The 72,089-nt window shown below is 34.2% G+C and overlaps 3 protein-coding genes, 3 long non-coding RNA genes and 1 pseudogene across 8 annotated transcripts in view; 6 read left to right on the plus strand and 1 right to left on the minus strand.

The window, feature by feature from the left end:
* Positions 1 to 4,467: 4,467 nt before the first annotated feature.
* LOC144563361 (uncharacterized) lies at positions 4,468 to 5,112 on the plus strand. The gene is made up of 2 exons (XR_013514333.1): positions 4,468 to 4,601; positions 4,641 to 5,112. It is a non-coding gene; the product is annotated as an uncharacterized LOC144563361 (long non-coding RNA).
* A 4,227-nt stretch (positions 5,113 to 9,339) lies between these two features.
* Positions 9,340 to 10,287, plus strand: LOC144563127 (germin-like protein subfamily 2 member 1). The gene is made up of 2 exons (XM_078312523.1): positions 9,340 to 9,523; positions 9,637 to 10,287. Exons 1-2 carry the CDS (start codon positions 9,388 to 9,390, stop codon positions 10,179 to 10,181), a joined length of 681 nt encoding a protein of 226 aa, XP_078168649.1. The 5' UTR covers positions 9,340 to 9,387; the 3' UTR covers positions 10,182 to 10,287.
* A 7,271-nt stretch (positions 10,288 to 17,558) lies between these two features.
* Positions 17,559 to 19,549, plus strand: LOC144562723 (uncharacterized). Its single transcript, XR_013514191.1, has 3 exons — positions 17,559 to 17,688; positions 18,349 to 18,430; positions 19,398 to 19,549. It is a non-coding gene; the product is annotated as an uncharacterized LOC144562723 (long non-coding RNA).
* A 535-nt stretch (positions 19,550 to 20,084) lies between these two features.
* Positions 20,085 to 23,714, plus strand: LOC144563591 (uncharacterized; annotated as a pseudogene).
* A 308-nt stretch (positions 23,715 to 24,022) lies between these two features.
* LOC144562809 (uncharacterized) lies at positions 24,023 to 25,964 on the plus strand. The gene is made up of 3 exons (XR_013514212.1): positions 24,023 to 24,152; positions 24,813 to 24,894; positions 25,867 to 25,964. It is a non-coding gene; the product is annotated as an uncharacterized LOC144562809 (long non-coding RNA).
* A 17,385-nt stretch (positions 25,965 to 43,349) lies between these two features.
* Positions 43,350 to 49,540, minus strand: LOC144562866 (uncharacterized). 3 transcript variants are annotated; one of them, XM_078312177.1, is made up of 15 exons: positions 49,291 to 49,540; positions 49,046 to 49,193; positions 48,533 to 48,735; positions 48,330 to 48,426; positions 47,861 to 48,009; positions 47,518 to 47,664; positions 47,075 to 47,185; positions 46,695 to 46,797; positions 46,004 to 46,147; positions 45,571 to 45,608; positions 45,196 to 45,288; positions 44,941 to 45,024; positions 44,523 to 44,675; positions 43,996 to 44,195; positions 43,350 to 43,588 (listed from the first exon to the last, which is right to left on the minus strand). In XM_078312177.1, the coding sequence occupies exons 1-14, from the start codon at positions 49,357 to 49,359 to the stop codon at positions 44,082 to 44,084; spliced, it is 1,653 nt and encodes a 550-aa protein (XP_078168303.1). In that variant the 5' UTR covers positions 49,360 to 49,540; the 3' UTR covers positions 43,350 to 43,588; positions 43,996 to 44,081. The 3 variants fall into 3 exon arrangements, with proteins under 3 accessions (XP_078168303.1, XP_078168304.1, XP_078168305.1); XM_078312178.1 differs by having other exon boundaries at positions 44,520 to 44,675; positions 48,626 to 48,735; positions 49,291 to 49,481; XM_078312179.1 differs by lacking the exon at positions 49,291 to 49,540 and having other exon boundaries at positions 44,520 to 44,675; positions 48,533 to 48,677; positions 49,046 to 49,173.
* A 19,116-nt stretch (positions 49,541 to 68,656) lies between these two features.
* LOC144562894 (kinase family with ARM repeat domain-containing protein) overlaps positions 68,657 to 72,089 on the plus strand; it is an 8,346-nt gene continuing 4,913 nt past the window's right edge. Inside the window, exons 1-8 of the mRNA XM_078312239.1 lie at positions 68,657 to 68,814; positions 69,318 to 69,407; positions 69,528 to 69,580; positions 69,686 to 69,761; positions 70,228 to 70,289; positions 70,785 to 70,863; positions 70,953 to 71,009; positions 71,562 to 72,089. The exon at positions 71,562 to 72,089 is cut by the window's right edge and continues 253 nt beyond it. Of these exons, the coding sequence (XP_078168365.1) occupies positions 68,767 to 68,814; positions 69,318 to 69,407; positions 69,528 to 69,580; positions 69,686 to 69,761; positions 70,228 to 70,289; positions 70,785 to 70,863; positions 70,953 to 71,009; positions 71,562 to 72,089 (993 nt within the window). The 5' untranslated portion in view covers positions 68,657 to 68,766. The remainder of the gene's footprint in view (positions 68,815 to 69,317; positions 69,408 to 69,527; positions 69,581 to 69,685; positions 69,762 to 70,227; positions 70,290 to 70,784; positions 70,864 to 70,952; positions 71,010 to 71,561) is intronic.

The raw sequence follows: 72,089 nt of genomic DNA on the forward strand, positions 1-72,089 counted from the left end.
AAAACGCCTTTTTATCAATTGAAAACAACTTTAATTCTCTTTTTTGTCTTTTAAACTTGTCATAAATCAGTAGAATTGTTAGAACTAAATCAAACCAATTTCTCTCACTTCTAGAATCTTAAGTAATTTTAGGATAAGTCCGGTCATTTTCTTCCGTCCCTGTGGATCGATACCTGAGCATACACATCGATAGGATAGTACATTTGCTATCTGATTTGACAGAGTATAACAATGGTTTAAAAGGTATAGCTTGCTATACCGAAACTTTGTAGCATATATTCTGTGCGAACAATCTCACAACAATCGTTCGTTTTCTTATGCTAATGTTATACTCAATCGATATATTTTATTTGTTTCATATGTTCTAAACAAAATAATCATATTCTTTATTCTCTAAACAAAGTCAAGGGGATTGTTCGAATTAAACAACATGCACAATTTCATAAGTAAAAATATAATGCACACAAAGGAATAAGTAAATAATTTTACAAAAAGTCCAGGAACTCCGCACCTGATATTGAAGTAATTTTCTTGATCGTCGCTTGCGTTGTTTAAATCTTTAAAAGATGAATATGGTACAATAATATACCTCTAATTAATAATGTATAATATTCACTCATTCTCATTGTCTAAAACTTCTTGATTATACTATTAGTATTATATTCACATATTATTAATCCTAATATTATACTTTAATTAGTTTTACTTTGACAATTCATTTTGATTTGCAAACAAATTTGAAATCTTAATATGATGTATCGTAAAGTTAGTGTAAAATAACTCAGCAATAAATTAAGAAAATCATTTAATTATTTTTATTCTACTACTATTTATAATTGATCAGATGAGATCTCTAAGTTTAATATTTGCTGAAATTTATATTTAAATAAGGATTTCCTAAATTTTATATTTTACTGAATTTACTTTTAGATCTATAAAAAGATAATTGTAAACTATTATGAAAATGAAATCTTTACTTCTAAATAAATTAATATTGTAATGTCCATATTATATGCTTTCTGAAATTGAATTCAAATTTATGGAAATATTATTTTGGTATGGTTCTCCTTATTAAGATATTATAATAATCATATAAATAATTCTCACGCAGAAAGAAGAAACAAATTAAGAAATATTTTTAAATTATAAAAGAAATAACCAAAACTTAATTTCACGTGACCTTAAAATAAGCACTATATTATGACTACATCGTAAATACTAAATTTAATGAAATTAAAGACAAATTATTTCAGATATTAATATAATTAGATTAATACTTGTTAATAAATGTTATTTCCAGATTTCTAATATTATTAAAGAGATTATTACTAACAAATTCATATTATATTATTATTAACAAAATTAATATTTATAAGAAAATACTACCTAATAAATTTCAGATAAATAATTTCTTATAACTAAAATCATACAATCCAATGATAAAATTTATTCTAAGCCCATAAACCTGATTATCTTATCCCAATCAATTCAATTTATTGTACTGTCAATTTAATATCAAATGATATAATTTTAATTACCTTAGTTGCATATTTCCCGAATGAAAGAGGAGCCTTGATAACTTTAGATCTTGAGATATATAAATACTAATATTTAATAGTTTTGAGATGGAGATTTGGAGGTTTGAGATAAATCAAAATAGAAGGGTTGGGTTGGTTGAGACAAAAACAACAATCAACGGAGGCGGCAGGGAATTAAGTAAAGGTTGCGTAGTGTAGGGTTTAGTGTTTAAATAGGAAATTAAGAGGAGGCAGTTAATAGGATTCACATAGTTTGAATTTTTGAAGGGTCGGTAAATTTGAGGAATGGGCTACTAACAATTAATTGGGCTGGCATCTCTTTTGATTTAGTTATAAATTTTATTTTGTAGCCTACCAATTTATTTAATTAATAAAACTAAATTTTAATTGGGTCGTTACTCAAATTTATTTCTTAAGTTACCACGTTACATCGATATTTATTATGCTTTTAAATCTCTCAGGTTAATTAATGTCAATAATGTTGAACAAATAAAAAAAAATTAAGTGACAGAATGTTACAAATACTTTCAGATATTATCCAGTGCCATATAAAAAAAAATTGATAGAATTTATTATATACAAATACTTTACACATGAACTATTCACACCTGCATAACGATTTATGAATACATGCAATACTTGATATTAGTACTTTCAAACGTCATCTGATGCCATAAGAAAAAAAAAACTATTGATTAAATATTTTAGATAAAACGCTTGATACATAAACTATTAACATTTGCATGACGAGGTATGAATACTTGAAATTAATAATTTCATACATCATCTAGTGCCATATGAAAATAAAATAAAAATTTGATAAATTATGTTAGTTACTACCACTTGACATATGAAGTATTTACACTTGCATGACAATGTATAAATACTTGTAATACTTAATATTAATTTTTCAGACATCATCCAGTGCCATATGGAAAAAAAATTGATAAAATATGTTAGGTATAAATACTTCATACATGAATTATTTATACCTGCATTATGAGGTATGAATACTTGCACGGCGAGATATGAATACTTGCTCGACGAGATGTGAATACCTACACAAGGTATTTTCGCGATGATGTATGAATACTTGCACGATGGACAACCCGAAAGTACGTCATCCTAGATCTCATTTGAAAGAGAAAATTGCGTAGAAGACGTTCATGGTTTTAGATTTGTAAATTTCCTCATAGATTGTCAAAAACATTGGCGAGATTGAACAGAGAACAAAAACTCACCTCTAAAAACGTGTAAAAAATAAGTGTGTGATGTGTCCATTTTTTTCGAAATACTTGATATCTTATGTATAAATACTTGATATATTATTTATTAGAGGGTTCAAATGCCTCCATTTTTAAAAACTTTAATAATTCAAAATTTAAAACTTAAAAGTCAAAATAAAACCGTTGGATATGATCTACGTCATTTTATTTATGTACGTGTGTAACACCCCAGTAATACATACATTTTTAATTATTTGTAATTATGAGAAACATGAGGGTTTAAAGTATAAAAATACCATCTTATTCTTTAAAAAGAGAAGAAGAGAGAACTAACGTGGCATTTTCTTTTACCACGTGGGCCCCATGCATGAGTAACCTCCATTTTTAATGCCACCTCCATTTACTAAGTTGTTTATATTGATTAAATCTCTCCTCCTGTTAACGTAAAATCAAAATAAAACATAAAAAAAGAAAGAAAGAGAGATATATTTTGAAAAAGAAAGAATTTATTCGAGTGTTTATTCGATTGGATTTCTGACTACGTCGCGTTGATTCTGAATAGTCGTTGCAACTCGAATTGGATTTCTGAATTGATCATTATCAGGTAACCAGACTTCTCTATAATCTGTGGTTTCGATTTGTATGGTTTATTTGCTATTGAATTGGGTAATCAGATTATGATAGTATATTTAACTGAAATATGGGGTCTAGATACTGAAATTGTTTTAATGGGCTAAAATACTGGGAATCGCCTGTTTCAGGGATTCCAACTGAAATGGAATTTTTGTTATTGAGAACCTAGACCCAATTGATATTATCGGTTAAATATGCTGACATAAACTTATGTTGAATTGTGTGGCTTAATTCAATCTGCTTGAATGGTTGTTTAATTTGATTTGTATGGTTGAATTGGATATTTTAATTAAACAAGAATTGGGGATGATTATAAATATGATATATTATATGTATGACTTGATATTATAAAGCACTATATAACACTAAAATGTAAATAAAACGTTAAGGGATATTTATACAAAAATATTGAACAAAGCTTATTGAATAAACAAATAATTGGGATTTAAAGATTATAATAGGTAAATTGTTTTGTTATATTTAATTATTATAAGCATTGATCATAATATATATTATTCTGATATAGGACTAATTACGATAAAGACATATGAGATAGAAAGTTCAAGACGGACAGACTGATAGTGATCTCGCTTATTGCCCTATGATATCAGGTGCGAGGTTATTGGATTAGTCTGAGATTCATAACTAGGAATTAAATCGTAACTCGCTGTGCATTTTGAATATTTGATTGACTGCATTGATTGAACTGTTGCATCATATGCATAGCCCAATACAACTGAAACTGAATTACAGGTAAGTCTGTTGACTGTCATGTTGATATTGTTTATCAATTGGTTTATTCTTATTGCAAATGATTGATTGAGACCACAGTGATTGAATTGAATGAATATTGAATACTGAAATCCTTGAACCTCCATATAGTGGAGAAAAAGGATTATTATACGTAAAGTCTAGCTACCTACTAGACTTCCCAACTGAATCCAGTACCGGTTGGATAGGGGATATTGAATAAATGTGAATTGTGACTGTAAGACTAATGAACTGTGGTAACTGTCTTATCATTGATTTTCTTTCCGATAATGACAGTATTGTGATATTGATTCCGTATTGTTTCTGTTAATCAGGTGTCGGGATAGTTAGAACGGTATAAGCCATGACACGACAGATACATGTTATAGTATTTATCAGTGTTACCAGACTAGAAATTGTAAAGTTAAGAAACCAAACGTTACCAGACTTAGTGGTTATAAAGATTAGGTCTCAAACGTTACCATACTTAAAGTATTAAAAGATTTTGACCCAAACCATTTATTCTGATAAAATTCTTAGAGTTCTGATTTATTTATATAATTTTTGTTATTCAATTGGATATTGTTATTGAGCATTTGCATTCGTCATTATGAAATGAACTGTTTGTTTCTAGTGCAGTGATTTCATTCTGAATATGGATTTCCTTCGAATCCAATAATCTGAGTGGCAATCAGCACTGAGAAATAATTTATTATTTCTCACTCGTTTCCCCTTGTGGGTTACAGGTTTATTATACGAAGATAAAGAACGTTTCCAGGTAATATTTGACACCAGGGCCACCTAAAGGTATGAGATTTTGGTTTATTATATCTGACAGGGTGCAGAGAATATATCTCTAGCATCATCCACTATAAAATGTCAGATAATTATTGTAAATAAATTGGGATGTGGCAAAAATAATGGATGCTATTGGCAATGCATAAAAAGATCCATGCCTTATGTTACGTATATTGTTATGGTAAATAGACGCGGTAATAATCATCGCACCTCCGGATCGGGGGTGTGACAACGTGTAAAAAATTATGGCATTTCAATTTTATTTTAATTGTCATCAAGAGCTTGTAAAAAACGCATTAATGTGGATAATTCTAGACGTTGATTTTTGAACTTATTGATTCACATAAAAACAAAATTGAAATGCGATGATTTTTTATGAGCACACAGAGAAAATAACATAGATCACATCTAACGGTTTTATTTTGACTTTTAAGTTTTAAATTTTGAGTTATTAAAGTTTTAAAGTGAAGGCATGGTGGAGGCACAAAAAAATGAAGGCATTTGAACCCTCCTCTATTTATTAACACTTGCACGCATATGTATCCATATTTGTGTGCGTCGTTTGTAAAATCTATCAAATATTAGGTGGTTCCGAAGTAATTAATGATTTTCAGTTAATGAGTGGTCTCCACAGGTATTTATTGATAGGAGATGAATGGAGAAAATTACTTGGGGGATAGTTAGTCGATCCCTATGTATAAATACTTATGTGTATGAAGATTAATATTTTAGAAGAAAAAAAATCAGTGCTGAAACTTTCGTGGTCTTTAAGGCAGTTATAAAAGTTAAGTGCGGAGATAAATGGAGGGATAGAGGTGCGGTGACACTTATCATGATCCTTTAATTTATATATTTTAATTTTTGATGGATTTGAATTTGAAAGTCTGACCTCCATATTTTTTTAAAGAAAAAATTGATGGATTTATATCTGACAAATTATTAATGTTAAATATCGAAATTTATTTTCTTAATCTTTTGAATCTAACGAGGCAAACAAGTTTATTGCTACAATTTTATTTTCTTAAATAAATATATGGTACATTTTTGTTAACATGAGATATTTTTAATTCTCTCTATTTAAATATTTTCATTACTTGGATCAACTAAAAAAAGATTAAAACACTACTTACAAATCATATAAAATATCTACTATTAGCACAACAACATAACTAAAAATATATACATTGATTAAAGGGTTTATGTATTGTTGTTTCTCTCTCATTTAATTTTTCTTGTTGTGTCTAAAGTGTAATAAAAAAAATTAAAATGATTGTAACTCTTTTGTTTCTCATTTCAAAAAAATTAAAATGTTGTTCTTAATTCGTAATATATATTATACGATCTTGTCAAATTTGGACATTTTGCAAATATGATGTTGTTACGGATTCAATTTTTTTACTTTTTTTTTTTTTTTGCTTCAGTGTTTTGTGCAATTTTAATGCTATGAATTTAAGGAACCAGTGCATGTGTTCTCCGTAGGGGTAAAAACGGTATGGATAATACCCGATCCGTATTTGATCCGTATTTTTGAAAACTTAGATGTGAATATCTAATATCCGAATATCCGTGTAAATAAAGATACTAATATGGTTTTACGTTTCAATTATCTATATCCGAATAGTAGATATATATCATATTTTTTTAGGGAGAATTTCATATATATCACTCAAAAACTGTAAAATTACATATTTACCATTCAAATTTTTGTAATTACATATTTACTATCTAAAAATCCAATAATTCACATATATACCCAATATAACTTTAGTATATATCAAATATACCCAAAACTTAGATTAATTATGTTTAATGTTCTTAAAACTATAATTAATCAAGGACTAACTTAGCACCCTCTCTTTCATTTCTTAGAACCATTCTCTTTTATAACTAATATAAAAGATTAAAAATAGATATTTCAAACTGAGTTAGTAATAAAACACAGATTCTCAAACTCATTTACTACTTTGATAACGGGTGCGATATCAACGTCGAATTCAGTATGAGTTATTTTGTTGGAAAGTTGGAGCAGTTACCTTGTTTTTAGACGATCAAGCTAGAGTTGGAATCCCAAAATCCGAGACTGCTGCCCCTTCTCTCTGAGTTTAAGCAGGAGAGACGAGATGAGGAGAGAGTTTAAGCGAAAATGAAAAGTTACGTCAAAAAAAGATGGAAGAGAAATCTGTGCGCGAAAGAGGAAGGGGCAGAGAAGAAGCAAGTAAATAACTTGTTAATTATATTTTATATAATCTTAAACTTAATTAATCTATTTTTTGATTAATTGAGTAAATATGTGAGTTATTAGATTTTTAGATGGTAAATATGTAATTATAGAAATTTGGATGATAAATACGTAATTTTACAGTTTTTGAATGGTATATATGAAATTCTCCCAATTAAATTAATCAAGTTACATCTTCATACATTCTCGTAGGCTCTCTTCTCTTCTGGGGCCCAATGTGCTTTGTCTTTTCTTGTGTAATCCTCTTTACAGCCCACTGTGCATTATCAAGGCTCGTTCTTCAAAACACACCTCGTTCTTCATAATCAATTTTTTAAAGTATAATTCAGTTGAGCTACTTAATTAATTATGATTGTCCCTTGCGCTACCCCAAGGGAAAGTCAACATTGGAGCAACACCATGATTCATGCACTACAATCAACCAATCAATTAAACAAATTAATCAATCTTTATCTCTTGTTTTATTGCTTGTTTATATGTACCTATATGTCAACGCTTAACATATGTACCGTGGTGGTTTGGTCATTGTAGTAGTAATGCGAATATTATTTCTTCCCCAACTAACTAGGGAAGGTAGAATTTCGATGAATTAGTCAGACCACATGTATAATATGATGGAAAGGATATCCTATTCAATGCGTTATCCTTCCAGCACGCAGATAATGCTGTCGCTCGCAAAACAGAGAATGAAAGAGAGAGCGTAACCTACAGCTCGGAAATATATTGTTTTACTTTCTCTTTCAAATATTTTCTTGACCGCGTTTATTTCACTGAAAAAAAATCCTCTTTATAATTATTTGTACTCATATTCTATATATAAGTTTTTTATTATGCATTTCTTTGTTGAATTTTCATGTGCAATAATTTTATGATTAGTGGTTAGTTTCTCATAATACTATTTTAACCAAAGACAATCTAGCCATTAAAGATTGGGTTGGAGATCTCAAATGTCAATTTTGTTTACATTATGAATCTATTTATCATCTCTTTATAAATTGTACATTAGTACAGCAAGTCTGATTTTGGTTAGGCAAAGATCAATTTATAATGCAATTATGAATAACTTGGGATAATATACTTGAATTTGCATGCTCTCTTAATGTTATAGATAGAACGGGTTTCTTAATTATCCTTACAGCTGTTAGTTGGAGTTTGTGGAAACACAGAAATTAGGTTTGCTTTATTGCCTGTGTTATCAAATGTGCTAGAAATTTGATTTTACTAATTAAATCCTTTTGTTGTTATTGGACAAAAAACATGAATAAGAAAATCAAAGATGCAATTGGAGATTGGCTTCCAGTCATAGAAGATGCAATCCTCCTGAATCAATATATGCTGATGGAGATGGTGGCTTTTCAACCAGGTGTAGAGGCCCCTGAACAGGAAGGAGATGCTAATGTGATACCATAGTGAAAGATGGAGATGTCTACACAATTTTGCCAAATAGTTATACTTTTAGCCCAATACTTTGTCGCTTAATTTTAGCAAATTTAACATATGTCTTTTAATTAGCTTTTTGGTATGTAATGAGTAAGGATGAACTCCAGCCTACTAGATAACCAAATTGGTCCTTGTATTTAACATATTTCAGCAATGAAATGGGCAACCTTTTGCCTTTTATTTTTTTTTTAAAATGATAATTTTATGATTAATTTAAGAAAATTTGTGTACTGGATTCCTCTTAAATTTTTTTAATAAATGTGATTATGGTTTCGTAATTAAAATTTATGACAAAATAAATATAACTTTCCTATGCATCTTTGTAGTTCATAAGCAGAATTTTTTTCATCATAATAAAAATGTTATGAGCATTTTTTTTCTCAAAATGAACTGTGCACACTTTTCCTGTCAATTGCTTTTATATGATTCTATGCTTTTATTTATTTCAATTATAACATTAATTTCTTAACTAAAATGAAGGTCCCTTAGGTCCGTCGACTTTGCATATATATATATTACTCCAATTATAACATTAATTTCTTATAACAGTAAGAACTAATTAAGAAGTACATCGATCTTGCTTAAAATTAATCTTTATTATAATATTACTTGGTTAGTTGGTTATATGGATATGTCAACGTTCTTCCATATATGCCGTGACTCTCATCCCTCAGGCCTCAGTTTTATAAAGCATAGCTCCATCCATCAATTGAATCATAACTTACTTCCAATTACAAAGAGATCGAGAAAGTTAATTAGAACCATGGCCAAGATGATCTCTTGTTTCCACCAGCTGCAGGTTGCCACCATTACAGTGTTGGTTTTTGTTGCTTTTCCTTCGATTGTTCGAGCCGACCCCGACATGCTTCAAGACATCTGTGTAGCTGACCTCACTGCTGGTAAGCGCCATTGATCAAATGCATATATCTGTATAAATGTTAATGAACTTATTCAACTAATCAATCAAGTGTTTGTAATACCTAAATATTCACACATGAATATCTAATTGCAGCCACTAGGGTGAATGGTTTCGTATGCAAGAACAACAACAATGTGACAGCCAACGACTTCTTCTCCATGGGATTGGCAAATGCCGGCAACACGAACAACCTGATGGGGTCACTTGTGACGGCGGCAAACGTGATGATAATCCCAGGGCTTAACACATTGGGCGTGTCGATGGCCCGCATTGACTACGCAGTGGGGGGCATCAACCCACCACACACACATCCCCGCGCCACAGAGATTGTGTTTGTGATGGAGGGTACCCTGGATGTTGGCTTCATCACCACAGCCAACGTGCTTATCTCGAAGACCATCAACAAGGGGGAAGTCTTTGTGTTCCCACGAGGTCTCGTCCATTTCCAGAAGAATGCCGGATACGTGCCAGCTTCCGTGATTGCAGCCTTCAACAGCCAGCTGCAGGGCACACAGTCCATTGCCAACACACTCTTCGCCTCCACTCCTCCGGTTGCTGACGACATCCTTGCCAAGGCCTTTCAAATCGATAACAAAGAGGTCAAGGAGATCAAGACCAAGCTCGCTCCTAAGACATAAGACTAGTTTAACCACTTATTTTTACATATTTTCATTGTAAGTTTCAGCTAGCTATGTACCAGCTAGCATTTGCTTGTTGATTGCTTTCATTTGATGGCTTGTGGATTAAATTAAAAAGGATGTTAAGAATGATAATAAATATCACAATATAATTAACATCTGTTTCTATTTTATTTGTTAAATTTAAAGAATTTTTTTTATTAATACGTATGCCAATAAAGAGTTTAGTAATTATAATAAATATGTTTAATTTTTATGTGTATATCCATCTAGAGTATTGTTATTAAAAAAAAAAAAAAAAAAAATGTTTGGATATATAAGCCATCTAGATTCAAGAATCAGTATTGGGTTATAATCAATGTTGAAGATCTGATGGAAATTTTTTGTTATTGTCAGATTTCCTCGAGTATATACCCATTTGGTCTTTTATGAAAGAAAAGAACTCGAGTTCTACTATTTTTTATAAACTCCAGCTGGAGTTAAATTTTGAATTTGCATTTTTCACATATATATAATATTGATACCTGAATTAATTGTACCAGATGGGATTTATTATTCAACTAATATGAGTTACATCTCAATTGTTAATAAACAAAATGTACCAAATGTTAATAATAAATTACTTCGATCTTTTCTTTTTTAAAATCAAATAACTTTTTTTCTTTCAAGTACGGAATGGTTTCGTATCCAATTCGCAATGCAGATATGAATTCTTAGATAATTAGTATTCTAAATCGGAAAAAGATATACTGATATAGATTTGAGGATTATCTCACTAGTGGAAAAACTGAAATCAGGATCGGCCTATTTGGATCGGCTGTATGAACTAACCGATACTAATACCTATCTGGATCGGTTTTATCAATAAAACCGATACTAAAAGCTAATGAAAACACAGCACATGAACTAATTGGATCGGTTCCTAGTTAAGAACCGATCCAGATAGTATCTGGATCGGTTCTAAGCTAAGAACCGATCCTAATACTTGATAATTAGGATCGGTTCTTAGCTTAGAACCGATCCAGATACTATCTAGATCGGTTCCTATATAAGAACCGATCCTGATATTTTTTTTTTTCAAAGATGGTTCTGCAAAAAAAAAAAATAATAATAATAGTATCAGGATCGGTTGTTTATAAACAACCGTTCCTGATACCTTTTTTTTGCAGAACCAGCTTTGAAAAAAAAAAAAAGGTATCAGGAACGGTTGTTTATAAACAACCGTTCCTGATACTATTATTTTTTTTTTTTTTTTTTGCAGAACCATCTTTGAAAAAAAAAAAATATCAGGATCGGTTGTTTATAAACAACCGTTCCTGATACCCTTTTTTTTTTTTTTTTTTTTGCAGAACCAACTTTGAAAAAAAAAAAATAGTATCAGGATCGGTTGTTTCAAAAAACCGATCCAGATAGTCCATTTTAGGTTTTTATTTTTCCGCGCTCATCCCTTCTCTCCTTGCGTCTCTCCATTATTCAAAATTACAACTCTCTCAACTCCTTGTCTCCTCTAGCCGCAAGTCTCCTCCTCTCCCTCCATCTTGCCGTCTCCTCTCAGTCCGATCGGCTCAATAAAAAGAGTGCTTGGTGCTCAACGCAAGTGTGCTCGGCGCAATAAATCCACTCGCTCGGTGCTCGGTGCTCGGTGCTCGGTGCTCGGTGCTTGGTGCTTGGTTCTCGGCCCTCTCCTCTCAGTCTGCTCGCCTCTCAGTTTAGGTAAATTTGCTAGATTAGTTTTGCTAGTTTAAGTAATTTCAAATTATCAAATCAATTCGGTTTCATTTAAATCAATTCGGCTAGTTTAGTTTTGGATTGAAATTACATGAGATGGTATTCTGTTTTATCAAATCAATCCGGTTTCAATTCTTTGGGTACCATAAATCCTAAAAGAATAATATTGCAATTTTGCAGAACCAACAAAAAAAAAAAATAGTATCAGGATCGGTTGTTTATTAACAACCGATCCTGATACTTTTTTTTTTTTTTTTTTGCAGAACCAACTTTGAAATAAAAAAATAGTATCAGGATCGGTTTTTTATAAAAAAACCGATCCAGATTATTGTAGTATCAGTATCGCCTTCATCAGGATCGGTTGTATTCCGATACTGATATGCGTATATAACCGATCCTGATTCCATATTTTCCACTAGTGTCTCTATGAAATTGTTTAACAACGTGCATTGATTACTGAGGATATCATATTCTGCAATAAAATTTAAGAAAGGAAGATAGAAATAGATATATATAAATATATATATATATATATATAGAGTACGGCTAACGCGCTTCCTCTAGCATATGGGCCGAAATGCTTCTGGTGAAAAGTTGAAATTTCAAAATCCAAAAAGTCGATCTGAACCGTTCATCTTCTTCTCCATATTAATATCTGCTTGGAGACCAAATTTTACATTTTTCTGAAATTTTTTACTATTTATTAAGCTATTTTGAAAATCGCTGATCCAACGGTAGCTTCTGATTTTTACTGTTTGGTAAGCCACCGTTGGATCAGTGATTTTCAAAATGGCTTAATAAATAGTAAAAAATTTCAGAAAAATGTAAAATTTGGTCTCCAAGCAAATATTAATATGGAGAAGAAGATGAACGGTTCAGATCGACTTTTTGGATTTTGAAATTTCAACTTTTCACCAGAAGCATTTCGGCCCATATGCTAGAGGAAGCGCGTTAGCCGTACTCTATATATATATATATATATATATATAGTTAGGCTGGGGTGCTATGGATAGCATAGTGGCCTCTATGCTACGGCTCAATATTTGAGTTTTCAAAATCCAAACGGTCGATCCGAACCGTTCATCTTATTCTCCATATTAATATCTGCTTGGAGACCAAATTTTACATTTTTCTGAATTTTTTTACTATTTATTAAGTATTTTACAAAATTGTTGATCCAACGGTGGCTGCACAAAACAGTAAAACCGTTGGATTAGCGATTTTCAAAGTGGCTTAATAAATAGTAAAAAAATTCAGAAAATTATAAAATTTGGTCTCCAAGTAGATATTAATATGGAGAATAAGATGAACGGTTCGGATCGACCGTTTGGATTTTGAAAACTCGAATATTGAGCCGTAGCATAGAGGCCACTATGCTATCCATAGCACCCCAGCCTAACTCTATATATATATATATAGAGAGAGAGAGAGAGAGAGAGAGAGATGAGCTATGGTGCATTGCAATGCATGAGTTTGTGCATTGGACCATAAATCTAAAATTCAAAATTCAAATGACCGATCCCAACCGTTCATCTTGTTCTCCATATTAATATGAGCTTGGAGACCAAATTTTACATTTTTCTGAATTTTTTTTACTATTTATTAAGTATTTTACAAAATTGTTGATCCAACGGTGGCTTAACAAAACAGTAAAATCAGCAGCCACCGTTGGATCAACAATTTTGTAAAATTGTTGATCCATATGGCAGGAGATGTTGGTAGTTGCAATCCTAATACATCACACCTATTGAAGGTGTTTGTGTCATTCTTGTAGTGTCTTTATATGGCTTGAGAAGAGGGTAGTTGCAACTCAAATACAACAATCCAATTGAAGGTCTTTGTAGCACTCAAGTAGTGTCATATGGCAAGAGAAGTGAGTAGTTGCAACCCTAATACAACACTCTTATTAAAGGTGTTTGCATCACTCTTGTAATATCTTTATATGGCTTGAGAAGAGGGTAACCCTAATACGACACTCCAATTGAAGGACTTTGTAGCACTCAAGTAGTGTCTCCATATGGCAAGAGATATTGGTAGTTGCAATCCTAATACAACACTCTTATTAAATGTGTTTACGTCACACTTGTAGTTTCTTTATATGGCTTGAGAACATGGTATTTCCAACCCAAATATAACACTCCAATTGAAGGTATTTGTAGACACTATTTGTGTCTCCATATGGCAACGAAAGAGGGTAGTTGTAACCCTAATACAACACTACAATTAAAGGTCTTTATAGCACTCAAGTAGTGTCTCAATATGGCAAGAGAAGCGAGTAGTTGCAACCCTAATACAACACTCTTATTGAAGGTGTTTGCGTCACACTTGTAGTGCCTTTATATGGCATGAGAAGAGGGTAGTTGAAATCCAAATACAACACACCAATTTAAGGTCTTTGTAACACTCTATTAGTGTCTCAAGATGGCAACAAAAGAGCGTAGTTGTAACTCTAATACAATACTCCAATTGAAGGTCTTTGTAACACTCAAGTAGTGTCTCCATATGGCAAAAGAAGTGGATAGTTGCAACCCTAATATAATACTCCAATTGAAGGTATTTGTAGTACTCAAATAGTGTTTCCATATGGCAAGAGATGTTGGTAGTTGCAACCCTAATAAAACACTCATATTGAAGGTGTTTGTGTCACTCTTGTAGTGTCTTTATATGACTTGAGAAGAGGGTAGTTGCAACCCAAATACAACAATCCAATTGAAGTTCCTTGTGGCACACTATTAGAGTCTCCAGATGGTAACAACAGAGGGTTCTTGTAACCCTAATACAACACTCCAATTGAAGGTCTTTGTAGCACTCTATTAGTGTCTCCATATGGCAAGAGATGTTGGTAGTTGCAACCCTAATACAGCACTCCTATTGAAGGTGTTTGCGTCACACTTGTAGTGTATTTATATGGCTTGAGAAGATAGTAGTTGCAACCCAAATAAAACAATCCAAATGAAGTTCTTTGTGGCACTCTATTAGAGTCTCCAAATGGTAACAAAAGAGGGTAGTTGTAATCCTAAAACAACACTCAAATTGAAGGTCTTTGTAGCACTCAAGTAGTATCTCCATATGGCAAGAGATGTTGGTAGTTGCAACCCTAATACAGCACTCATATTGAAGGTGTTTGCGTCACACTTGTAGTGTATTTATATGGCTTGAGAAGATAGTAGTTGCAACCCAAATAAAACAATTCAAATGAAGTTCTTTGTGGCACTCTATTAGAGTCTCCAAATGGTAACAAAAGAGGGTAGTTGTAATCCTAAAACAACACTCAAATTGAAGGTCTTTGTAGCACTCAAGTAGTGTCTCCATATGGTAAGAGATGTGGGTAGTTGCAACCCTAATACAACACCCGTATTGAATGTGTTTATGTCACTCTTGTAGTGTCTTTATAAGGCTTGAAAACATGGTATTTGCAACCTAAATATAACACTTCATTCGAAGGTATTTGTAGCACACTATTTGTGTCGTCATATGGCAACGAAAGAGGGGTAGTTGTAATCCTAATTCAACACTCCAATTGAAGGTCTTTATAACACTCAAGTAGTGTCTCAATATGGCAAGAGAAGCGAGTAGTTGCAGCTCTAATACAACACTCTCATTGAAGGTGTTTGCGTCACACTTGTAGTGTCTTTATTTGACTTGAGAAGAGCTTAGTTGAAATCCAAATACAACACACCAATAGAATGTCTTTATAATACTCTATTAGTGTCTCGAGATGGCAACAAAAGAAGGTAGTTGTAACCAGTGTTGTAAAATGCGGTTTTGATGCGGTATGCGGAAAGCTACTGTATACTGCATATGCGGTATGCGGCCGCATATGCGGATTTTTATGCGGACTTATATATGCGGATTTTAGTAATATTTGCAATTTATATAACAGTCTATTCATATAATTTATAATTTTAGTTACAAAAAATTATACAGCCCAGCTTGGATCATGGTAAAAATTAAAACTAAAATTATATAACAATCCATTTCTTAAATTGAAACTAAAATTATAACAGTCCAGCTTGGATCAAAAAACTATGTGCACATATACATAGCCCATTTGGCCCATTTAGATTGCATTTTATTACTTGAATTGAATGCAAGCTGTCGGCGTGACTCATGAGTGGATTTAATAATATAATATATGAACTTCGCGTCAATCTATGCATTGAATCCGGATTTCACTGTTTTCCTTTAGTCCCACATCAAATAACTAAATAGAATGAACCATCTGGGAGTCTATAAAAGAAGCTGGAGATTAAAGGAAAACTTACTTGACCGGACAAATCCGGATGAGTTGTTGAAGTTGGGTTGCGGATCCTTTGTTTGGATCGAATCTAAATTTTTTTTATGAATAAATAAAATATTTTAAATGTTTTGGATTTAGTTTTGGTTAATACTAAGACTGAATCCGCATATTAACCCGCATAGTCGGATTTTATGCGGTTTAGGACCGCAAATGCATATGCGCCGCATAGGACCGCATTTTACAACACTGGTTGTAACCCTAATACAACACTCCAATTAAAGGTCTTTTTAGCACTCAATAGTGCTTCAATATGGCAAGAGATGTTGGTAGTTGCAACCCTAATACAACACTCCTATCGAAGGTGTTTGCGTCACTCTTGTAGTGTCTTTATATGGCTTGAGAATAGGCTATTTTCAACCCAAAATACAACACTCCAATTGAAGGTATTTGTAGTACTCAATTAGTGTTTCCGTATGGCAACAAAAGAGGGGTAGTTGTAACCCTAATACAACACTCCAATAGAAGTTCTTTGTAACACTCAAGTAGTGTCTCCATATGGCAAGGGAAGATAATAGTTGCAACCCTAATACAACACTCCAATTGAAGGTGTTTGCATCACACTTGAGTGTCTTTATATGCCTTGAGAAGAGGGTAGTTGCTACCCAAATACAACACTCCAATTGAAGATCTTTGTAGCACTCTATTAATGCCTCCATATGGCAACAAAAGAGGATAGTTGAATCTGAATATAACACTCCAATTGAAGGTGTTTGCGTCACCTTTGTAGTGTCTCCATATGGCAAGGTAAGAGGGTAATTGCAGTCCTAAGACAACACTCCAATAGAAGGTCTTTGTAGCACTCAAGTAGTGTCTCAATGTGTCAACCTAATACAACATTCTTATTGAAGGTGCTTGAATCAGTCTTGTAGTATCTTTATATTGGTTGAGAAGAAGGTAGTTGCAACCCAAATATAACACTCCAATTAAAGTTCTTTGTGGCACTCTATTAGAGTCTATAGATGGTAACAAAAGAGAGCAGTTGTAACCCTAATACAACACTCCAATTGAAGGACTTTGTAGCACTCAAGTAGTGTCTCCATATGGCAAGAGATGTTGTTAGTTGCAACCCTAATATCCTATTGTAACATAGTGAAATTTTAAATTTTTGAAATTTCTAAATTGAATTAAAAATCTGAATTGTCAAATTGAAATTGGTATAAATATGTATAAATGTGTATATATATGAAGAGGAAAATGTAATATATTTGATTTCACCCATTTGTTGAATATTGAAATATTGGAGGGGTTTATGTGCAATTGTTCCATTAAATGACAAAGGGGGCCCAACCTTTTCTTCTCCTCCTTCTTCCTTCTCATTTCACGTCCCCTCCCTTCCTTTCTTTCTTTGAGCCGCCCCCCAACAGAAGAGAACGAGAGAGATAGAGAGTGAGAGAGAGAGTTCCATTTCCCGCGAAATTGCTCGAAAATTGAGAAAATCGAAGAGGAGCCCAAATCTCGCGTTTCTATCTACTTTATTTGGTAATCCCTCTTCTTCTTCTCTCTATATTTGCTCCCCTTGATTTCTAGGGTTTCGGTGAAACTCGAAAGAATTGAACCAAACTTGAGTAATTCATGTCTTTGTTGTTTCTTGAGTGTTAAATTGTTGATTTTCCGTTTCAATTGCAACAAAAACCCGACTTGCGGATTCTTCCCAAAATTGATTAGAGTTGGAAAGATTTGATGATTAAATTTATATCTCTTAGCACCGGTATCGTTCCGTACCAGTGTCTATACTAATTTATGGTATATTTCAAGGTTTAAGGGTTGATAAATAAACTTGATTGTTATGAAATTCGGGACTGCACAGTGGGCAGATTTTAGGGCTGAGTAATGAGTTAAATTAAAAGGGCAATTCAAAATCATTTTGGACAAATGAAGAGTCTATTTGATGCGTCTTGGAGTCTAGTTTCTAATGGTTCCAGTTTCAAGTCGTTTGGAGTTTCCTATAACAAGGTTCTAGTAGCTTTTGTAACCAATGGTCAGAAATTGGGGATGCTGTCCCAAAATTCTGTTTTTCATTTAATTTGGGTACGAATTTTTAAGGGTTTAAATTAAGTAAAGTGTAAAGACAATAATATTACTCAAGTAATCATATTAATCGTCGAACAAAAACTAAGTTAAGTATGTATATTGGTATAGGTGTAGGCTCGGTTGAGCAAGATCTTGCAGGACCGTTCGAGACGTCCGAACCATAGGAGCGCGATACGCTTTTCATAATCAGGTGCGGGGGTTCACGGGATCTGTTTTGAATTCTATTACTTAGAATTAAATAACGGTACTTGTATATATATATATGTGTGTGCTTATATATATATATATATACACCTGTTGAATTGCAAACTGACTTATTGTGCATGACCTCATGTTGGATCTCTATTTGTTAGCATTATTTGCCGCATTGCATAAGTAAATGGAAATAGTACAATTGAATTGATATGTTTGTATTGATCTGGCATGTTGGTATGGTTTTATCGCTTGTTGTTCTATCGTTTGATAGCTGAATGGAACCACAGTATTGGATTGGATTGAATGGAACTATATTTGTTATGTGTGGATGAGGAATCATATTGGAAGGGTACAAAGTCTAGCTCGCGACTAAACTTTGTTTTCAGGACCCATATGTGCATACGGTGAATGACCCTTATTGTGTACTATATTTGTTATGGAAGAGCACTATATTTGTTATTGGAGAGCACTATATTTGTGATTGTAGGAATATCGAGACTGTGGATAGTTGATTGTTATTGGTCTCTCTTTTAGAAAGAGTGACACTCCGTTGCATGATCATGAGAGATGCAACCCTCATTGGAATTTGTTAAACTTGATGTGAATGTTTGAATATAAACCAGAATATAGAAATGTTAAGCCAAACGAGATGGATAGTTGATATCCATTACTTATAACCGGACTTGATAATTTCATTGGTTATGCCAAACAATCCTATGAATTCTTCGATTTTATTTGAAGGAAATATGTGTTGGATTTCATTTGTTCCTATTATTGTTGCATATGCATTTATCTTTTAATGAATTACCGAATTGACACTCATTTGCGGTTTATTTAGTTCTGGTAATGGATTTCTTACAAATCCAGTAGCCCTGACTAAATTCCGCACTGAGAAAACGGATGACAAGTTTTCTCACCCCCCATCCCCCTTGGGGAATTTTATTTTATTGCATGTGTTTCAGGTAGGCGCGAATAGAAGGGATTCGAGTGCTCGACAATTGAGGTGTAAGCCAATTAAAGATAGGGTATGCCATCTCAATGTGTCCCTTTTGGTGTCCGATTAACTATTGTATGGTGTTTTTGTTGTATGACCCTTTTCTCGGACCATTTCGTATGATTGTAACCCTAATTAAAATTTAAATGTATAATTTGTGTTAATGTTGATTTTATGCTTTAAATGTCTTTATAACGGTATTGGAAATGGGGTGATATTTGTTGCTTTGTAAGCCTTATGAAATATTGTTAAATGTTATTGTAATAATATGTAGGATGTGTATGTAGGAGGTGTAAATATTATTGTTCATATAATGGTTTATTTTGAGATTATGGTATTATAAACATATTGCACTATTTGTATTTAAATGGTAAATTTTGGCGAAATGAAAGTCTTGTTTGGAAATTATATATCGTACTTGCCTTGTGAGTATATAGGTGACTATATATTCACGGCGAAAACTGCACGACCCCATGTTTCGGGGTGTGACAGTTTTAAGTTGGTATCAGAGCACAGGTTTAGTTTTGTTTTGCAAACCCTAACCAGACCGAACCATAACCAGACCTGATAGGACTCGTGAGTGGGGTTAAATTAATGGGACGGTAGTATGAATTGTAGTGAAACTTAATCTGAAATGTGTTGAGTTTTCAGATAAATGGAGCGTGGTCTAGATGAAATGCTTATTGCGGCCTACGAGAGAGGTCGTAGAGCTGAGCAGCAGGCCCAAGGACCAGCTGCACCGGTTGCTCGAGGGGCACCGGGAGAGGAGTTCAGGCAGCTCTATGATGCCTTCATGCGCTCAGCACCCCCACGTTTTGACGGGTCAGGGGGATACCCTGAGGCGGAAGAGTGGATGGTGAATGTTAAGGCAAAGTTCACCTTATGTCGGATACCCGACGCACACAAAGTGGAATTGGCTGTTCAGTTGCTAGAGAAGTCAGGCAGACACTGGTGGGAGGGTGTAAAAGTGGAGTATGAGGGTGCCGAGCAAGAGATTCCCTGGACATGGTTTGAGCAAATGTTCGGGGAGCAGTATCTGAGTGTTATGCATCAGGAGGCTCTGAGGAGTCAGTTCCTGAATTTGCGACAGCGGGAGAGGTCGGTTGAGGAGTACAACCGGAGATTCTTTGATTTATCTCGTTATGCTCCAGATGTGAAGGCGGATCCTGCTAGGTACAGGAGGCAGTATCTTGACGGGTTGGACCCGACCGTTGCTCTAGCCATACATCACTCCACAGCTGCAGGGATTCCAGCCCTAATGAAGCAAGCTGAGCAGACCGAGGTGTATATGAAGAGGAGTGCGCAACAGACTCATACCAGAAATGTAAAGCCGAGGGTTGATCACAAGAGGCAAGCCAGTGGGTCCGGGTCTCGACCCCAATCGTCGGGACACCCGACTGGACAGATGGTGGCGTCTGGGTTCACACAGGGGGCTGCTGGACCCTGGTGTGCCGTTTGTCAGAAACCACATACCGAGTCAGCCTGTCGCCGCCTCAGAGGAGCCTGTATGATATGTGGTGGTATGGACCATTGGGCTAGAGAGTGCCCAAAAGGATTTCATTCGGGTGCAACTGGAAGCGGTGGCGGTTATTGGGGTCCACAGGGGCGTGGACGTGGAGGCGCACCTCAGCCACGAGGCCGGGGCACTCCACCACAGACGAGAGAAGGCCGTGCAGGAGGCCGAGTTGGTGCTCATGCCGTACATGCGATCGAGCTACCAGATAAGAAAGATGAGCAGGCATCTGGATCTGCTCAGAATGATATGTTGGCAGGTATTATCTCTATCTCCGGGCATCTTGCTTATGTGTTGATCGATACGGGTTGTAGCCACTCGATCGTGTCTAGTACGCTCGTTGAGAAGGGTGGATGGCCAACCGAGTCGAGTGGGAGAGTTTTGGATGTTCATACCCCTCTCAGTTCAACTTCCAAAATAGCAAAGACCTGCCGAAACCTAAAAGTAAGGATCGATGGGAGAGATTTTGTAGCGGACATGTTAGTGATGGATATCTCGGAGTATGATGCGTTGTTGGGTATAGATTGGTTAACCCGACACGTAGCCACCATAGACTGTTTGCGTCATACAGTGAAATTTGTATTGCCGGGTGGTTCTGGTTGTACCCTTAGGTGTAGGGGTGTGAAGGAGGTGGTACCGTATATCTCGGCAATAGAGGCGAGGAACTTAGTGGAGTCGGGATGTACAGCATACCTGGTGATGATCATGGGTGCTGTCACAGAAGTTTCCGAAATATCGAGTATTCCGGTTGTTTCGAAATTTGTAGATGTATTTCCTGAGGAGATTCCCGGGTTACCTCCGGCACGTGAAATTGAGTTCAAGATAGATTTGGTGCCAGGTACAGCTCCGATCTCGAAAGTCCCATATCGAATGGCTCCTGCTGAGTTGAAGGAGTTGAAGGTACAATTGGAGGAAATGATGGAGAAAGGGTTGATAAGGCCAAGCACGTCCCCGTGGGGCGCGCCAGTGTTATTCGTGCAAAAGAAGGATGGGACTCTACGGTTGTGCATAGACTACCGAGAGTTGAATAAAGTGACTGTGAAGAACAAGTACCCGTTGCCTCGGATTGACGATCTCTTTGATCAGTTACAAGGGTCGTCGGTCTACTCCAAGATTGATTTGAGGACGGGTTACCATCAGCTGCGTATATGTCCGGGTGACGTGGAGAAGACAGCTTTTCGTACTCGGTACGGGCATTATGAGTACTTGGTCATGCCATTTGGGCTGACGAATGCACCCGCGGCTTTCATGGATCTTATGCAACGAGTGTTTAGAGACCTATTGGATACTACAGTGGTGGTATTTATTGATGACATACTGGTCTATTCCCGATCGTATGAGGAGCATGCGGCCTATCTCCGAGTTGTGCTACAGAGGCTACGAGACCACCAGCTGTATGCGAAGTTTTCAAAATGCGAGTTCTGGATGAACCAAGTGGCGTTTTTGGGCCACATTGTTTCAGGAGAGGGTTTGGCAGTTGACCCCGAGAAGATTCGAGCTGTGACAGAGTGGAAGAGACCAACCACGGTGACCGAGATCCGTAGCTTTCTCGGGTTAGCCGGGTATTACCGAAGATTCGTGATGGGGTTCTCTCAATTAGCTCGACCCCTCACCGAGCTGCTGCATAAAGGAGTTAAGTTTGAATGGGGTGAGTCCCAGGAGAAGAGTTTCGAGGAGCTGAAGAGTCGGTTAGTGTCAGCGCCGATTCTAGCGATGCCGGTAGTTGGGAAGGACTACACGGTATATACAGATGCATCCCGATCTGGTTTGGGATGTGTATTGATGCAGGATGGGCACGTGATTGCTTATGCGTCTCGGCAGTTGAGGCCACATGAGCAGAATTATCCGACGCATGATATGGAGTTGGCGGCGGTGATCTTTGCTTTAAAAATCTGGCGACATTATTTGTACGGTGCGAAGTGCCAGATTTTCACTGATCACAAAAGTTTGAAGTACATATTCACTCAAAAGGAGCTGAATTTGAGGCAAAGGAGGTGGCTAGAACTGATGAAGGATTATGACCTCGACATTCAGTACCATGCAGGTAAGGCCAATGTAGTGGCAGATGCTTTGAGTAGAAAGAACCAGGTGAACCTTGCATCGCTGGTTACAAGAGAGTCACACTTGATAGAAGAGATGCGGAGGATGAATCTGCATGTGGGCGCTTCACGTGAATTGGCTGTGGCAACAACAACTCGCTTGCTTGGAGCTGAAGCGAGTACGAGTGCATCAGCAGTTATGTCGATCATTTCTGCTGCTATTGAGGTGAGACCCGAACTACATGATCGTATTCGGGTAGCGCAACATGAGGATCCGAAATGTCAGAAATTCCGGGATCATGCGAAAGCAGACAGAGAGACTCCTTTCCGGATAGATGATGAAGGGATCTTGCGGTTTGGCAACCGTATCTGTATTCCTGAAGATGCAGACTTGAAGACCTTAGTTCTATCGGAAGTGCATGATTCGGGATATACCATTCATCCTGGTGAAGTGAAGATGTACCAGAATCTGAGGCGATATTTCTGGTGGCCGAATATGAAGAATGACGTGAGGAAATACGTCGAGAAATGCCAAGTCTGTCAGCAGGTGAAGGCTGATAGACGAAGGACAGCCGGATTACTCCAGCCATTGGACAGGAAAAGAGGAATCGAACCATTGGGTTGGTGTTGGTGCAGTGGGGATGGCATTCAGAAAAAGAGGCAACATGGGAATTGGAATCGAAGATGCGCGAGCAATATCCTGAGCTATTCGACGGTTCAGGTACGTGGTTAAGTTCAAAGGATTGAACTTTGTTCTTAAGTGGGGGAGAAATGTAACATAGTGAAATTTTAAATTTTTGAAATTTCTAAATTGAATTAAAAATCTGAATTGTCAAATTGAAATTGGTATAAATATATATAAATGTGTATATATATGAAGAGGAAAATGTAATATATTTGATTTCACCCATTTGTTGAATATTGAAATATTGGAGGGGTTTATGTGCAATTGTTCCATTAAATGACAAAGGGGGCCCAACCTTTTCTTCTCCTCCTTCTTCCTTCTCATTTCACGTCCCCTCCCTTCCTTTCTTTCTTTGAGCCGCCCCCCAACAGAAGAGAACGAGAGAGATAGAGAGTGAGAGAGAGAGTTCCATTTCCCGCGAAATTGCTCGAAAATTGAGAAAATCGAAGAGGAGCCCAAATCTCGCGTTTCTATCTACTTTATTTGGTAATCCCTCTTCTTCTTCTCTCTATATTTGCTCCCCTTGATTTCTAGGGTTTCGGTGAAACTCGAAAGAATTGAACCAAACTTGAGTAATTCATGTCTTTGTTGTTTCTTGAGTGTTAAATTGTTGATTTTCCGTTTCAATTGCAACAAAAACCCGACTTGCGGATTCTTCCCAAAATTGATTAGAGTTGGAAAGATTTGATGATTAAATTTATATCTCTTAGCACCGGTATCGTTCCGTACCAGTGTCTATACTAATTTATGGTATATTTCAAGGTTTAAGGGTTGATAAATAAACTTGATTGTTATGAAATTCGGGACTGCACAGTGGGCAGATTTTAGGGCTGAGTAATGAGTTAAATTAAAAGGGCAATTCAAAATCATTTTGGACAAATGAAGAGTCTATTTGATGCGTCTTGGAGTCTAGTTTCTAATGGTTCCAGTTTCAAGTCGTTTGGAGTTTCCTATAACAAGGTTCTAGTAGCTTTTGTAACCAATGGTCAGAAATTGGGGCTGCTGTCCCAAAATTCTGTTTTTCATTTAATTTGGGTACGAATTTTTAAGGGTTTAAATTAAGGAAAGTGTAAAGACAATAATATTACTCAAGTAATCATATTAATCGTCGAACAAAAACTAAGTTAAGTATGTATATTGGTATAGGTGTAGGCTCGGTTGAGCAAGATCTTGCAGGACCGTTCGAGACGTCCGAACCATAGGAGCGCGATACGCTTTTCATAATCAGGTGCGGGGGTTCACGGGATCTGTTTTGAATTCTATTACTTAGAATTAAATAACGGTACTTGTATATATATATATATATATATGTGTGCTTATATATATATATATATACACCTGTTGAATTGCAAACTGACTTATTGTGCATGACCTCATGTTGGATCTCTATTTGTTAGCATTATTTGCCGCATTGCATAAGTAAATGGAAATAGTACAATTGAATTGATATGTTTGTATTGATCTGGCATGTTGGTATGGTTTTATCGCTTGTTGTTCTATCGTTTGATAGCTGAATGGAACCACAGTATTGGATTGGATTGAATGGAACTATATTTGTTATGTGTGGATGAGGAATCATATTGGAAGGGTACAAAGTCTAGCTCGCGACTAAACTTTGTTTTCAGGACCCATATGCGCATACGGTGAATGACCCTTATTGTGTACTATATTTGTTATGGAAGAGCACTATATTTGTTATTGGAGAGCACTATATTTGTGATTGTAGGAATATCGAGACTGTGGATAGTTGATTGTTATTGGTCTCTCTTTTAGAAAGAGTGACACTCCGTTGCATGATCATGAGAGATGCAACCCTCATTGGAATTTGTTAAACTTGATGTGAATGTTTGAATATAAACCGGAATATAGAAATGTTAAGCCAAACGAGATGGATAGTTGATATCCATTACTTATAACCGGACTTGATAATTTCATTGGTTATGCCAAACAATCCTATGAATTCTTCGATTTTATTTGAAGGAAATATGTGTTGGATTTCATTTGTTCCTATTATTGTTGCATATGCATTATCTTTTAATGAATTACCGAATTGACACTCATTTGCGGTTTATTTAGTTCTGGTAATGGATTTCTTACAAATCCAGTAGCCCTGACTAAATTCCGCACTGAGAAAACGGATGACAAGTTTTCTCACCCCCCATCCCCCTTGGGGAATTTTATTTTATTGCATGTGTTTCAGGTAGGCGCGAATAGAAGGGATTCGAGTGCTCGACAATTGAGGTGTAAGCCAATTAAAGATAGGGTATGCCATCTCAATGTGTCCCTTTTGGTGTCCGGTTAACTATTGTATGGTGTTTTTGTTGTATGACCCTTTTCTCGGACCATTTCGTATGATTGTAACCCTAATTAAAATTTAAATGTATAATTTGTGTTAATGTTGATTTTATGCTTTAAATGTCTTTATAACGGTATTGGAAATGGGGTGATATTTGTTGCTTTGTAAGCCTTATGAAATATTGTTAAATGTTATTGTAATAATATGTAGGATGTGTATGTAGGAGGTGTAAATATTATTGTTCATATAATGATTTATTTTGAGATTATGGTATTATAAACATATTGCACTATTTGTATTTAAATGGTAAATTTTGGCGAAATGAAAGTCTTGTTTGGAAATTATATATCGTACTTGCCTTGTGAGTATATAGGCGACTATATATTCACGGCGAAAACTACACGACCCCATGTTTCGGGGTGTGACACCTATTGAATTTGTTTGCGTTACTCTTGTAGTGTCTTTATATGGCTTGAGAACATGGTATTTGCAACCCCAATATAATGATAAGGGTCTCGTTATTTTTCCTATCATTTAGCCTAGATTATTGTCATTTATCGAGTTGCAATTGCTTATTTTATAAAGAATCATATTTCTTTTTGTTATCACTTGATTTTAGAGAATTGGATATTTTAGAGAATTAGATATTTTCAATGATATTGGAGCTAAAACATGCATAAAACGAAGCAATTCTAACATTCAGCCTCAGTCGTACGGATACCATCATCCGCATGCTACCCAGAAGTGCTACCGCAGATAGTTATGCCCTCCGTGCGGATTACATCCAAACCGAATGCGACTCAGGTTATCAGCACGTGTTATAACAGTGGTTACAGATCTAACTTCCCAATCAAGGCCTATATAAGCATATGGACTCCCATGGAAAGATCTCTCTCTCGAATATCTGAAGACACATACACATTAGAGAGCACTTAGAATTATGATTTTTTTTATCTTAAGTAGATATATGGCAAGAGAAGGCATTTACAACCCTAATACAAAACTCCAATTGAAGGTGTGGGAGCACTCGAGTAATGTCTCCAGATGGCAAGATAATAGGGCATTTACAACCCTAATACAACACCCCAATTGAAGGTGTTTGGAGCACTCTAGTTATGACTATGGGTGCACAAAAAGCTCACGACTCGAAACTCAGTTCGAAATCAATTCAGATTCAACTCACTATAACTCGAGTTAAAACTAACTCGAGTCAAAACTAACTCGAGTTTACTGACTCGGTTGATTTATGAGTCGATTCCAAGTTATCCCTAATACAACACTCCAATTGAAGGGGTTCAGAGCACTCTTGTAGTGACTATATATAGCAAGATAATAGGGGGAATTTCACATATACCCCTCAAAAACTTCAAAATTACATATTCCCCCCTCTAAAGTTTGAAATTACATATTTCCCCCTCTAAACTTCAAATACTCACAAATTTACCCATTTTATTGTCTTTTATATTAAAACTCATTCTAAATTTATAAAATACCCATTTTACCCTTTTATTAAAAGCATATAAAGCCCATCAAACTCAAAATTGAATCTGAACAATTTTTCTACCGTTCAAACTGCTTTTAAATATGCGTGCGCAAGATCAGCACGAATCTTGATGCGAACACACATGTATATTGATGTGACGTGCACAGATCTTAATGCGATGCACACCAATCAATATTTCTTTAAGATCCGTGCATGCTAGATCAACACAAAATTGAAGCACTATGCACAGATCTTAATGCGATGCACACGGATCAAATGGTAGAGGAACCCTTTAGATTTAAATTTGAGTTTTATGGGCTTTATATGCTTTTAATAAAGGGTCAAATGGGTATTTTAAGATTTTAGAATGAGTTTTAATATAAAATATAATAAAATGAGTAAATTTGTGAGTTTTTGAAGTTTAGAGGGGGAAATACGTAATTTTAAACTTTAGAGGGGGAAATATGTAATTTTGAAGTTTTTGAGGGGTATACATGAAATTCCCCCAAGATAATAGGGCATTTACAATCCTAATATAACAGTCCAATCGAATGTGTTTGAAACACTCTAATAGTGACTCTATATAGCAAGATAATAGGGCATTTTCAACATCAATATAATACTCCAACTGAAGGTGTTTTGAGCACTCTAGTTGTGTCTATATAGGGCAAGATAATAGAGCATTTACAACCCTAATGAAACACTCCAATTGAAGGTGTTTGGAGCACACTATTAGTGACTCTATATGGCAAGATAATATGACATTTACAATCCTAATATAACACTCCAATCGAAGGTATTTGGAGTGCTCTAGTAGTGTCTCTATATGACAAGAAAAGAGGGCATTTACAACCCTAATACAACACTGCAATTGAAGGTGTTTGGAGCACCCTAGTAGTGTATCTATATGCCAAGATAATAGGGCATTTACAACCATAATACCAACACTTCAATTGAAGGCGTTTGGAGCACTCTAGTAGTGACTCGGTACAACAAGATAATACGGCATTTACAACCCTAACACAACACTGCAATTGAAGGTATTTGAAGCACTCTAGTAGTGTCTCTATATGGCAAGATAATAGGGCATTAACAACTCTAATACAACAATTCAATTGAAGGTGTTTTGAGCACTCTAAAGGTGACTAAATATAGTAAGATAATAGGGCATTTGCAACCCTAATTGAACACATCAATTAAATGTGTTCGGAGCACTCTAGTAGTGACTCTTTATAACAAGATAATAGGGCTAAACCCTAAACCCTAAACACCCCAGTTGAAGGTATTGGGAGCACTCGAGTAGTATCTCTATATGGCAGGATAATAGGGCATTTACAACCCAATAGAGCACTCTAATTGAAGGTGTTTGCAGCACTTTAGTAGTGACTCTATATAGCAAGATAATAGGGCATTTACAACCTAAATACAATTGAAAGTGTTTCGAGCACTCTAGTAGATTAACCACATAGCAATACAATATGGCATTTACAACCCCCCAATACAACAATTTAATTGAAGGTATTGGGAGCACTCTAGTAGTGTCTCTATATGGCAAAATAATAGAGCATTTACGACCCTAATACAACACTTCAATTGAAGGTGTTTGGACCACTCTAGTAGTGACTCTGTATAGCACGATAATAGGGCATTTACAACCCAAATACAACCCTCCAATTGAAGGTGTTTGGAGCACTCTATGTAGCAAGATAATAGGGCATTTGCAACCCTAGTACCATACTAAAATTGAAGATGTTTGGAGCACTCTAGTAGTGACACTCTATAACAAGATAATAGGGTATTAACCACCCTATTAAAACACTCCAATTGAAGGTGTTTGGAGCACTCGAGTAGTATCTCTATATGGCAAGATTTTAGGGCATTTACAACCCTAAAACAATACTCTAATTGAAGGTGTTCAGAGCACTCTAATAGTGACTCAATATAGCAAGATAATAGGGCATTTACTATCCTAATATGACACTCCAAATGAAGATGTTTGATGCACTTTAATAGTGACTCTATATAGAAAGATAATAAGGCATTTACAACCTTAATACAACACTCCAATTGAATGTGTTTGGAGCACTCTAGTATATTAAGCAGAATGCAATACAATAGGGCATTTACAACCGTAATACAATACTTTAATTGAAGGTGTTTGGAAAACTCTAGTAGATCTCTTTACGGCAAGATAATAGGGAAGGAGTTTGGAGCAATCTAGTAGCTCTATACAGCAAGATAACAGGGCATTTACAACCCTAATGCAACACTACAATTTAAGGAATTTGCAGCACTCTATAAGTGACTTCATAAACCAAGATAATAGGGCATTTGCAGCACTAATCCAATATTCCAATTGAAGGCGTTTGGAGAACTCTAGTAGTGTCCCTACATGGCAAGATAATAAGGCAATTACAACCCTAATACAACACTCCAATTAAAAGTGTTTGGAGCACTCTAGTAGTTTCTCTATATGGCAAGATAATAGGGTATTTACCACACTAATACAACACTTCAATTGAAGGTGTTTGGCGCACTCTAGTAGTGACTCTATATACCAAGATAAAAGGGCATTTGCAACACTAATACAACACTTCAATTGAATGTGTTTGGAGCACTCTAGTAGTGACTCTATATACGAAGATAAAAGGGCATTTACAACGCTATTAAAACACTCTAATTGAACCTGTTCGGAGCACTCAAGTAGTGACTCTATATAGCAAGATAATAGGGCATTTGCAACACTAATACAACCCTTCAATTGAAGGTGTTCGAAGCACATTTGTAGTGACTCTATATAGCAAGATAATGGAGCATTTACAACCGTAATATAACACTCCAATTGAAGGTGTTTGGAGCACTCTAGTAGTGACTTTATATAACAAGATAAAAGGGCATTTACAACGCTAATAAAACACTTTAATTGAAACTGTTCGGAACACTCTAGTATTGACTCCATATAGCAAGATAATAGGGCATTTGCAACACTAATACAACACTTTAATTGAGGTGTTTGATGCACTCTAGTATTGTCTCTATATGGCAAGATAATAAGGCATTTACAACCCTAATACAACACTCCAATTGAAAGTGTTTGCTGCACACTTGTAGTGTCTCTATATGGCAAGAGAGGAGGGCATTTACAACCCTAAAACAACACTTCAAATGGAGGTGTTTGGTGCACTCTAGTTGTGTCTCTATTTGGCAAGATAATAAGGCATTTACAACCCTAATGAAACACTCTAATTGAAGGTGTTTGGAGCAATCTAGTAGTGACTCTTTATGGCTAGATAATAGGGCATATACAATATTAATACAACACTTAGATTGAATGTGTTTCGAGCACTCTAGTAGTGACTCTATGGAGCAAGATAGTAGGGCATTTACAACTTTAATACAACACTCCAATTAAAGGTGTTTGGAGAACTCTAGTAGTGTCTCTTTATGGCAAGATAATAGGGCATTTACAACCGTAATATAACACTCCAATTGAAGGTGTTTGGAGCACTCTAGTAGTGACTCTATATAGCAAGATAATGGGGCATTTATAACGCTAATAAAACACTCCAATTGAAGGTGTTTAGAGCACTCTAGTAGTGACTCTATATACCAAGATAAAAGGGCATTTACAACGCTAATAATACACTCTAATTGATGCTGTTCGGAGCAGTCTAGCAGTGACTCCATATAGCAAGATAATAGGGCATTTGCAACACTAATACAACACATCAATTGAAGGTGTTTAGAGCACTCTAGTAGTGACTCTATATACCAAGAAAAAAGGGCATTTACTACACTAATAAAACACTCTAATTGAAGCTATTCGGAGCACTCTAGTACTGACTCCATATAGCAACATAATAGGGCATTTGCAACACTAAAACAACACTTCAATTGAAGGTGTTTGAAGCACTCTAGTATTGTCTCTATATGACAAGATAATAAGGCATTTACAACCCCAATACAACACTCCAATTGAAGGTGTTTGGAGCACTCTAGTAGTGACTCTATATAGCATTATAATAAGGCATTTACAACCCCAATACAACACTCCAATTGAAGGTGTTCGGAGCACACTTGTAGTGACTCTATATAGCAAGATAATGGGGCATTTACAACCGTAATATAACACTCCAATTGAAGGTGTTTGAATCACTCTAATATTGTCTCTATATACCAAGATAATAGGGCATTTACAACGCCAATACAACTCCAATTGAAGCTGTTCGGAGCACTATTGTAGTGACTCCATATAGCAAGATAATAGGGCATTTGCAACACTAATACAACACTTCAATTGAACGTGTTTGGAGCACTCTAGTAGTGACTCCATATACCAAGATAAAAGGGCATTTACTACGCTAATAAAACTCTCTAATTGAAGCTGTTCGGAGCACACGAGTAGTGTCTCTATATGGTAAGATATTAGGGCATTTACAACCCCGAATACAACACTGCAATTGAAGGTGTTTGGAGCACTCTAGTAGTGACTCTATATACCAAGATAAAAGGGCATTTACAACGCTAATAAAACACTCTAACTGAAGTTGTTCGGAGCACTCTAGTAGTGACTCCATATAGCAAGATAATAAGGCATTTGCAACACTAATTCAACACTTGAATTGAAGGTCTTCGGTGCACTCTAGTAGTGACTCCATATAGCAAGATAATAAGGCATTTTCAACCCCAATACAACACTCCAATTGAAGCTGTTCGGAGCACACTTGTAGTGACTCCATATAGCAAGATAATAGGGGGCATTTGCAACACTAATACAACACTTCAATTGAAGCTGTTCGGAACACTCTAGTAGTGACTCCATATAGAAAGATAATGGGGCATTTACAACCGTAATATAACACTCCAATTGAAAGTGTTTGCTGCACACTTGTAGTGTCTCTATATGGCAAGAGAGGGCATTTACAACCCTAATACAACACTCCAATTGAAAGTGTTTGCTGCACACTTGTAGTGTCTCTATATGACAAGAGATGAGGGCATTTACAACCCTAAAACAACACTTCAAATGAAGGTGTTTGGTGCACTCTAGTTGTGTCTCTATTTGGCAAGATAATAGGGCATTTAGAACCCTAATGAAACACTCCAATTGAAGGTGTTTGGTGCAATCTAGTAGTGACTCTTTATGGCTAGATAATAGGGCATATACAATATTAATACAACACTTAGATTGAATGTGTTTGGAGCACTCTAGTAGTGACTCTATGGAGCAAGATAGTATGGCATTTACAACTTCAATACAACACTCCAATTAAAGGTGTTTGGAGAACTCTAGTAGTGTCTCTTTATGGCAAGATAATAGGGCATTTCCAACCCTAATACAACACTCCAATTGAAGGAGTTGGAGCACTCGAGTAGTGTCTCTATATGGCAAGATATTTCGGCATTTACAACACTAATACAACACTCCAATTGAAGGTGTTTCGAGCGCTCTAGTTGTGTCTCTATATGGCAAGATAATAGGGCTTTTGCAACTCTAATGCAACACTCCAATTGAATGTGTTTGGAGCACTCTAGTAGTGACTGTATGGCAAGATAATAGGGCATTTACAACTTTAATACAACACTCCTATTGAATTTGTTTGAAGCACTCTAGTACTTACTCTATAGAGCAAGATAGTATGGCATTCACAACTATAGTACAACACTCCAATTGAAAATGTTTCCGGCACTCTAGTTGAGTTGCCAGATGGCAAGACAATATGTCATTTACAACCGTGATACAATACTACAATTGAAGGTGTTTGGAGAAATCTAATAGTGTCTCTTTATGGCAAGATAATAGGGAATTTACAACCCTAATACAACACTCGAATTGAAGGTGTTCAAAGCACACTTGTAGTGACTCTATATAGCAAGATAATAGGGTATATACAACCATAATATAACACACCAATTGAAGATGTTTGGAGCACTCTAGTAGTGACTCTATATACCAAGACAAAAGGGCATTTACAACGCTAATAAAACACTCTAACTGAAGCTATTCGGAGCACTCTAGTAGTGACTCCATATAGCAAGATAATAGGGCATTTGCAACACTAATTCAACACTTCAATTGAAGGTGTTCGGAGCACTCTAGTAGTGAGTCCATATAGCAAGATAATAGAGCATTTAGAACCCCAATACAACACTCCAATTGAAAGTGTTTGAAGCACTCTAGTATTGTCTCTATATGGGAAGATGCATTTATAACCTTAATACAACACTCCAATTGAAGGTGTTCGGAGTACACTTGTGGTCACTCTATATAGCAAGATAATGGGTCATTTACAACCGTAATATAACACTCCAATTGAAGGTCTTTGGAGCACTCTAGTAGTAACTCTATATATCAAGATAAAAGGACATTTACAACGCTAATAAAACACTCTAACTGAAGCTGTTCGGAGCACTCTAGTAGTGACTCCATATAGCAAGATAATAGGGCATTTACAACCCCAATACGACATTCCAATTGAAGCTGTTCGGAGCACACTTGTAGTGACTCCATATAGCAAGATAATAGGGGGCATTTGCAACACTAATACAACACTTCAATTGAAGTTGTTCGGAACACTCAAGTAGTGATTCCATATAGCAAGATAATAGGGCATTTGCAACACTAATACAACCCTTCAATTGAAGGTGTTTGAAGCACTCTAGTATTGTCTCTATATGGGAAGATAATAAAGTATTTATAACCTTAATACAACACTCCAATTGAAGGTGTTCGGAGTACACTTGTGGTGACTCTATATAGCAAGATAATGGGTCATTTACAACCGTAATACAACACTTCAATTGAAGGTATTTCAAGCACTCTAGTAGTGACTCTATATACCCAGATAAAAGGGCATTTACAACGCTAATGAAACACTCTAATTGAAGCTATTCGGATCCCTCTAGTAGTGACTCCATATAGCAAGATAATAGGGCATTTGCAACACTAATACAACACTTCAATTGAAGGTGTTTCAAGCACTCTAGTAGTGACTCTATATACCAATACAAAAGGGCATTTACAACGCTAATAAAACACTCTAATTGAAGCTCTTCGGATCGCTCTAGTAGTGACTCCATATAGCAAGATAATAGGGCATTTGCAACACTAATACAACACTTCAATTGAAGGTGTTTGGAGCTCTCTTGTAGTGACTCTATATACCAAGATAAAAGGGCATTTACAACGCTAATCAAACACTTTAATTGAAGCTGTTCGGAGCACTCTAGTAGTGACTCCATATAGCATGATAATATGGCATTTGCAACACTGATACAACAATTCAATTGAAGGTGTTTGAAGCACTCTAGTATTGTCTCTATATGGCAAGATAATAAGGCATTTACAACCCCAATACAAAACTCCTATTGAAGGTGTTCGAAGCACACTTGTAGTGACTCTATATAGCAAGATAATGGGCTATTTACAACCGTAATATAACACTCCAATTGAAGGTGTTTGGAGCACTCTAGTATTGTCTCTATATGGCAAGATAATAAGGCATTGACAACCCCAATACAAAACTCCAATTGAAGGTGTTCGAAGCACACTTGTATAGACTCTATTTAGCAAGATAATAGGGCATTTGCAACACTAATAAAACACTTCAATTGAAAGTATTTGGAGCACTCTAGTGGATATGGCAAGATAATAAGTCATTTACAATCCCAATACAACACTACAATTGAAGGTGTTCGGAGCACACTTGTAGTGACTCTATATAGCAAGATAATGGGGCATTTACAACCGTAATATAACACTCCAATTGAAGGTGTTTGAAGCACTCTAGTATTGTCTCTATATACCAAGATAATAAGACATTTACAACGCCAATACAACACTCCAATTGAAGCTTTTCGGAGCACTTTAGTAATGACTCCATATAGAAAGATAATAGGGCATTTGCAACAAATACAACACTTCAATTGAAGGTGTTTCAATCACTCTAGTAGTGACTCTATATACCCAGATAAAAGGGCATTTACAACGCTAATGAAACACTCTAATTGAAGCTATTCGGATCACTCTAGTAGTGACTCCATATAGCAAGATAATAGGGCATTTGCAACACTACTACAACACTTCAATTGAAGGTGTTTCAAGCACTCTAGTAGTGACTCTATATACCAATACAAAAGGGCATTTACAACGCTAATAAAACACTCTAATTGAAGCTATTCGGATCGCTCTAGTAGTGACTCCATATAGGAAGATAATAGGGCATTTGCAACACTAATACAACACTTCAATTGAAGGTGTTTCGAGCACTCTAGTAGTGACTCTATATACCAATACAAAAGGGCATTTACAACGCTAATAAAACACTCTAATTGAAGCTCTTCGGATCGCTCTAGTAGTGACTCCATATAGCAAGATAATAGGGCATTTGCAACACTAATACAACACTTCAATTGAAGGTGTTTGGAGCTCTCTTGTAGTGACTCTATATACCAAGATAAAAGGGCATTTACAACGCTAATCAAACACTTTAATTGAAGCTGTTCGGAGCACTCTAGTAGTGACTCCATATAGCATGATAATATGGCATTTGCAACACTGATACAATAATTCAATTGACGGTGTTTGAAGCACTCTAGTATTGTCTCTATATGGCAAGATAATAAGGCATTTACAACGCTAATCAAATACTTTAATTGAAGCTGTTCGGAGCACTCTAGTAGTGACTCCATATAGCAAGATAATATGGCATTTGCAACACTGATACAACAATTCAATTGAAGGTGTTTGAAGCACTCTAGTATTGTTTCTATATGGCAAGATAATAAGGCATTTACAACCCCAATACAAAACTCCTATTGAAGGTGTTCGAAGCACACTTGTAGTGACTCTATATAGCAAGATAATGGGCTATTTACAACCGTAATATAACACTCCAATTGAAGGTGTTTGGAGCACTCTAGTATTGTCTCTATATGGCAAGATAATAAGGCATTTACAACCCCAATACAAAACTCCAATTGAAGGTGTTCGAAGCACACTTGTATAGACTCTATTTAGCAAGATAATAGGGCATTTGCAACACTAATAAAACATTTCAATTGAAAGTATTTGGAGCACTCTAGTGGATATGGCAAGATAATAAGTCATTTACAATCCCAATACAACACTACAATTGAAGGTGTTCGGAGCACACTTGTAGTGACTCTATATAGCAAGATAATGGGGCATTTACAACCGTAATATAACACTCCAATTGAAGGTGTTTGAAGCACTCTAGTATTGTCTCTATATACCAAGATAATAAGACATTTACAACGCCAATACAACACTCCAATTGAAGCTTTTTGGAGCACTTTAGTAATGACTCCATATAGAAAGATAATAGGGCATTTGCAACAAATACAACACTTCAATTGAAGGTGTTTCAAGCACTCTAGTAGTGACTCTATATACCCAGATAAAAGGGCATTTACAACGCTAATGAAACACTCTAATTGAAGCTATTCGGATCACTCTAGTAGTGACTCCATATAGCAAGATAATAGGGCATTTGCAACACTAATACAACACTTCAATTGAAGGTGTTTCAAGCACTCTAGTAGTGACTCTATATACCAATACAAAAGGGCATTTACAACGCTAATAAAACACTCTAATTGAAGCTATTCGGATCGCTCTAGTAGTGACTCCATATAGCAAGATAATAGGGCATTTGCAACACTAATACAACACTTCAATTGAAGGTGTTTGGAGCTCTCTTGTAGTGACTCTATATACCAAGATAAAAGGGCATTGAGAACGCTAATCAAACACTCTAATTGAAGCTGTTCGGAGCACTCTAGTAGTGACTCCATATAGTATGATAATAGGGCATTTGCAACACGGATACAACAATTCAATTGAAGGTGTTTGGAGCACTCTAGTAGTGACTCTATATACCAAGATTAAAGGGCATTTACAACGCTAATAAAACACTCTAATTGAAGTTGTTCGGAGCACTCTAGTAGTGACTCCGTATAGAAAGATAATAGGGCATTTGCAACACTAATACAATACTTCAATTGAAGGTGTTTGGAGCACTCTTGTATTGACTCTATATACCAAGATAAAAGGGTATTTACAACGCTAATAAAACACTGTAATTGAAGCTGTTCGGATCACTCTAGTAGTGACTCCATATAGCAAGATAATAGGGCATTTGCAACACTAATACAACACTTCAATTGAAGGTGTTTGAAGCACTCTAGTATTGTCTCTATATAGCAAGATAATAAGACATTTACAACACTAATACAACACTCCAATTGAAAGTGTTTGCTGCACACTTGTAGTGTCTCTATATGGCAAGAGAGGAGGGCATTTACAACCCTAAAACAACACTTCAAATGAAGGTGTTTGGTGCACTCTAGTTGTGTCTTTATTTGGCAAGATAATAGAGCATTTACAACCCTAATTAAACACTCCAATTGAAGGTGTTTGGAGCACTCTAGTAGTGACTCTTTATGGCTAGATAATAGGGCATATACAATATTAATGCAACACTTAGATTGAATGTGTTTGGAGCACTCTAGTAGTGACTCTATAGAGTAAGATAGTAGGGCATTTACAACACTAATAAAATATTTCAATTGAAGGTGTTTGGAGAAATCTAATAGTGTCTCTTTATGGCAAGATAATAGGGAATTTACAACCCTAATACAACACTCCAATTGAAGGAGTTGTAGCACTCGAGTAGTGTCTCCATATGGCAATATATTAGGCCATTTACAACCCTAATACAACACTCCAATTGAAAGTGTTTGGAGCACTTTAGTAGATTCTCCACATGGCAATACAATAGGGCATTTACAACCCTAATATAACACTTTAATTAAATATCTTTGGAGCACTCTAGTAGTGTCTTTATATGGCAAGATAATAGAGCACTTACAACCCTAATACAACACTCTAATTGAAAGTGTTGGCAGCACTCTAGTAGAGACTTTATATGACAAGATATTAGGCATTTACAACCCTATTGAAACACTGTAATTGAAGGTGTTTGGAGCACTCTAGTAGTGTATAGCAAGATAATAGTGCATTTGCAACACTTATACAACACATCAATTGAAGGTGTTTGGTGCACTCTAGTAGTGACTCTATATAGCAAGATAATAGGGCATTGACAACCCTAATAAAACACTCTAATTAAAGATGTTTGGAGCACTCTAGTAGTTACTCCATATAGCAAGATAATAGGACATCTGCAACACTAATACAACACTTCAATTGAAAGTGTTCAATAGCACTCTAGTATTGTCTCTATATGGCAAGATAATAAGGCATTTACAACCCCAATACGATACTCCAATTGAAGGTGTTTGAATCACCGTTGTAGTGACTCTATATAGCAAGATAATGGGGCATTTACAACCCAAATATAACACTCCACATGAAGTGTTTTTAGCACTCTCACACTATATAGCATGATAATAGGGCATTTGCAACCCTAATACAACACTTCAATTGAAGGTGTTTGAAACACTCTAATAGTGACTCTATATAGCAAGATAATAGGGCATTTAGAACCTTAATACAGCACTCCAATTGAATGTGTTTAGAGCACTCTAGTTGTGACTCCATTGAGCAAGATAGTAGGGCATTTACAACTTTAATACAACACTCCAATTCAAAGTATTTACAGTACTCCAGTAGTGTCGCCAGATGGAAAGACAACAGGGCATTTACAACCTTAATACAACACTCCAATTGAAAGTGTTTGGAGCACTCTAGTTGTGTCTCCACATAGCAAGACAATAGGGCATTTACAACCCTAGTACAACACTCCAATTGATGCTGTTTGCAGCACTCTAGTAGTGTCTCTATATGGCAACATAATAGGGTATTTACAACCCTAATACAACACTCCAATTGAATGTGTTTGGAGCACTCTAGTAGTTTCTCTATATAGCAAGATAATAGGGCATTTACAACACTAATACAAAACTCCAATTGAATGCGTTTGGTGTACCCTTGTAGTGTCTCTATATGACAAGAGAGGAGGGCATTTACAACCCTAATGCAACACTTCAATTGAAAGTGTGGGGGCACTCGAGTATCTTCTCCGGATGGCAAGATAATTGGGCATATACAACTCTAATACAACACCTCAATTGAAGGTATTTGGAGCACTCATGTCGTGTCTCTATATGGCAACATAATAAGGCATTTACAACCCTAACAAAATGCTCCAATTTAATGTGTATGGAGCACTCTAGTAGTGACTCTATGAAGCAAGATAATTGGGCATTTACAACCTTAATGTAACACTCCAATCGAAAGTGTTTTGAGTACTCTAGTAGTAACTCAAGCTGGCAAGATAATTGGACATTTACAACCTTAACACTGCAATTGAAAGTGTTTGGATCACTCTAGTAGTGACTCTATATACCAAGAAAATAAGGCATTTACAACGTTAATACAATACTCCAATTGAAGGTGTTTTGGGTACTCTAGTAGTATCTCTATTTGGCAAGATAATAGGGCATTAACAACACTAATACAACACTCCAATTGAAGGTGTTTGGAGCACTCTAGTATGTCTTTATATGGCAAGAGAAGATGGCATTTACAATCATAATGCAACACTCAATTGAAGGTGTGGGAGCACTCAAGTGATGTCTCTGTATGGCATGATAATAGGGCATTTACAACCCTAATACAACACCCCAATTGAATGTGTTTAGAGCACTCTAGTTGTGTCTCTAGATGGTAAGATAATAGGGTATTTACACCCCTAATACATCATTTCAATTGAAGGTGTTGGAAGCACTCTAGTAGTGTCTATATGGCAAGATAATAAAGCATTTACAACCCTAATGCAACACTCCAATTGAAGGTGTTCAGCGTACTCTAGTAGTGACTCTATATAGCAATATAATAGGTAATTTACAACTGTAATACAACACTTCAATTGAAGGTGTTTGAAGCACTCTAGTAGTGACTCTATATAGCAAGATAATAGGGTATTTACAACTCTAATACAATACTCTAATTGAAGGTGTCTGGAGCACTCTAGTTGTGTCTCTATATGGCAAGATAATAAGGCATTTACAACCTTAATAAAACACTCCAAATGAAGGTGTTTGGAGAACTCTAGTAGTGACTCTATATAGCAAGATAATAGTGCATTTGCAACACTTATACAACACATCAATTGAAGGTGTTTGGTGCACTCTAGTAGTGACTCTATATAGCAAGATAATAGGGCATTTACAACCCTAATAAAACACTCTAATTAAAGATGTTTGGAGCACTCTAGTAGTTACTCCATATAGCAAGATAATAGGACATTTGCAACACTAATACAACACTTCAATTGAAAGTGTTTGAAGCACTCTAGTATTGTCTCTATATGGCAAGATAATATGGCATTTAATACCCTAATAAAACACTCCAATTGAAGGTGTTTAGAGCACTATAGTAGTATACAACAAGTGGTAGCTTTTTTGGAAGTAAGGCAAAATTAAAAAAAAGCTTGGGTTCGAGAGTCATTTGTGCCCACTACTCTACTACCAAGCAATGTTTCTCCTCCACCCTACCAACTCTCCCTATCGTTTCTCTTCACCGATTCGTCTCTCTAGCCATTACTGAACGAGTGCTTCCATTTTAGGCTTAGACTTGTCTTCTCTTCTTCGATGATGGAAGATAAAGTGGCCAAGCTACATCTCGCATTCGGATCTAGTCGCAGTTCTGTCAATCGATCTCGCTGCCTCTCCGTCGTATCATGGATCGTGTTGCTCAGGTAGTATTTATCTTTTTTTTGTTAATTTCTGTAAATTATATATTACGCTTTTATTTTTCTTTTTTGGTTATGATGATGATGACATTCCTCTTCCTCTCTTCTATCTCTCCTTCCCCTGCCTCTTCTCTCTGTCTCTCTTCCTCCTTGCTTTTCTTCTTCTCTCATTTCCTCTTCATATCTCTTTTCTCTGTATTTTCTTTTAAATAACTCAGACACAAACCTTATCTGAGTATAAAGGCTCATCTGGATACCCTTGCCTAGCTTTGATTACTACATCACTGTTTTGTGCTAACGACAAGAAATAATGCTGGCTCTCAACCTACCAATCCAAGCATGAGCATAGAAAATTCTACAGGCTCACTATCTACTAATCTAAGCACAGTAACTATTAATTCTGCTTTTTTATGATTTTTCTTATCTACTTTTGTAAAAGGATTTTAATTGTAATAGTGTAAGTACTAATACAAATATTGTATATACTAGTACAAAACAATGTGTAATTGGTTTTGTCCAAATTAATAAAATATCGCCTACGGGCTTTTGACAAAAAAAAAATGCTTTCCCTGGGCGTCCATATGCTTATATAGGCCTTGATTGGGAAGTTAGATCGATAACTGCTGTTCTGACAGTTTTTGCGTGTGGATGCCTGAGTCGCATGCGATTTGGATGTAAACCGCATGGAGGGCATAACTGTTTGCGGTAGCACTTCTGGGTCACATGCGGATGATGGCATCCATACAGCTGAGGTTGAATGTCAAAATTGCTTCATTTTATGCTTGTTTTAGCTCCAATATCATTGAAAATATGCAGTTCTCTAAAATCAAGTGAAAAATAACAATTGCAACTCGATAAATGACAATAATCTAGACTAAATGATAGGAAAAATAACGATTTATTCCACCCCTATCAGAGTGCTGCAAAAATCTCTAATTAGAGTGTTGTATTAGGGTTGCAACTATCCTCTTATCTTGGCATATGATAACACTACTTGAGTGCTTCGAGGATCTTCTATTAGAATGTTGCATTAGAGTTGCAACTATTATCTCCTCTTGTCATACAATTATGGCAAATTATATGCGATAGGTTGTTGCATTTCCGGATCAGAGGTGTTACAAAAGCCCGACATAAAACTTTTGTGCAATAATTTGGGACTAAAGAACAGACATTTTAAAAAGATTTTGCATGAAAATCTCTAGACTGCGAACAAAAAATCCAAAACTGAGTTTCGAGTATTATATTATAGTAATAACATAGCTACAGAGGCGGAAGAATGTATAGTCAAAAGGGTGCTAAGAACCCTCTATTAATTGGAATTTGTTATTTTATTCTTTGAAAAAAATTAATTTTTACAAAAAGTTATAGTATTAGCCCCTCTCGTAAATTGAAATTACATAACACCTATTTATCTAGCGCCCTCTATTTCAATTTTCTAGTTCCACCCCTGCATAGCTAAAAAGACTACTAGAAAGTACGCATAAACAAACCTGATATGAGATACCTGTAATAAACTTATTTTATATTAAATATTTTATATTTTGCATAAAAAAAGGAACAATTTGTGAATTTTAATTTATATACTCTTTTTTCTTTGACTACAGCTAAACTCACAGTATCAGAGACAGCCAATCACTTATGTGTGGAGGCCATAAAGAATTTTACTATTTGATTTAGATACAAATAGACCCCTTGAAAGCTTGTGTGCAATGTTGTAAATTTGAAATTTTTAAATGACTTTGTTATTGTAAATTGCATGTGTTTTCTTTGATATAAATGCTTCTAGTTACAATGTAAGAAACATATTTAATTATTTTAAGAAAAATATTAGAAATTCGTTTTGTAATTTAAATAAACAATGGTTGCAAAATTACTACAAGTCATTCGATATGAATTATACTTGGTCGATCTCATGATCTAATAATGGAATTATTTATAGTTATCCTCAAAATTTTAAAAATAGATTATGAGTTTTTTTTTTTTTAATAAAACAATACACACCCTCAAATTTAAACTTCGATTCGACTCTTGTTGGAATTTAATCTCTGCATATTCATTATGGATAACATTATTAGATGCCATTAACTTGGCATAGTATGACACTATGACTACATCATAGCAATTATACAGAGTTTAGTTGATTTAAGTAATTTTAAGCTTATAAATAAGTAAAAGCTCTCCTTAAATTTGATAGATATTAATCAATTTGAAAAAATTAATGTTTAAGCAATACAAATAAGTTATTTGTTAACAATGCACTTACCAAAGTTAAAATATTATAGTTGCATTGGTACAGTACTACAAAGAGAGGTTATTTAATAATAAAATATGTAGCTTCAGACAAAATTAAAAAGCATGATGATGTCTTCACAGCTCCACTACACCAATAGCTATGTCAACCTGCCTACCAAATAAAATACAAGAAATAATAATAAAAATTAAATGGTTAATTACGAAGTTATTTGGTAATTTCATAATGCATTAGAAAGACATGAGCTAAAAAATCATGACCTAGTGGCAAATGCTACCATGAGGCTTTTGAATCCTGCTTGTCAAAATGGCAAAAACCTTTTTCTACCGAATATACCTTTCTATAACACAATTATTAATCTTTTAAAATTATCTGGTTATTTTATACTTACCTAACCCCTTTATAAATTGGTATGGTTTTGGACATGGATACTTGTCATTGAATGAGAGTTCTTCAAATATAACATATCTTCTGGGATACGTCTTTGAATATTCATTTATGAGTTACTAAATTTTTAGAACAATTAACCAATAATTACAGGTGTAAAACAAATCACTTACCAGCATATACTGTTTTAGGCCTGGCAATAACCACAGACACAAGACCATTCAGGTATGATGCAACATTTATCAAATTAATGACAGCTCTATGTATATTTTGAAAAATCATGGAAAAGCAACAATGAATCATCAATCTTTAGGAGTGATAGTTGCAATATAATCTTTGTCTGAATCAGTTTCTTCATTTCAACCTCCAAGATCTAACAGATGGAAAAAGAAACAAGCTTATCATCAAAATACAAGTTGGGTTTCAAATTTCAATATTACTAACCAGGTCATGACAACTCAATCTCAGTGTTAGCTTTTTTCTCTCTTTTTCCACTAAATGTTTGCTATTTTTATTGATTATTTTTCGTACAAGGTACTTAAGTCCTGTCAGATATATGCAAGCTTATACCAAAAGCAAAAGAGCAATTTTCCCTTGCTCAAACCAAGATTGTAGTATAGAAAGATAGTATCACAAGCTTATATTAACCGAAAATATCTTTTTTTTAAACAGCAGTTAATGGAAGATTAAATGAAACAACCTCGTGTTGCTTTTCAACTAACTGAGAGATTTTCTCAGTCAGATTCAAAGCTGCATGAAAAATGTCATCAAGGACAGTCTTAGAAAACGCCTTTCTATCCAGCCTCCATAAGAAAATATTTGCCGAGTCCCGTGACCCTTGTGACTGGATTTTCTGCAATTAGTATTAAATTGAGACTCCCTTTATAAACAATTAGAGTTAGAATGGGGAACAAACACATACCAGACCTTTAAGAACTTTAGGTAAACTCATTGTTAAACTGTAAAAACATGAAACTTGGGGGCTCTTCTGCACTTTTGAGTTTTGACTCTTCAAAGGCTTTCTTTCTTTCTTTCTTTGACAAACCTAATCCTAAACAAATGATGAAATTGGAAGTGTAAAAGGAAAACATATACACAGAGAGTCGTGTGCCTCTTGCCTTAGATTCAATGTATTCATCCTTCCAAAGCCTGTACAGCATTTGATGAGCATCTTTCTTCTCAACAAAAGTAATCTCTGCTATCTGTTAAATAAAAAGGCATTAAAATATTTCAAACTCAAGCTGAAATAACATATCGTGACACTGTACCAGTCATGTCCTGCAACTGAAGATCCTTGCAAAAAATCATTAGAAGCCTGAAGGCAAAATTTATGCTGCATGCCCATATTTAAAATAAAATATAATTTTACGTACCCGGTCAGTCTCAATTAGTTGACCCCGCGTACTCAACAACCTAAATATTTTATATCCTTGATCCCCATACCTTGCTTTTACTAAAGCCTCTATCTGTTACGAGAGAGAGCAAGTGTTACTTAACAGAAAAGGAAAAACTTGTTCACAACTAGGATTAACAAGAGTAACAGCACAATGTAGCATCAGGTTGACCGGCTAATTTAAATTTAGCCTAAGCTTCACTTCTGGATAAACAGCAAACAAAGACAAATGGGACAAAGGGCAATACCCAAACTTGCAATTGTGTGGTACAGCACATAAAATGGTATGCTATAGGTGTCTGTTATTGTATTCCTCACAAAATTGCACTTCAACAAAAAAAGGAAGGTACATTACCTCATCATTCTGACAGGCTTCCAAGGTTCCATTCAAATCTGGATTTGCAACAATAGTTAAAAAAAACTGCAGACACCAAGACTACTTTGCTATTGTATAAAATAGTATACTAAAAGACAAATGGGATGATTCTTAAGATGAACCCAGAACTCTTTCAAGTTTAATCATTTATGATGGTTCACTTTAATCCAAAAATACAAGAAAATTTGTGTGTTTTGCTAATCCAGGAATCTTTTCTCTAATAATCCAGTCGCCAAAAATTTAATTCTTTAGAAGAAATTTGGAAATTAGTTCAAGAATGCAAGTATGGACTGGAAAAAAAAACTTCATGTCTACTTCAAAACAAACAAAAACCAAATGTCAAGAGTCCAATAAGATACTGAGTTCAGCGGCAATTTCTGGAATTACCCTGAATAAATGCTGTAACTATTACCAAGAGAGTAGATTGCCTCTAATTTCTCGGTAGATTGTTTGCAATGGAGTTCGTCAAGGATTGTTCTCACGTGATCTAGTGTCATCGAGATGCCGGCCGGCTTGTCTCTTAGCCGATCCAAAATCCTATCAAGTGTTGCACTCACTACAAAAGCATAAAAAGACAAATGCCACTTTATGAGTAAACTTTGATGAGATCTTTAAGACTATGCAAAGCACTTCATTCCAATGTCAAGTAGGCAGGTTATTTCTGTGTAGCATTTCATATGATTCTTTATGCACAACTGACACACGAGATTCTTTTCTGTATTGGCAGTGAGCCAGTGACACCAAACCAATAAAACAGAAGCTATGTTTAACAAACGCAATGCCGAAAACCTTTTTCATGTTGACTCAAAAAGTCAATTTCTTACCAATATATGCAAAATCAAAACATTTGAACAGATTCACTTTGTTGAATTTCAGTTCATATCAAATTGACAGGAAACATGGCATAATAGAGAGGCAATTTCAACAGAAAACACATTTTTTACATCACATACGATGCAAGACTTGGTTGCCTTTGGAAAGGTATATGTTTTCAGATTGTAGTTTTACATCAACCTTGTCTGACTTACATTGAACAAATCACTTTGCAGTTTGTACAAAATACAAAGAAATAAAGCATATTCAACAGAACTGTAATCTAGTACCAATGGCATCCTTAATTTTTTGTTCAGTGTTAGCCTCCATGATTGCTTCCAAGACAACACCAGCATCAACACCAAACCTTGATCTGATATTTTCAGCGCATATCTAAGCACAACAAAAAGAGTAAACAGAAAAGCAATCAATAACAAAACAGCAAAACAAAGGCTCCAATTGGCATGCACTACTGCCAGGTCATGAATTGATAGTCATCTAGGTTTTACTATTCCTTTAGATTAAAAATCTCGCTTATTAACAGATGATTTGCTCCATTACTGATTACAGACAGGTAATAAAAATAAACAGGAACTACACCTGACAGGTATATTACTAATAATCCAATATGACATCAGTTGAAAAAGAAAGGAAAGATCAAAGCATCTACCTTCGTCTTGAGACAATACAGAAGTTTCTCAAAATTCACCCTCCAAAGAACTTCCTTTTCAGCTATAGCCACAACAAGATCTAGATCTCTCTCTAAGGTCTCATGTTTCCTCTGTTACAAGTCAGATGATGAAAGTGTAACAATGCACATAATTACTTATTATAGAATGCTCTTAGACAAATATATTTATAGCCCATGAAACAGTACAAGCAGAATTGATTATTACAAATTTTCTCTATTTTATTTATTATGTTGCCTTTTATTATTACCCTAAACACAACTGAGCTCTCAAACAACCATCATTCAAGCAATTTAGAAACAAAATTAGTACAATACAAAACAATATTTTGGCGAGCACTTGTTAGTTATGATAGGCACAAGCAAAACAGTACCAAAGTCTGGTAATATAATCCATGCAAGCTGGCAAGTGGCAATAACTATACCTTGTTACCAGCAGCTGAAGAATGATTTCCAGTTCCGTCCTCTGCACTCTCTACTGAACTCTCTGGGATTTCAGAAAACCTCTCAGATGCTGCAAGAGTAGCAGCCTCGAAAGCTTGTTGTTCTAAAGAAGGTGGCTGTTCCACTATCTGTGACAAAAGAATGTTTACTTCAAAATACAAGTAAAACAAAAACAATACCAAAATAGAAGTCCAAGAAATATCAAATGCCTTATTATTGGATGACTCATTCATAAGCAAGGATGCAGCAGAATGTTATGTATGCAGCGAGAGGTATTAACATGTATGAAAAAAAGAAAAAAGAAAAAAAATATAGCAGGATTACCTTAGTTCCACGTCTTTTAGTAGGCTTAGGTTGGTCTTCTGAGTCAGGGTCGATAAAGGGCTCAGGCCGAGGGCATCGCTCCACATAATGCCAGCGCACAAGTTTGTTGAAACAGGCACGCAACTTTGACTGGTGATTATCTCTCATTGCTGCACCACATGAGCAAAAGGAATAAATACATTATTATGTTATGGGTCTACAAGAACAATACAAAATATTCATAGGACCTACACAGAATTTACGTTACTCCAAAATAATATTTCAGGTCCCTTGCTATTCTGGCAAAGGAACAGAAACAGAATATGGTAGTCAGTCAGTGTACCGATTGGATGTTAACTATTTTTCTTATGTCACTTATGAGTTATGAGTGTGTGTGTGAGTTTTGCCAAACTAAAGCATAAGCCTAAATTGATCCTTGATCTCTTCCTAGTAATCAAATCAACAACAAAAAGGAGAATGATATGAATACCTTGGTCCATGTGCTGCCCTTTAGAGATTGATCGCTCCACCAGTTGCTCAAAAGTGAGTCTCCCATTCTGAATTAGACCCTCGAAAAGAACTTCAGCCTGAAAAATTAGTTATCTTTGCATATGTTATTGCCTCCTTTTCTTTTAATCCCACATTATTAAAGACCCATTAAATAATAGCAAAAAAACAGCCAGGCAACTTAACCATTTTTTTGTTTTTGTTGGTAGCCCCCGGATTGGTACTGTTCGAGTCATGACTCATGACCGAAAATTGTATCATTTCGTCATTCTCACATACCTCTAGAGCAAGGTCATCCTTCACAACAGAAAGAAACTTGGAGAATCGCATCCTATTGATTATGTTGTCAAAGATGGCCATGTATTGGGTCACAGTTTTGTCAGTTGATCCTAAAAAAACATAATCCAATTACGGGAAAAAAAAACACACATCATGTCAACAAGTTTGGTAGATGCCATCAAAATGTGAATCTTTAGTTGCATTAAAAGCATCTTCAAGTAAAATGGGATACAGCTGTTTTCTATGCATCATTTTTAAGCATGAAAATTTCCATGTCTTATTATTTAGTTAGCACTATAGCTCTCTGATAATATGGAAATAATCTACAAGATGTCATAGACTATAGATGAAGATGTCAAGCAAAAAGTTCAGAATTACATGTGGAAATTAAGGATTAACCAAACCATAAGCAAATTTAACCTTTTCGAGGAATGGAGAAGGCCTGGACACAGTTGTGCTGGATAAGTACAAGGAGGCAATTCTTGACATTGGAACCCATCATATCAGTAAATCGAACTATCTCCTGAAGTGAAAGGGTGCCATGTTGTAGTAGGCAACCGCAAACTTTCTGTAATCAAAGTAACAACATTATATTCATACTTTGCAAATTGCTACTACCAATTAACTTCGATAGATAAGGTTAAAAGAGACATCTCGAGAGTTACCGCGACGAGATTGCCGAAGTGAGAAGAAATAATATCCGCGGCGAGTTTCGCGGCATGCTGTCCGACCATGGTCAATCGTCGTGTGACTGAGAGAGAGTCAGAGAGCACGAAGGGAGAGTGTCGGTGTCGGAGGCGAAGCGAGATTGAGCGAAAAAGTAAAGGCGGAGTCGAAGAGTACCGGCCGGTCCGACGGGATTGAGCGAATTTCTTGATAAAAAGGGGTAAGGAGACGGTTAAAAGTTAAAACCCTTGGTACGTATCCTCTGAGATATCTCAACTTTTGTGTGACCGACGTGTCCGGTGCCTATTCGGTGATAGAGCGGGGGCAGCATTATTTTTGCTTTGAGATTCGTGTATAACGTATTTAAACGGATGAGATTTTCCATAAAGTCGCGCAAAGTTTGAGATATCTCAGAGAAATACGAATTCTCGTTGCTGGGGTTGGTAACCTCCCATGTACTGTAGAGGATTTACGGTTTGAGATTAAATCTCACCCGATTTGGATTCGGGCTATGCAGGGGACAGTATTATTGGGCTCTGAGATTCGCGTTAAGTTAAAAAGAACGATCAAGATCTATAATTGTAGAAGATTCCCTTATCAGGTAATGGAGAGGAAGTGAAGTCTCCTTACGGTCCTTTAGAATCCGGATCCTATGTAACACAAAATTTGAGATTAGGTCCGTCCGAACCGTCCGAGAATACACTATCAGACCTGAAAAGCGTCCGCCGATTATTGCCGATTATGGTCAATTATTTTTTATTATTCTTGATCAATCGTTTGATAGTATTATGTCCGTCCGATAAACGCATACCATTGTTTATAACAATGATCAGACCAATCTGGCTTGGTTGAATGTACGGAATGGTGGGAATAGAACTGTTTATCAGTTCGGTTCAAATAAAACCGAAATAAAATAAGCAAAGTATTATATTGTTCGGTTCAAATTGAAGTATTAATTTTCAGCAAAAGACTCAAATTATGTTCACAAATCAGTAAAAAAGAAAAGAAGAAAACAAACAAACAAACCAACTATTGAAGAATCACATATATTTCCATGCGAAAAAAAAGACGAAAAAGAAAATGTGAAGAGGCACAAAATACCGATTGATTAAAAAAAAAAGCAAAGAGAAAGCAAAGACAAATGTGAGAACTCTAGAAATAAAACAAAGACAAACACGTAAATGCAACTGCAACAAGAGGGGGTTCAATTGGTTGAGTATTAGAAATGAACCGAACCAAAGTTGGTTGCCTGGTTCAAGTGGGTTTATTAAAAGCTAGATCGGTCAGTTCAGTATAATTGGGTTTGAAATTTTTTAAATCGAACCAAACCATAGTATTTAATTAGTTTTAGAAATGAACCGAACCGATCCAATAAAATAGAAAAATCGAACTATTTGGTCCAATCAAAATCAGTTTGGTTTAAAACCGATTAAACCGGACCCAATGAACAGTACAAACCCCAATGAACAGTACAAACCCCTTTAATATTTGTGCTAAAATAGATCTGATGGTCTGGATGTAAACTCAAAATTTGAGTTACTTTAGGTGACTGAATTCCCTTCTCAAACAAAGGCGGCTAACAACCGTAAAACCCCTCTTAACGGAAATAAATCTGCTACGATTCTAAGGGGATTGTAGGTTTCTGTTATTCTAAATCTAACTTCTTATTTTTTGAATTGTACAAATCTTTATAAAAATTATTTTTGATGTACGAATCTCAAAACAATTAAAAAATTAGATTTAGAATAATAGAACCTACAATCTCTTAGGACCTGTTCGGCTGCAACAACGAAATTACTGTTTACGTAGGAAAAAAAAAAAAAAATTTCCCACATAAATAGTAATTTTCAGTTCAAACTTTTTCTATTTCTATTTCTACTCTCATTCCATCAGCTCCGCCTGAATCTTAGCAGATTTATTTCCCTTCTCAACGGAGGCACATAAAACCCTTCGTAAATCCCTTTCTTGCGCCTTCTCCTCTGCTCGATAAGGAAACTATCGAACTGGCATTGATACACCTGAAATCCATCGGCCCATTGTGGAAGCATATCTTTAATTGAGATAATAATTTTATATTATTTCAACTTTTTTTTTCTGAATTTGTATACCTTTTAGTTACTTTACTTGTAAATTTCAAATGACTAAGGCTTGAGTGTTATTGATAGGTTATCCGTGCTACGGTCTTAAACACGTATCGTATAAATTTTAAATTTTGATTTAAGTATCTCAATATATTATTTATATAACAAACTCGTAGAATACTTACTATTTTTTATGATTTAAGAAATACGACAAAAAAATAGTCTAAAATATTAACAATTTTCTTTTATTTTGAAGTCTTTTTTTGTCATATTTCATAAATCATAAAAAAAAAGTAAAAAAAAATAAAAATTAGTAAAAATTAGTATTCTACAAGTTCATTATATAACAAATTTACCGAGCTACTTAAATCGAAGTTTAAAATTTATTTGATAAGTTTTTAAAACCGTAGCAAGGATGACCTTGTGCTATTTATAGCACTCAGGTCTTACTCATTTCAAATTGCCTATAAAGTATACAATGTGGTGCGTTTGGATGAAACAAAGAATAATTCAGAATAGCAGCTATTCCTGAATTTGGAATAGCAGCTAACCCGACATTTATAAGGAATAGCGGAATAGCAGCAAACCGAGCTATTCCTTTGTTGAGAATAGCGTTTTTTTTTCACCCAAACATGTTGTGTTGAGAATAGCTCGCTAGGAATAGCAGTTATTACTCATCAAATCGGTTTCAAATGATGAATCCGAACCGTTGAAACCCGCCTATCTTACATGTGATGTGTTTCCATGTGAAATTTTTAAACATTCGAATTAGTTTAGTATAAAGTCAATCGGTCAAAATTAGAAGGTTAATAAATTAATTTTAGTGCATTTATTTTTTGAACGTTTTTTGACCGCTTGACTTTATACTAAATTAATTCGAATGTTTAAAATTTTCACATATAGACTCATCACTCGTAAGGTATGCGGGTTTTAACGGTTTGAATTCGTCATTTAAAACTGATTTGGTGAATTTTGAAGTTAAGCTCATCAAACAAATTAAATCAAAATTTTGTTTAAACTTGCAGTCAACAGCACGAATATTGTCATATGACGTGTCAAGCACAGTTTTTTTAGAATCCATATCACCCCCGCGTACTTGAGGTGCAAGTGATAAATCTAAATCGTTTTTTTTAACTTGACACAAATTTCAAAATAAAACTCCCTATAATTTTAATAGACACCAGATTAAGTTTGACCCAACTATTAATTTGAACCATCCGTTTTTGTTGTGGAAGCAATCAATAAATTAAAATTCTTTTAGACTCTAGCAGGTGCTAAATTATGATTGCAATATATTAGTCGAGGATGGTTAAAATGTCTCATGTCTTTAATACTCTATCGGTTTCATATTCTTTTATTTCTATTTTCAAAGTTCAAACAGTCGATCTGAACCTTATAACATGATCTCCATATTAAATGTACTTAGAGATAATTTATATTTTTTGGAATTATTTTTCTATTTTTAGATAGGTATAAAATCACTATTGTAGAATGCAAAACAGTGATTTTGTACATATTTAAAAAAATATAAATAATTTTTTTAAAATATAAAATTTGATCTATTATAATATGGAAAAGGATTTTTTTTTGTCAATTGTTTCCTAATTTTACGATGCCATGATAAACTTTGTTCTACAATCTTAATCTTTGCTTTATGACATCTTAGATTCTTAATAACGATATAATATTAAGAAATGAGTATTTATTTTTATAATTCAATGAAGGATCCAGAGCCTTGGCTGTTGATCTAAATTTGTTGCTATTCTCGTGCATGAACAATAACTCTGTTAGTCTTGTTTTTTCAAATTCAGTTATTAAATTGTTTCGAAATGTGTGAACATAACAGTTTTCTAAAAACATTATTTTAAGATTCATTCTCGAAAAAATTTAAACGGTTGAATTTAAAAAAAAAAAAGAGATAACATAATTATTGTTCAAAAAGAAGAAGATAGTAACGGATTTGATTCCCTTAGCCTTTGGGAGAGTTGCTGTATTACATTTCTAAGCAAGGTGAACAGAATGGAAAATAATGGTAATATGATAATATAATCCTACTTATATATGTATAGCATGTGACAATTTCTTGGGGGCATAGGCGTTATGGAGGGAAAGGAACAAAAGGTTGTTTTTCAATAAACAAAAGATGGCCGTTCGTCTGATTAATGACACCATCTTAGAATTAATAGAGAACTGGAGAAATAATATGTAATTAATTTCGAGTTTGGTCTGAAAACTATTGCACTAGCAACAATTGTATAGATAGACATTGGCCGGAGAAATAGTTATCTCATTGTAATTAAGTATTTTTTTAATCAATATATCCGTTGACGGCATTTGCCGGGAATCATTAAAAAAAAAAAGGACATTTTCTTGAGCAAATGTTTTTTTTAATCGTCCTACTCTATGAATGTTTCTTTTACTGTACTTTACTAGATTAAACGATGAAATTAAACAGAACTATATGAAAAAACTAAGAGAGAAAAAAAATAGCTATCTGCTTTAATATTGCGCAAATAAATTTTTGTACAAAGGCTCAATTGAAAAGAAAAATTATCTGTCTCAATTATTTATGCAATAATGCAATATAAAAAAATTGTAGTGTTTTTCAATGCCATCTTCATTCATAAATCCTATTTACCACTCCGACTTTCTTTTCTAACTTGCACGCAAAGGGGACAAATTGTTCCAACCAGGCAAAACTTTCCTACAATGAAGAACATATGTAAACAAAGTATATCTTAGTGTAAAAAATTAAAAATATATATAATAAATTATTTACCTATATATTTAATTTGGATTTGTAAGTCGTTGATCCCAACTTCCGACAGACGACGTAAATGATGTAGATTTTTACAATATAAGAGACTCCGTAATAATTCTTTTATCCCAAAATCTATTTTCTCTTAACCGTGAATTTTTAAATTGAATTTTGATATAATCGCCAAGAAATAGAAAGACAGTGATAAGATTTAAAATATTTAAAATATAAAAAGAGAGAGAAACCTTTGATAATATTTTTAGTTCCGTTTAATATATTGTCTTTGGCTGCAGGTGACTGTAAAGCATTGTGAGTGTGTGACCAAAATTAAGTTTATTATGGTATTGAAAGAGATAAATGAATTTTCGAATATAGAACGGGAAAGTCAAATTAATTAATTTGTATATATCCATTTTTTTCAAAAAAAATAGTAATATACTAAGTGTTTGAATTAAAGATTATAAAACAACTGTAGGTAAATGTTGCTCATATGACCCATAAAATATATATTTATAATAAATAATAAGTGTGGTGGTCTATATAAACGAACTATATTAAATTATAAAATAAATATATAATAAATTTTTTAATGTTTACAAAATTAATTGAGTTTTGTAATTATCAGTTCAAGAAGGCTTAGATTCATTCAATACCGAAATTTCTATAAATATCCAAAAAAAAAATGAAATTATGAAATCTACCCAGTTTATAAATAGATTTCAAAAAATATCCCTTTCTGTTACCAAATAACCGGATATTGATTTTCTTTCCGATTAATCAATTCTCAGATCTTGAAAAACTGTCCAGTTTCTAGATAAATGAAAATTTGGGCAGTGTTCGGTTACTGAGTAACCGGATAGAGGGAGATCATGTGGTTATCGCAATTCCTACATGTTGTTATGGTATTCGGTGCACTAGCCGACAATAATAACATGGGTCTAGTCTCAACTCCCGCGTGTTGTTCAGAAAAAAAATAATCCAATTTGCTCTAATAAAATTGTAACTGTTATACTAGTTTGGAAGGTTCGCATCAGCTCGCTAAGTTTATCATTTTATTATTAAAATATAAAATATTATAAACGTAATATTTACATCAGAGATATGAATTACATTTTTGAAATATTTTACCGAAAAATTGACAAATCTTAAATGAATGTTTTTTACAATAATTAATGTAATAACATTTTAACGATCCGAAGAATAAAATATGTGAATCTTCGTATAAATTCTAACTTGTACATAAAAGATCCGATTATATCCGAAATTTTTATTATATCCTCAATAAAATAAGAAATTTCAAATTTTCCCATGGTTTGAATCCGTATCCGTAACGTTACGGATACGGATCAAATATCGGACGAATACGGATATTTTTCATAATTAGTGTTGTTGGTTACAAATTTATAATACATCTATTATATTATTAAAATATTAGTCACTAATTACCGATTTTTTTATTTATATCCAAAAATTAAATTAAATTTCAAAAACTAACCGAACCGGATGTCAAATTTTAAATCTACCCAAACCGGTTAACCGTTAACCGGACCAAATTTCCGGTTAACGGTTAACCGGACCTTTTGAAATGGTTCGGTTAACCGTTAACCGGACCCAAACCATGGGTCCGGTTAACGGTTAACCGGATTCGTTGGTTCGCTGAACTGTTAACCGAACCCAATTTTTTTTTTTTTTTTTTTTATTTATACTTTTTTTTAAAACAGAAAATTTTCAATTTTTTTTTTCTATTGAAAATATACATGAAAATTCGTATTTAGATTTATCAAATTTACACCAAAATTTTTTGTAAATCAAATATGAAATTTAAAATTATAGAAAAATACACATACACATACACATATACATATACATAAATAATATACAGTTACCAATTTTTTTTACTTTTTTTTACTTTTTTTGAAATTATAAAATTATTTATTCTGTATCATGGTTAATTTTCAGATTTAATTTACAAATTTTATTCGTAAATTTGATAGATATCAATACGATGTTTATTTTTGTAAATCGTATTTAATTGAGATTCATTGTTTTGGAGATTTTTTAAATGTATCTTTTGGAGATGCATTGCAAAACAATAATCTTGTATAGTGGAAATGGGAGATGCAAAGCAAAACCATGCATCTTTAGTTGTTTACGGATCTTATACAACTGGGTTGGACATTTATTTGCTCCAAATTAATCACAACCATTCAAAGAACCATTTTTTCTCAAGAATTTGATGGTTCATGATTAGTGTTTTTCGGATTTGATGGTTCATGATCAGTGTGCACCATTTTTATACTTCTGGATTGTACATAATCCATTTCTGGTTCAAATGGAGGCAATGGACATGTCCATTACTTTAGGAATGGAGGGGTCTATGAACCGGTTCAACCTAAATAGACTTGGTCCATACCTTACTCATGAACTGCGAAAAAAGAGAACTTTTTTTTGCTTCCACCGGGGCTTGAACCCATGTCACTTGGATGGGAGCCAAGTACCCTAACCACTATACTAAATTAACTTTCTTGTTACCATCTTGATTCTTGTTTATTATATATACGACTTGTATAAATTTTCTAGTCTATATAGTTTCAATGTTTCTTGTATAGTGAATAATTTTTTTTTTTAATGTAAACTATATATATTCTGTCGGAATATTTATTTTATTAATATTCTATATAATCTATATACACTAACCCTAAACACTATATATTCTATATAATCTACATATACATATAAAATAAAATTCGTATTTAGATTTATCAAATTTACACAAAAAAAATTTGTAAATCAAATCTGAAATTTAAAATTATAGAAAAATATACATACACATATACATATGCATATAAATATGGTTATAAAAAAACGAGTTTAAAAAAAAAAAAAAAAAAAACCGGTTATTGGATAACCGGACCAAAACCATATTTCCGCTAAGCCGTTAACCGAACCCATACCATTGGTCCGCTAAACGGTTAACCGAACCCACCGGTCCGCTAAACCGTTAACCGAACCAAGGGTCCGGTTAACCGTTAACCGGAAATTTGGTCCGGTTAACGGTTAACCGGTTTGGATAGATTTAAAATTTCAGTGTCAAACCGGTTAATTTTTGAAATTTAATTTAAATTTTGGATAAAAATAAAAAAATCGGCACTAATTATGTCATTGTGTTATATTGTTCATCAAAATATATATCTATATGCAATTTAATAAATCATTGATATAATATACAATTTAATAAATAAATTTAAGAACATATAGTAAATTTGTTGTGGTTTAAGAATGTAAACGGTCGGATACGAATAGTTAAGAGTCTTATCGTATCCTTATCCATTATAATTTTTTTAATATGGATACGGATACGGATCGTTAAAATGTTATTACATTAATTGTTGTAAAAAAACATTAATTTAAGATTTGTCAATTTTTCCATAAAATATTTCAAAAAATGTAATTCATATCTCTGATGTAAATATTACTTTTATAATATTTTATATTTTATGTTTTATGTTTCTTTTTCCCACGAATCAAAGGTAAATTCAAATAAAAAAGTAACGCCTGGTCGGTGAATCCCACATCTTTGTCAGCTACACGTGGTAATTAGTCTTGACGCGTGGTTCATGATTGTGCGGTTCACCTCCCATGCTTATTTTATTATTTTTTGTTAACACGTAAATAATAAAATCACATCTTTGTCAGCCACATGGATCTCTCTCTGTCCAGTTACTCAGTAGCCGGACACTGCCCAAATTTTCAGTTACCCAATAACCGGACAGTTTTCCAAGATCCGGGAATTGAATAACCGGAAAGAAAATTAATATCCGGTTATCTGGTAATCGAAATGGATTTTTTTTTCAAATTCATTCATAAACTGGGTAGTTTTCGTAATTTCATTTTTCTTTTAGGTATTTATAAAAATTTCGGTATATTTGGTTTTATTATACAACTCTTAAATATTTGATTTTCTCTAATCTCTTATTACGAAATTATGAATAATTTCAAATCTCAAATATAATGACTAAAAATATGTTTTCCTCCAATAATTGTTTGGACTATTTTTTCATATAAGAATTTTAATAGCCGCATTTGATTCACATAATTCACAAAATATAGAAATCCATGATCAAATAACATATGCATGATTGATCATATAAAACTCCGCTTCTTTCGTGTGTTGTTAATTTTGGTTTGCATTTATGAAAGCTCGTCTTTATGCTGCATTTAATAGTCAAGATTTAAATATATTGGAAAACAATCCTTAACAATTGTGCTCATTACTTGTGAGCCATTAGGATTCTGTGCTTAACAATTTAAAATTTTACAAAAATTATCCTACTGATTCATTTTTTTTTATCTTTTTATCTGCATTGCTTTGAGAACATATATAAGTAGTTAATGATGTTGTTAATTTTTTATCTTTCTACTTAACTTATCGTGTCACTATATATGTGTTACGATACATCTTTTAATAGGCAGACTGTTCATTCTCCTTGTTTTTCACCCGCCACATATTTAGTTAAAAGTAAATTTGTGACAAAATATTTCTGTTTGAATCACGACCGTCCGATCAGAATTCGGATCAATTCGATGCAGAGTGCCTTTAATAGTCGTACATATTCTGATTAAACGGTTCAGATTCAAACATAAATATATTGTTACCTAAGGTGATACAAATTCGGTGTCAATAGGAAGTATATTTAAATGGACCGGTCAGTCGGTTTTGTTTAGATCCTCAATCTTATTTATTATAATCAGAGTATAATTTTCTTAGTTTTTAACTAATTAATTAAATAAATAAATATTCAATTTGAACTATTTATTAGACAGTCGAATTTTATAGGTTCATGGGTCACGGGTTTCATTAAAAAAAACTCATTATATAAAACATAAGCAACAATAAGTTATAATTTTTGGAAATGCTACGGATAGTAGTTTTATTGAGAGTAATTTAGTGCTGTAACAACTTTCAGATATTCTTTATTTAGAGGAGGGATCCACTTACACTGTTTTTTAGTAACATCGAATTGCACTTTATATTTTTAAAGTCTAAACAGGCGATTCAAACTATTCAACATGATAGATATATATATTAAAATGTGCTTGCAAATCAAATTTTACATTTTTTTAATTTTTTTACTATTTATTAAGATAGATAAAAAAATTCAATTGTCTGAAAATAATAATTTTGTAAAATACTTAATAAATAGTAAAAAATTCAAAAAATGTAAAATTTGATCTGCAAGTACATTTTAATATATCCATCATATTGACCTATTTGGATCAACTGTTTAGGGCCTGTTCAGCCGAATCACTGTTCACGCGGGAAAAAAAAAATTCAGTTCAACTGAATTTTTTTTTCCCACAGGAATAGTGTTTTTCAGTTCAATTCTCGTGCCCGTGCCCATTCCCATTTGTCGGCCGAACAGGCCCTTAGACTTTGAAAACTTTGAAAATATAAGATTTAATTGGGTGTCACTAAAAACAATGTAAGTGGATCCCTCCTCTTTGACCTATTATGGCCTGTTCGGATTTTACTGTTCATGTGGGAAAAAAAATTTACTCAGACTGAATTTTTTTTCCCACGTGAACAATAAAAATCAGTTCTAAAATTTTTCAATGTCATTCCTATACATCCGCCGAACAGGGCCTTAGTTTCTACCGTAGGTTTTTTTTTTTTAAATTAGAATTAGAGTTTTGAATTCTGCCTTTTATTAGTTCATACGGTACTTGCTTAGTGCCAGATTTTGTAGGTACAATATTACTATTTTGTAATAAAACAGGTGGGTTTACCCCCAATTTCTTAATAAAAAAAATAACAACTTATAATTGAAAAAATACAGATAAAAAAATAGCATATGATAATTTAAAAATAAATAAATAAAATTTTAACACAAGATACTATATTTATTTTTATATTAATATACTATTATGGTTGTATTTGCATATGAGCAAGTTACTTAAGAAAAAAATAATTATACAGAACGGTGGTAAGGGTTTTGCTCATTTTTTTTTTTAAATAAAATCCGTATCCGAACTTTTTATGCTGGATTAATCGAAATACAATTAAGAGATGGAGGCAAGGATAATAAATCAGGTGGGTTTACCCCGTCTCTGACTGTACTGATTCTTCACTTACTATATCTATCGAAATATATGGTTCGGCATTCAAATCAATTTTTACAACTCTATTTTCTGCAAAATCATTTACAGTAGAATTATCACTTCTCAATTCTTCATTCAAATCAAATCCATTATGGCAAAACTGTAAACATCAATAATAAAGAATGTAAGACACTAACAGAAAATATATAATGATGTATATCACAATGTTTTCATAAAACTCTATTTGTATATCTTATATATTGTAAATTACTGAATATAAAATGTAACATATACATTTAATAAAAAATAATAATAAGTGAAAGTGAAAACAGTACATATATACTGTAAAATGTGTCACATATACTGTAAACCAAACCCATCTATATATACTATAAAATGATATACATAACATTTCAAAAATAATAATATATATCATGTAAAATAATATATCTAACATGTATAATTGTATAATACATGCTGGAAATTTCAATCAATACAATTTACATAACAATACAAAATTCAACAAAATAACTGAATATAAAAAACGGAGAATACAAAATCCAACGAAATTACAACATACAAATAAAATTCAAATAAAATTTCTAAAAAAATGCTAAATCTGTAGAAATCGCAACGAACTATAAAAGAGGAAAGGAATCACGAATAGTTTGAATGAAATCCAAAAGTGGAAAAAAATCGCGACGGAATCCTAAAAAGGAATGGAATCGCCTCAGTTACGGAGAAAATCTGATCGGGAAGACGGTTTGGGAAATGAGATTTAAAAAAGGAAACCCATGATCGGAATATTGAAGATTTAAATAGGCGAAGGTTTTGAATATCTGTTAAAAGGTGGGGATATTGGCCGTTAAAATATGTTAAACGCGAGTAGATAAGGCCTGTGGATAAATCGTGGACAGAAGTCCGTGGATGAAAACTTTTTCTTTAAATTTGTTAATGTTTACAAGATTAATTAGGTTTTGTAATTTATCAGTTTAATTAGACTTAGATTAATTCAATATAGGTGGTTTTACCATACAACTCTTAAATATTTGATTTTCTCTAATCTCTTATTACGAAATTATGAATAATTTAAATTCTCAAATATAATGACTAAAAATATACTTTTACTTCAATAATTATTGAAATATTTTTTCATGTAAGAATTTTAATAGCCGCATTTGATTCACATAATTCACAAAATATAGAAATCCATGATCAAATAACATATGCATGATTGATCATGTAAAACTCCCCTTCTTTCGTGTGTTGTCAATTTTGATGTGCATTTATGCTGCATCTTAACAGTCAAAATTTAAATATATAGTTCTATGGTAATTCTCGAAAGGCCGATACACAATAATTACAAAATTAATTTAAAGAAATGTTGCCGCAGCAAATCTCACTTGACTATCTCGGCAAACAACAGCATGTTCAAAATTAGAAAGGCCACAATAATTCTTTCACCTCGTTTCATTGCAGCGCATATATTGGAATACAATCCTTAACAACTGTGCTCATTACTTGCGAGCCGTTAGAGCATCTGCATCCCTAAAATTCTTGGAGTTTCTAGTCTTGTGGCAGTTTTTAAATCAGTTTCAGAGATGCAGATGGATTTTTTATTTAGCAACTTTGCTCTAAAGTTTCTTAATAAGAAATCGTTTATAAACTCTGATGTGGCCAAATAATTTGCTCAAATTTTTTTTTCTCTTGTAATTTATTTGCTAATGTGGCAATTAAGAAACTCTAATTTTAGTTTCATGAATGTGGGGGTTTAGAAACTTTCAGAGACAAAATTTCTTAAAATTAGTTAACAGTTATTTAAAAACTCCAAAAATTTCACGGATGTAGATACTCTTAGGATTCAATGCTCATTACAAAAAATGATCTTTACCGATTCATTAATTATTGCTTTGACAACCTAAGTAGTTAACCCTGATGTTGTTAATTTTCCGAAATTTTAGATCTTTATGCTTTACTTATCGTGTCACTACCTGTTATGATCAGTGTTACAAATAACGGGGTACTGTCAAGCTATTAATCGAGAATAAACAGCTATATTCGAAAATAATTGTCCGGTTGGTCGGAAAAATCCATGACGGTTTGATCACTGCTAACGGCTAATTATCAGTCGACGTTTTTACAATATTGGTTACGATACATATTTTAAGAGTCTGTGTCCCTTAGATACTTAAGGTACAATTTAAGAAAACGAACGGTCCAGGTTATTTCTATTCAGATCAAATTCAAATTTAAAGTGTAACATGACATAGAGACCAAAAACAAAAAATTACACACGAGAGAAAGAAGAGTTTTACATGCATATGATCAATCAAGCACATGTCATTAATTTGATCGTGAATGTAAATATTTTGTGAATTATGTTAATCAACTTGTCATCATTTCTCTTCCCTAAAAACATAGACTCGTCGTTCCAATTTGTCCACTGCAATGAAGAAAAAATTATATAAACGAACTATAATATTGAAGTGTAAAATAAAAATATAATAAAAAATAAAAGGTTTACCAGTTTGTTTAATTGAGTTTTGTAATGCATCAGTAGTTCCAGTAGACGTAGATTTATACAATATAGGCGGTTCCACCATACGACTCTTAAGAACCCTTTTTACGCTTTCATTAATTATATCAATCTCTCTGCTTTCGAAGTACTTATATATCGCTATGTTCACTGCTTTGCACAGTCGGATTGTTTCGAGTTTAAGCTGCTAAAAAAGGAGAAGATAGAAATTAATTCGTTAATATCAAGAAAGAGAAGAGGATTATTTTTATTTATTTTATTTTATCTTATTTTATTATATTTTTCTCTCATTCTTAATTAAAAGTAATAAAGAGTATCAGAGGTTAAAAATAATACAGTGTATCAGAGAAATTAAAAGTAATACAGAATATCAGAGGAATTAAATGGAAATTTTTATTTATATCACAATAAAAGAAAATAAAGTAAAACATTCTGATTTTGGGAGAATTCCACCTTTATCCGAGCCACCGAGCTAATATGCGGCTCTAATTTTAGGGGGGAGGGACGCTGATTGGCTTGGCGGCACCCCAAAAGCCCAAAAATGCACTGTAATATTAAATATATATTTAGGTTTTGAGAGGCCTCCAAACTAATCCATGGCCCGTCAAAAATGAAACCGCTGATTGGCTTGATAGTCCGGATAGACGTGGAATTCCTCGTAATTTGAGATGTTTTGGGTTTTTTTTTTTTTTCTTTAAAAGGTATAAATAAAGGGTATGAATATTTTGAGGTGTCCCCGATTTTTTTTTTTTTTTTTGAAAGGGTATTATATTTTTCTCTCATACCAGAGATTACAAATAATACACTGTATCAAAGAAATTAAAAGTAATACAGAATATCAGAGAGATTAAACGTAATACAAAGTATTAGAGAGATTAAAAATACATTGAAACGGAGAGAGAGAAAAAAAAAACCTTGAACATGATTTTAGACATAGTTCCAGAGAAAAACGGAGAAGAAGAGAGCAAGATGGATATAATTAATATTTATAAATGCTATCAATTAATTTATTAAGGGATGCGGTGGCTTAATAAGAAAGCTAAGTTTATTATTAGGCAGAGGTGCATACTATTTTTACAACCTAAATTTAGCTATTTTATATTGCTTCCTTGATTAAATGGGTCAATTAATCTTGACTGAGAAGAAATCTAAAAGTAGAAAACAATAATATAAATTTTACCCTACAATAACATCAGACCAGGACTGGCAACGAGCTGGATTCAGCTTGAACTTGTCATGAGTTGGTTCATCTAAATCACGAGCAAGCTGATTTTAAAAGTTCGAGCTAAAAATTCAGTTTGAAATCATCACAAGCTAGATTGAGCTAGCTCGTAAGCTGACGAGCTAGTTCGTTGGGTATGACTGGATTTTGTTTTGAGAGGAAAATAAGTTCCACAATTTTTTTGGACCAAGCTAGCTGAACCGAGCTGGACCGAACTGAACATTATAAAATGCATACAAATTCACAAATTGATGCATAGCCAAGCTAGGCCCCAGCTTGAACTCATTAAGGCCATGTTCGGCTGCCAATCGGGAACGGAAATGGGTTTGAGTTCAGATCCAATTTGAATGGCCGAAACACTGTTCCTGCGGGAAAAAAAAATTCACTCGGAGTGAATTTTTTTTTCCCTCGGAAACAGTAAAAACCTAACAGGGCCTAATTCTGGACCAAGCTAGTGGCGAGCTGGTTCGTTACCGGCTCGGTCCAATAACAAATAAACTGGTAGCGAACGAGTCAGTCCCTTGTACGGTTTGATCCTTTTATCGTTAATATTATTGGACCGAAGAAAACCGGTTTAATCGGTGGATTAACTCCAAAAACCGCTGAACCATTTCGTAAAAAAATCTTGTTTAAAACAGATTTGAGATGTACCGTTAACTCGGAGTTAATTTGTTACATAAATAATTCAAGTGATAATATTAATATTTTTTCAATTTAAATTGACGCACCATATTTTTTTATAATTTATTATCTAAATCAGCAATGTGATAATATTCTTAATTATTTTTAGTTCAGATTGGTGTACACCTCAGTGATATATCAGGTCCTGTCAACATAATATTTTAAACCAATACTATATTTACTGCTGATTATAAAAATCCAAATAATACTATATTCATGTCCCTTTTTTTAATACTGTCAAAGTATATAAAACTTGAAAATAAATAGAAATTTTAATAAGAATTAAATTGTAAATCCCATATTTACATGACAAAATACTGCATACGTGATAAAATAAAACACATTTGAAAATATACGTAGTATGATTTATTTCTTTTGGAAAAAAAGAACTTATACTTGATAGATAAAAAACAGAAATAATATATTATTTTCGTAAACTATAAAAATTAATCACTTGCTCATAACTTTTTTTACATTAGTAACCACTAAATCGCTCATAACTCGTGAGCCGCTCATAACTCGCTCATTAAAAGCTCGTCTAAACTCGCTCATTTATCCGCTCATTTTAACTCGCTCATTTACTTAATGAGCGAGCATGAGCATGACCCAACTCGCTCATAACTCGCTCATTAAGAATTTGTCACATTTAATTCCTGCCACATTTAATCCTATGTAATTCTGTGTAACATTAATCTTGTCTCATTAAGATTGATAGATAGTGAGCATAGTTTCATATTTAATCCTGTGTAATATAGTGAGCACAATGTAACATTTAATCCTGTGTAATATACTAATATTAATAGTTTCATATTCATTTTTTTTTGTAAATCGGCAGAACCAAAACCTCCGCCTAAAGCCCAAAACAAGTAATAGTCATAACAACTCGCTCATTTAAATGAATTATGATAATTTGTTGAATTTTGTTATGATGACTTTTAACAAATTTTGTTATGAGTGGACACACTATATAATTTTATTATGAGTCATAAGTCATAACTCGTGAGCCGCTCATAACTCGCTCATTTAAACTCGCTCATTTACTTAATGAGCGAGCATGAGCATACTCTAACTCGCTCATGCTCGCTCATTAATCACCCCACTAACCACTAACCACGGTGTATTTGGTCTTAAAGTCCAAAAGATTAAACTAATAGATTATTTGGGCTTTCGTAGAGTCTTATTAGGCTGAAATTCTACAAAAGTTAAATGGCATAAGGGTCCCACTGTCAGAAGCATCATCTTCTTGACTTTTTTACTTTGCCCTTTTCTAGTTGAACTGGTTCAACCACTAGTCTGATAATTGATAAATGAACCGCTAACTCAAGTGGCCGAGTTTTACAATTCACATCCTCTCTATTACTGTACGTGAAAATCTTTTATAATTAATAGATTCAGACTGTGTTTTTTAACTTGATACGAATCTCAAAGTCCAATAATATTACTCCTACCTTAGTCTGAATCGCAAAACGACTGAGATTTATTCTCAATCTGTAAGTGTGGAAAATCGTCTAAAATACCTCGAAGTAGAGTGGGAAAAAAGGCACGATGAAGCTGGCTCTATCACGGAACGGCACGTGTTACTGTTCCGTACCGTGATTCACGTGTCGCGTGCCATGACCACCCCCTGACATTTTGGTCATGGCACGTAATCACATGAGTAACGTGTAATTAGGACCGTCAGGTCCTAATCAAATGGTGAATCTTGAATAAACTAACTTAAATTATGAAAAAATAGTTAAACGTGAGAAACGTGACCAGTTACGTTTGGACACGGCACGCAAGTCATGCCATTTATGATCTCTATTTATGAAAAAATAAATCAATCCATTAGTTATCCCCGTACAATTTTTTTTTTTTATAATCATCCCCGCACAACTAGGTCCGTTAAATAAACAATTCCCACATAAATACTTGTCATTTATCCCCGCACAAAATTTTTTTTTTTTTGGATCGTCACCACACAACTGGGGACCATTAAATAAATAATCTCCTCACCTAATGATAAATACTTTGTAGGCATAATTGTAACTTTCAGTAAAACATCAATGATAAATACTTCTCAGACATAATGATAAATATTTTAAGTTATATGGATAAATATTTTATGTTACATGGATAAATACTTGTTAGATATAATTACAATTTTTAGTAAAACATATGTGACTTAAGTAGATTAGATGAATATTTTATGTTACATGGATATATATTTGACGATACAAAAATAAATACTTTATTCTTGAACTTGTCAATAAGTAATGTTTAATCAAATCAATGTATCATTATGTCAGTAACAATGATAAATACTTCTCAGACATAATGATAAATACTTGTCAGAAACAATGATAAATATTTTTTTGAACTTTGTTCTTTGACTTGTCAATAAGTAATGTTTAATCAAATTAATGTATCATCATGTCAGAGACAATGATAAATACTTTTCAGAATCAATGATAAATACTTCTCAGAAACAATAATAAATACTTTCTTGAACTTTGTTATTGAACTTGTCAATAAGTAACATTTAATCAAATTAAAGTATTATCATGTCAGAGACAATGATAAATACTTCCCAGACATTGTGATAAATACTTTCTTGAACATCAATAAACAGATAAATATTTATTGGCAGAGATTGTTATTAAATGACAATATAATTAATGCGGGGACTATTATTAGAGGACAATATAATTAATGCGGGAATTGTTATTAAATGACAGTATAATTTAATGCAGGGATAGATGGAAATTATTAGCAGAAAAAATGGGGGGATAAATGGCAGTTAAGGAAATTAATATTGAGAGAGAGAGAGAGAGAGTGTGTGGAGATAAATGGTGGAACAGGACTGAGGAGATTTCTATAATTATTTTAAAAAGAAAGAGAAAAAAAGAGAGGAGGGATCCGATTACACTCTTTTTTGGTGACACCGGATTACACCCTATGTTTACAAAGTCTAAACAGTCGATCAAAATCGTTCAACTTGTTGGATATGTTAAAATGTGCTTGCAGATCAAATTTTGCATTTTTCTGAATTTTTTTACTATTTATTAAGATGGGTACAAAAATTCAACGGTCTGAATATAGCGATTTTGTTAAATACTTAATAAATATTTAAAAAATTCTAAAAAATGTAAAATTTGATTTGCTAGCACATTTTAACATATCCAACGAGTTAAACGGTTTGGATCGACTATTTAAATTTTAAAAACTTTGAAAATAGAGAGTGCAATTCGGTGTCACCAAAAAAGGGTGTAATCGGAACCCTCCTTGAAAAAAAAAATATGCCCGACCCACTTGAACTAATCGGACTTTGCAGTTCAAATAAATTCAAAGAGCAAGTTTGCACTGACTTCTAATTTAGGTGATGACAATTTCATTTGTAATTTTATAAATAAAAAGGATTTCTTTCAATAAAATTGCTTTCACGAGGTGAAGGCCAAATTTTTTCAAAGTTTCTTCCCGCCTCGAAACAAGTGAAGCTTTCGTACATGGACCCGGTCTATAATTTTTCTAGTGGGATCCACTTATTTATACTCAGCCTTTAGTCTGTATTTAATTCAGCACATGATTCAGCGAGCAATTTTTCCTCAGCAAGAGACGGTGATACTAAACTAAACTCACCGAAGTTTTTACAGAGATCTACACGAATATGACACGTGGTAGAAAATAATAAAGACTGTCCAGCTCATAATATATTTAAAGAAGTCAACCAATCAAAATCGGACACGTATACCCAAAATTGAAATTCGCACTCGCTCATAAAATTAATTTCAATTTCGAATCCTTCCCCCCTATTACCGAAAACAAATCTGCTGTTATTGTTGTGAAATAACAGGAACCTATGATTCCAATCCCATCCGTTCCAATCTTTTTAAGCGCGAATCTTAATAAAAAGCTTAGCTATGAGCGAATCTTAATTAATATAAACGGATGGGATTGGAATTGTAGGTCCTATTATTCCTCAAGAATAACAGCAGATTTATTTCCCCTATTACCCCTCAAACTCCAAATCCGATCCACATCTCCTCGTCTCTACTCTCACTCCCGCTGTTTCCTCGATTAATCTCTCAATTTCTTAAGCTCGGGATCTGATTCAAAGAGATGAACAACTATCACGTGTACGAAGCAATCGGCAATGGAAAGCAGTCGGTAATTATAAGTCCCCCCCCCCCCCCCCCCCCCTTTAGTTTGCTGCTTTATTGAACTGTCTGGGATTCTTTAAGGTAGTTCATGCATTTGCACACACACCCACCCACCCACACGAATCTGGTAGTTTTCTGGAAAGATTTAAATTCGTTATATTCAAATAGAGGCTCTATATTTGGTCTCGTCTTTGATTGGAGGGTTTTTTGTACTGTGGGAGTGCAATCTGTTGACAAACTATTGCAGTGTAGTAAGACGAATGAAGTGTTTGAGGAAATGCCTTGTGGGGGCACTTTTCAGTTTTTGACTTCAATTATCTTACCAAAGAGGGTTATGTAACAATTATTTATAATTTCAGGGTAAAAGTGCACACCTTGATTTGTTAATTTTTTCTTCAAATTAGTGATGTGTGCAAAACATAGATTTTTTTTTTTTAAAATGGATAATGCAAAGTACTGACATCTTCACCCACCGGTTACTAAGTATTTCATTGGAAATATTCTATTCAGGCTGTATACAAAGGGAGAAAGAAGAAAACGATTGAGTACTATGCTATCAAGAGTGTGGATAAATCACAGAGACCAAAAGTCCTTAGAGAAGTAAGTTACTGTGCACTCGTACTGCTTTCACCTATCTGTCTTTCTGGAAAATGATGCACTATTTGCTGACTGCAAATATTTTAGCCTTCGCTATGTTAATCATACTTTATATAATATCAGGTACGGATGTTTCACTCCTTGAATCATCAAAATATACTGAAATTCTATAATTGGTAAGGAACACATCTCCTCCTACTTTTCTCTCTGACTCTCTGTTGGTTATTGTTGTTTAAAAGTAAACATAGCTAATACTTTTCCTCTCATATTTGATTCGGTAGGTACGAGACCTCCGCTCACCTATGGTTGATCTTGGAATATTGTGTTGGTGGAGACCTAAGGACCTTGCTGGACAAGGTAAAGTATTTGCTTTCTACTTGCTAAAAACATTGCTGTTTGAATCAGTTGATGTTAGTTGAATTTTCGTGGTGTTGTGGATCCCATGAAATTAAGAGTGACACTCAGTATGTTTGATTTATGTTTCAATTTAATTGGATGATTGGTTGAAAGGCTTACTCAGTACGGTAATTTATTGTTACTTCTAAATCGGCAATTATGGCCTGTGGTATGATAAAGAAAGGTTTAAGCTAATATTAGGTGTGATTTGTGCAATTTGCGAAATTTGATCTAATTTGTATAGATAAATCTTAGCTATGCAATAATGCCTCATTTATTATCTATCTGTCCTCAACTTTCCTTAAGTCATCATTGAAGCATGAAACAAGTCAGTAAACAGTAAAATGTCAATCCTTAGCTTTTCTTTCGCATCTTCCTTATCTCATAAAAGAAGTCTTTGGTGCTTGGCTCTGGTGCATACTTGTAGGATGAGAAGATGCCTGAGAGCTCTATACATGATCTGGCACTTGATCTAGTCCTTGCTCTCCAGTAAGTACATCTGTCTGGTTACATTTACTATTGAAACTGTATTTAATGGGGATGTGTAGGATCACAATATGGCTTTAAAGTATAGTAGCATCTGAACTGCTTAGGATTGATTTGTCCTTCTGGATTTTGATTCGGGCCGTCCGATCCTTTTGTTTCAGAAGATTTTTTAATGCAAAATCAAGCAATTGCCTGCTGGGACTGATTAATTATGTGATTTAAAAAGCAAATAAAGATGCTGTTGTGTAACTCTAGTTACCTACATAGGTTAATCCTGAATTGGTCCTTACCAAGGTTCATAATTCAGGAAGGATGTGAATTGAAGTCCAATCTGAACCTGTATGTAAATTGAATATAATCAGATCAGCTACAATAATTTTGTTTAATTTGTTGTGTTTGATGGTCTATACAATATGTAATTATGTATGTGCATATTGCTTTGCTGTTCCTTTTACTTCCTGGCATTTTTTAGGTTTATCAAAACAAAGTTTTTATCAGGTACTTGCATTCAAAAGGAGTCGTCTACTGTGATCTCAAGCCATCAAACATTTTGATGGATGAATACGGGCATATGAAGGTAATATTTTATGAGTGTCATGCTTAAAGCATCTTTTTCCATTCTTCAATTGGCATGTTATCTTAATGTTTGCAAATTCTGTGTTTCAGCTATGTGATTTTGGCCTTGCACAGCGATTAAGTGGCACGGAGAAAATCTCTCCCACGGTTCGTTTCTTACATCTCTTCTTTTACACATATATTTAAAAATCGCTAGGCTTTTTTTTTTTGTCAGATATTTTTTAAATTAGCACTACAATTATGTTTCTTTATGCCTAGTTCTTGTTGTGCATTTGTTGGCTTGTTTTTCATATATATTTCTTAAATTAAAATTAAGCCTTTAACCTCTAATTTATTTGTGCATTTTTCCATACTTCTAAGGCATGATTCTGGGATCATGTCAGCAGGCTATGTCAATTTTCAATTAGATAGTAATAAATGTTCACGCAAGTATATCTTTCCTGTTACAACGTGTTACTGCTTGCTGTAGTCCCTGGTAAAAAATAAACTGCTTGGTGAATTTTTACCTTGTTGTCCATCCCAATATCAAAAGGTCCAAATCACGAGACCTTGTGTCAATCTTTAGCTGCATGAGGTCACAACTGTGCATGGTTTGCTGTCCTTACTGCCATATCTATGTCAAGTAGCATCTTATACTTAAGGTGATGCAATAATGCACCATTAGCTGACCTAAACTTCTTTTCTTTTTGGGCAACACAGTCAATGCGTGGTACACCGTATTACATGGCACCGGAGCTATTTCAGGAAGATGGAGCGCACTCTTATGCATCTGATTTCTGGGCACTTGGATGTGTGCTGTATGAATGCTATGCGGGAAAACCTCCATTTGCACACGGAAAACTTACTCAATTAGTCAAATCCATTATTTTGGACCCCACACCCCCTCTTCCTGACCATCCATCCAGAGCTTTTCAAAATCTGATCGACTCTTTACTAATGAAAGATCCAACTGAGAGGTTGCAGTGGCCTGAGATTTGTGAGCATAGTTTCTGGAGAACCAAACTGGACCCAGTTCCTTTGCCTCTCCAACCTGTACTTACTGAAGTGACTCAACCTTCCTCTAGACCTAGCTCTTTATCGAGACATGGTGAGAGGGTGTTAACTCAGCGGACTCCAACCCAACAGAATCCAAAAGCAAAAGGTGATACCCCCTCAAAAACTTTTAGCACTCCTACAAAGGGTTACTTGCAAAATGGTAGAAGAGCCAGTAACAAACCTCCAGCCAAG

This window comes from Carex rostrata, chromosome 12 (genome assembly GCF_964058835.1).
Source record: "Carex rostrata chromosome 12, lpCarRost1.2, whole genome shotgun sequence".
NCBI lineage: Eukaryota > Viridiplantae > Streptophyta > Magnoliopsida > Poales > Cyperaceae > Carex > Carex rostrata.

Coding starts and splice junctions, on each gene's coding strand:
- LOC144563127 (XM_078312523.1), top strand. CDS start 9,388: ATGGCCAAGATGATCTCTTGTTTCCACCAGCTGCAGGTTGCCACCATT. Junction 9,524..9,636: donor TGTAGCTGACCTCACTGCTG/GTAAGCGCCATT, acceptor ATCTAATTGCAG/CCACTAGGGTGAATGGTTTC.
- LOC144562866 (XM_078312177.1), bottom strand. CDS start 49,359: ATGGTCGGACAGCATGCCGCGAAACTCGCCGCGGATATTATTTCTTCT. Junction 48,736..49,045: donor CTTCTCCATTCCTCGAAAAG/GTTAAATTTGCT, acceptor ATGTTTTTTTAG/GATCAACTGACAAAACTGTG. Junction 47,665..47,860: donor CTAAAAGACGTGGAACTAAG/GTAATCCTGCTA, acceptor CTTTTGTCACAG/ATAGTGGAACAGCCACCTTC.